This window comes from Tachypleus tridentatus, chromosome 7 (genome assembly GCF_004210375.1).
Source record: "Tachypleus tridentatus isolate NWPU-2018 chromosome 7, ASM421037v1, whole genome shotgun sequence".
In the NCBI taxonomy this organism is placed as follows: Eukaryota; Metazoa; Arthropoda; class Merostomata; order Xiphosura; family Limulidae; genus Tachypleus; species Tachypleus tridentatus.
This window is the reverse complement of record NC_134831.1, coordinates 182,961,550-183,021,430: the sequence shown is the minus strand read 5'-3', so window position 1 is coordinate 183,021,430 and position 59,881 is coordinate 182,961,550. Positions and strand designations below refer to the sequence as shown.

At 35.4% G+C, this 59,881-nt stretch overlaps 2 protein-coding genes across 2 annotated transcripts; one reads left to right on the top strand and one right to left on the bottom strand.

Moving 5' to 3' along the window:
- The first annotated feature begins 1,251 nt into the window (after positions 1 to 1,251).
- Positions 1,252 to 16,996, top strand: LOC143257423 (TWiK family of potassium channels protein 18-like). Its single transcript, XM_076516077.1, has 3 exons — positions 1,252 to 2,113; positions 15,280 to 15,500; positions 16,063 to 16,996. The coding sequence occupies exons 1-3, from the start codon at positions 1,552 to 1,554 to the stop codon at positions 16,660 to 16,662; spliced, it is 1,383 nt and encodes a 460-aa protein (XP_076372192.1). The 5' UTR covers positions 1,252 to 1,551; the 3' UTR covers positions 16,663 to 16,996.
- A 9,278-nt stretch (positions 16,997 to 26,274) lies between these two features.
- Positions 26,275 to 55,883, bottom strand: LOC143257422 (Kv channel-interacting protein 4-like). The gene is made up of 7 exons (XM_076516076.1): positions 55,726 to 55,883; positions 46,252 to 46,376; positions 43,450 to 43,519; positions 37,988 to 38,061; positions 34,589 to 34,801; positions 31,293 to 31,355; positions 26,275 to 30,650 (listed from the first exon to the last, which is right to left on the bottom strand). Exons 1-7 carry the CDS (start codon positions 55,745 to 55,747, stop codon positions 30,603 to 30,605), a joined length of 615 nt encoding a protein of 204 aa, XP_076372191.1. The 5' UTR covers positions 55,748 to 55,883; the 3' UTR covers positions 26,275 to 30,602.
- Positions 55,884 to 59,881: the final 3,998 nt, after the last annotated feature.

The window sequence follows — 59,881 nt, the reverse complement described above, 5'->3', positions numbered from 1 at the left end:
TACCAATGGTGAACTATACCATTGTATAGTTTTGTACTTACCTTGAAACACACAATAAATACGTAAAACAATAGTGATTTTGACAGGTTGTAACATACCGCAGCAACTGAATAAAATATTTGTGTTTGATGGATATTAGAGTAAAATTGTTTGTTTTGAATTTCGCGCAAAGCTACACGAGGGCAATCTGCGCTAACCGTCCCTAATTTAGCAGTGTAAGACTAGAGGGAAAGCAGCTAGTCATCACCACCCACCGCCAACTCTTGAACTACTCTTTTACCAACGAATAGTGGGATTGACCGTCACATTATAACGCCCCCACGGCTGAAAGGGCGGGCATGTTTGGCGCGACAGGGATGCGAACCCGCGACCCTCAGATTACGAGTCGCACGCCTTAACACGCTTGGCCATGCTGGGCCAAGAGTTACTTAAGAACGTTACATTAAATAGAAAATATGCATGTATAAAAAAAACAAACTTCATCTCGTGCTAGTGAAATTTAAATTTGTTTACAGTTGTTTCCATTTTAATGATAGAAACATTGCTGATAGTTTGTTTGTTTGTTTTTAATTTGGGAAATTAAAAATAATCTGCTATAAAAAAAAACTTTTAAATTCTCATTAGAAAATTCGTAAAATTTTATTAATTTAAATTTCGATTAAATCAAGACCTTTTCTGGTTCGACTATTTTTGGCCAGTAGATGAAACGTCAACTTTTTGGAATGAGCAATTGATTATTTTCATGTTTTATAAACCAGAAGTCAACTTTATTATGGAACGATAGATATTAGATATAAAATTAATTAGAAAAATACAAATATGATATCAATAGTTTAATGTGTTTTTTTTTACTCTTTAACATCACAAATATTTGCAACAAAATTCAGTCCAAAATGTTTTTTAAAAAATCGAGTTTTGCATGAAACACCGGCATTGAGAAATATACATTGTGGAAGGCAAACTCGTATGCATTAAACTGTACTATTTATTTTAAACTTTGCGAGCAAAAAATAGAAGAAAAACAACATTTGAAAAACTTGAAAAGTGAACATGTTTGGACAAAGCTAGCGTTAAATTGAATAAAGAATAGTACGCCCTTCTTCAAATAGAAAACTGCATCAAAGCCTGATGTGTTTCAAGTTATCCACTTTGATCGTTAGATAAACAATGAGGTAGTGTGGAGTTCGAGATGTTGCACGTGCAGTAAGATATTTTCAGCAGTAGTGGCAAGTACATTCCGCCGTCGCTAAGACTAATTGTGTTTCATCTGCACTCGGAGTATCTTTCAAATATCATATATTACTGGCCAGGAAAGGCAGCGAGAAGTCTCGTAGACGAGACGAAGCCTGGACCCGTCCATAAACGTACAAAATTTGGGGAAAACGAACTACTCACAAGCGTTTATCACGCTGTTTGGGTTGATAGAACGTCTCTCGGTGACCAGACATCTTTTCCAATGTGTGATTGAGAGTATGTACGTCTTTCTGTTAGGGAGAAATATATTTTGCTTCCGCTGATATTGACGTACCGTTCATAGTCCCATTCCAGGAAATGGAAACCACCTCATACTCAGAGCAAGATAGGCCTGAGCACCCGGACAGCACTATCGGAGTAAACCCATATCTGCACGGACGACATTCCAATTTGCCTAATTACAGCTGGCCAGGATGGCCGCGAGTGTCCAGTATGTGCGTGATCAACCCAATGCATATTGTCACCTTAACAGAGAAAAAGGAATCTCGAATCGTGCGATATGCTGAGAAGATAAAGGCAGTATCTGAGAAGTGGTTCACCCACGTGCTCTTGCTGTTGTTTCTTTTCGGATACGCAGCCTTAGGGGCTGTCATCTTTCAACTGATTGAAGGTCCTGTGGAGACGCAAGGAAAAGCAGACTTCGAAAGTATTCGCAAACTAATAATTAAAGACCTCTGGGAACTGTACGAGCGCCACGACACGGAACAAAACTGGCGAGAGCAGGCGAGTCGGCGATTCGTAGAGTATGAAGAACAGGTGTTACAAACCGTTAACAGCAGCGTCAAAACGAATATAGACAGTAAACAGTGGACATTCGTAGGGGCAATGTTTTACTGTGGAACCATCTTCACGACTATAGGTAAACCTAATAAACTGTATACTTGTTATTATAGGTTTCCTCTTATTATTGTTACGTTAATTAAACCCTCAAGATTCGATTGAATTTATGGCCCTTTATTACCAACAGATGTAACAATTAGATCTGAGCTTACACTCGAATAAAGCTTACAGTAAAGTAAACAGAGAAATCCTTTATACTATTACCCCTCAAGCAATGAATCTTACCATTTTAAAGCATGGTAATTAAGAGTTGCATATTATTTATATAACAACCTATAAACAGCGAAATATGTTAGTTTTCAGACAAATAGGAGTGGTGTTTATCAAGAAGTTACAAGTTAAGTATCTTAATCAACAGATAACTAGTGTTGTTTATCAGTAAGTTAAAAGTTAACCGTGTTAATCACTAGATACATAGTGGTGTTTATAAAAACATTAACAGTGTTAATCAAAAGATAATTAGTGATTTCTATGAACAATTTCATAATTAACCGTGTTTATCAACAAGAAAGTGTGGGTGTTTACTAAAAATTAAATGATTTATCGTGTTTATTAACACATAAAATGTGGAAAGTACCTATTAAGAATTAAAAACTTGAAGTAAAGGAGTTCTTTAAACTATATATAATCTACATATAACTGTTGTATTGAATTGTAGGAGTCTGAGTGTTACTACATTCCCTGATCTGTGAGTACCACATGAAAACAACCAACTGTTCATCACAGATTATGTTGCATGAAAATACATACACTATTAATTTATACAACAATTTTTACCTTTTGTGTACATTCTCAGGACAATGAACTGTCACATGGCCACGTATTATGTAAATTTTCCCAGAACAATGAATTACCGCATTACCAACTACGCTCTAAACTTCCGAGAACTACGAACTTTTCATAACCAAATATTATAATTTCTATAAATGAATTAAATAATAAAATAAAAACAAAGCTTACACTGAAAACTATTAAAATCTGGTTGATCCTCGATCGTAGGTTTTTCATTTGTGATGACACATCATCCTTCAAGGATAACTACATTATGCCAGCAGGTTGTTCCAAAAATATTGGATTGAGTGAATCATTCTTCAACAAGTAGTAATAGCTGACCTTGACATTAAGCCAACCCTTCTTATTTGTAACGAACTTTATTTAAAAACGTATAAGTGTTAATTGTATACTTGTCGAGTGATTACTTCAAGATCAGAATATCGCTTGTGTCTGAAAATTCTTAAATCTAAAGCAATTAAGAAAATTTATCATTAACTGGGTGATTATCATTAATCTCTCTCCAGTTTACAGTTGTAGTTAGTTCGTGTTTTTAGAAAAGAGAAACCTACACAATAAACTATCTGTTCTATGCCATGGGTATCGAATCTGGTTTTTGTCAAGAAGAAAGTTTATTCCCCGAGGCGGGGTTGGGGACAAATATAGTATGTCGGAATGTTAGAAAATTTAATCATAATTCAAGCAGACTAGACGTTCTCTACGGGCCTTTTTTTGTATACGAGTCGTTGTCATATGATAATTTTCATATAAACAAACAGTTGTCATTTTTATATGCACAAACTTTTGACGTATGAGAAAATCTTTTTTTTCATATCGTATCGAACCCTAGATTGTATGTGTTGTTAATCGGTAAACTAGGCTGGTATGGCCTAATGTTTGGCCGTTCGACTCGCAACCTCAGAGTCACCAGTTCGAATCCCGTCGCCAAACATGCTCATCCTATCCTGTTGCGTACTGAACTAGTCTCTCAGGAGTCAAAGTTTTTTGGCTTATAAAATTACCGTCTGACCCCAAACTTTGAGATTAAATTCGTCACATGAAAAAGGTCCGTAAATATACTGAAGACATAAAGAGAAACCAATACATTACAGTAACGTGATTCATAAAGGTGCTGACATAAAATTACAGTGATTTGGTTCATAAGGATGCTGACATAAAATTATAGTGATTTGGTTCATAAGGATGCTGACATAAAATTACAGTGATTTGGTTCATAAGGATGCTGACATAAAATTACAGTGATTTGGTTCATAAGGATGCTGACATAAAATTACAGTGATTTGGTTCATAAGGATGCTGACATAAAATTACAGTGATTTGGTTCATAAGGATGCTGACATAAAATTACAGTGATTTGGTTCATAAGGATGCTGACATAAAATTACAGTGATTTCATTCACAATGTTGTTGACACTAAATTACAGTGATTTGATTTATAAGGTTGCTGACACTAAACTACAGTAACTTGATGAATAAGGGTGCTGATATAAAATTACAATGATTTAGTTCATAAGGTTGTTGACACTAAACACAGTAAGTAACTTGATAAATAAGATTGTCGACACTAAACTACAGTAACTTGATAAATAAGGGTGCTGACATTGACATAAATAAGATTGTCGACACTAAACTACAGTAACTTGATGAATAAGGATGCTGACATAAAATTACAGTAACTTGATAAATAAGATTGTCGACACTAAACTACAGTAACTTGATAAATAAGGGTGCTGACATAAAATTACAGTAACTTGATAAATAAGATTGTCGACACTAAACTACAGTAACTTGATAAATAAGGGTGCTGATATAAAATTACAGTAACTTGATAAATAAGATTGTCGACACTAAACTACAGTAACTTGATAAATAAGGGTGCTGACATAAAATTACAGTGATTTCATTCACAATGTTGTTGACACTAAATTACAGTGATTTGATTTATAAGGTTGCTGACACTAAACTACAATAACTTGATGAATAAAGGTGCCAAAAAAATTACAGTGCTTTGGTTCATAAGGTTGTTTACACTAAATTACAGTGATTTGATTTACAGCCTTGTGCAAATTAATTGAAACAAATGGTCATTTTACAACATTTTCAGCATGGCGGCCGGTGTAGGCTCGCTGGACCCGCTGATTTCCTTTAATAGTCATTTTTTTACACAGACGGCGTTATTAGCTGTGTTTTGCAGTATGGTCGATCTATTTTAGGGATATATGACGACATTTTGAGGAATATTACGTCATTCGAAATTGCGTTAGAAGGGCAAGGAGACCAGTCAAAAAACACCTTCTTACCAACTGAATGAAGAAACAACGGTATCAATTAGGTCTGAAATACAAGAACTGGATGCAAGAGCAATGGAGGAAGGTGTTATTCAGTGACAAGACTCATTTCTTCGTACAGGGTGAAAGAAGTCTGCATGTTCGCAGATATTGTTTGTTTGTTTGTTTTAGAAATTCGCACAAAGCTACTCGAGGGCTATCTGTGCTAGCCGTCCCTAATTTAGCAGTGTAAGACTAGAGGGAAGGCAGTAGTCATCACCACCCACTGCCAACTCTTGGGCTAATCTTTTACCAACAAATAGTGGGATTGACCGTCACTTTATAACGCCCCCACGGCTGGGAGGGCGAGCATGTTTGGCGCGATGGGGATGCGAACCCGCGACCCTCAGATTACGAGTCGCACGCCTTAACACGCTTGGCCATGCCGGGCCTCGCAGATCACCAAGTGAGAAACTTCGAGAATCTCACATCAATCAGTTCGTAAAACATCCCTTGAAGAAGATGTTTTGGGGCTTTTTCAGCTACTATGGCATCAGAGACTCACATTTTGTAGAAGGTATGATGCGAGGACCACAGTACATCGAAGTTTTGCAGAGAAGAGTCGTTCCAGAATTGAAAAAGAAATTTCCAGATGGATCTGGCATTTTTCAGCAAGATCTGGCTCCGTGCCACACATCGAAACTTGTGAAGAATTTTATGACTACAACGCGAATAAAGGTGCTGGACTGGTCTGGAAACTCACCGGACATAAATCCTATTGAAAATCTTTGAGCGATTTGTAAAGAAAGACTTCGGGGAAAGGACTGTACTACGAAAGATAAGCTAATTGAGGCCATAATTGAGGTGTGGTACCGCGATCCAAAAATGAGTAAAGATTGTAGTCAACTCGTGGACTCGATATTAAAGCGGATTAATGATCTTCTGAAAAATAAAGGTGGTCATATCATGTATTAAATTGTGAGTAATTTTTGGATTCTCAGAAATAAAACGCAAAAAAATGAAAAAATCGTAATTTTCCGTCTTGTTTCAATTAATTTGCACAAGGGTGTACATCATGGAACAACACATCAATAGCAAGTTAAACAATACAACAGAACTATCTTAATGTATAAAATGAAACAACACATCAGTAGGAAGTGAAACAATACAACAAAACCTTCTTAATATATAACATTAAACAACACATCAATGGCTGTATAAGGTTGCTGACACTAAACTATAGTAACTTGATGAATAAGGGTGCTGACATAAAATTACAGTGATTTGATTCATAAGGTTGTTCACACTAAATTACAGTGATTTGATTTATAAGGTTGCTGACACTAAACTACAGTAACGTGATGAATAAAGGTGCTGACATAAAATTACACGGCAAGGTTAGGTGGTTAAGACTCTCAACTCGTAATCTAAGAGTCGCGGGTTCGAATCTCTGTCACATCAAACATGTTCTGCCTTTCAGTCGTGTGGGCGCTATAAGTGTTGGTCAATCTCACTATTCGTTCGTAAAAGAGTAGCCCAAGAGTTGGTTGTGGGTGATGATGACTAGTTGCCTTCCCTCCTGTCTTGCACTGCTAAATTAAGAACGTGTAGCATTGTGCTAAATTAAAAAAAAAAACAATAAATAAATTGTTGTGATTTGTTTCATGAGATTGTTAATAACGAATTATCGTGACTATTCATAAAGTCACTGACAATAAATTATAGTGACTTCATTCATAAAATTGCCTCACAATGAATTATAGTGACACGATTCACGAAATTACTGACTATATTATAGCAACTTGTTTCATACAGTAGCTTACAATAAGTTAGCGACTTGATTCACAAAGTTGCTGACAAAGAATTATAGTGAATCGAGTGGGGAAGTTGACGCCATAAAATAACTGGTTCATATTTTAAAAGAAAATATCGTTTCTTGGATAACTAGAAACTTGAATCATCGAGAGCATCTGAACATTTGTTTTTGCTGCTAATGAACCCTTTACGTAAGTTTTATTACTGACTTTATATCCTTAAACACCAGTAATATCAGGAAGGTTCCAGTATTTAGCATGAGTTAATATGGCCCCAAAGCGGAATTCTACTGGACAGAATTATTTGATCGCTGTATGACGTTTTTAGTTTAGTCCAACTTATGCAAGTATTTGAAAAGAACTTGACATAAATTAAACTTGTTACTTCGTTGACTAAAAAAATCAAACAAAAATCTCAAAAATATGGATGTAAGATATAGAACAACAGAATATCACACATTCTTAAGTTTCTAAATAACTCTAATTTGTTCCCTGATTGTTTGTAGCTGTATAAAACTTCATTTTATATCTTTTATTTTATTTCCTTTCTATCTTTGAAGCTGGTCGTCTCTATTATCAATCCATCACCAAACTTAATGTTTTAGTCAGCATTCTAAGCTCTGTAGAATATGTTTCCTGTCTATGAGAGATTTTCCAGCTCAGTTTGTTGTCATTACAGCGCAGAAAGATGTTGAATTATACTCACGTTGACACCACGTGGACTTCCAACTGTTCTCACGAAAAACTAAAACAATTCCTAAACAAATAAGCAGTGAAGTACTGTTTAACTAAGCCTTGTTCTCCAGGTTATACACTGATACACACCCACTTAAACAAACACACACAGACACACATAGGTATACACACACACTCTATATATATCTCTCACACACACAGGCATATATATATCTAATAAACAAAATTATTTGTGTATAAAATAACTGAAAATTCTTTAATGCATCATTAATGTCATAAAACCTGCATTCATGTCTAGTGTCTAACTACCTTCCTAAAATACACTTCTCATCTGACTAAAAAGAAAAACATACTAGCCACTGTGAGACAATTTATTAAAAACCTGGGCATGATCTATTAGTTAACGTACTCAGCTTATAAATTTAAGGGTTTGCGGACCACTGCCGAAAAAAAAACGCACTCCGGCTATTCAGACATACAAGCCTAACCTAAGACGGTACGTGAAAGTATCTTGTACAGCTTGAAGTTAATGATTAAGAGAATCAGTTTTGTTTGATTAGTGAAAAACAGTAACAAGGATAAAACATTGAATATCCATCACGTCTCAAAAACAGTAAATTAAACAAAAGGAAAACCAGAATCAGAAACAAGCACTTGAAGAGACGAGTATTTGGAGAAGTTATGCTTTGGCTTTATGGAATAAAAATGTGTAGCCACAAAAAAAAAATTACAAAATAAATTTTCTAAATATTTCAGAAAAACAACGTCACAACCTGTCTCAGTGTTACATCTACATCGGATGAATAAATTAAAATATAAGTACGTAAAACTAATATAGGCTTAGTATCCTAACTGATTCTATTACATTTGTTTTTATTCCAGGACCGTGAAACGCACACTAAAAGATTCATATTACATCATCCATAAACCACACGGTACTAACTGTTCTAACATTTAAACCAACTCATAATTAGGAAAGTCTTAAATCATCGATTCACATTCAGTCTTTGTGTTGGTGAGTGAAGTTTTCTTGAACCCTCATGCGTTGACTCATAGAGGATGATATATATACCTATACACAAATAAACCCATCTAATATTCTATACATGTATACATGTACATATTATTAAAAATCACTTGGCAACACTTTAATAACAATGAATCTAAAACAGAATTTTGCCCAATTAACACAAGAGCTATCTGAGCATTCTGGACTGATAGGCTCTAACCACTAGACCACGTTCGGCCGTTTTCAAAACTAGAAATTCTCTTTTGTGTTTTGCACCGAAATGTCTTTAATTACTTTTTCTGCATTAAAAGGACACATAGCTTTTTACAATGATATTAGACAAAAGCAAAGGAAGTATGTAAAATTCGTATTCGCTTTAAAATTTTTTTATATTTTTATATTTATACTTGAAACTTCACTTAACAGTTTTATAAAACAGACATGTTTTCCTGAAGACGACTCTATTCATTTCAGTATGTTGTTTCATTTATGGCACTTGTCTTGTATACGTTATTTCATCAACCACAAACAACGCTCAAACACATATTTTACATGAAAATAAAAAATTTTGAAATTAGTTTTCTCCAGCAATGTTGAACTTTTGAGCAATAGGTCTCTTTATTTCTTCGGTCTTCATATGATTTTACTAAAAGTTATGAAAATACCTAAGAGTAGTTTGAATTTTAGTCCCCTGACAAAAGCTGCTTTCTCAAGTCTGTGCATGCGTTCCAATATACTTTCTACGCTGGTGTGACAAATATGCGAGCAATTCCAGCATGGATACACTTACTCTCGTAACAGCTGATACAACTGTCACGTCAAATAACACGGTCTCTTATTACAATGTAAAGTATTCGTTCCAGGTTTTAGTTTAAACGCTTTGTACTTTCTAATGTTACAAACATTTGACAAGAACAAAACAAAGAAGCAGTGTATTTACTCACTATTGGCCCATTACACATTAATGGGAATTCTATCGTTAATCAAACCAGCTTCTGATACGTTTTTGTTGACAGAATGTATACGTTTTAAGAGTGCAATAACTTTTTAATTCTTAAGCCTAAAAGGATACCACTAAAGCCTACAAGAATACTATCGTGAATGGTGGTTTTATAGCCAAATAACGGCGCTATACATCGTCAAGTTAATGAAAAAAAGACACAAAAACAATATTCTTGACATGTCAGATTAAGAACAGTATAAATACTAAAAAAAACAAAACACGGTACGCCCGATCACTGGTAAACAAAGACCGAATTTTAATTGGTTTAAAACCGTTATCGAATTTATGATCATCAATAGAAAGGATGCATAGGCTTAGCGTAGTAGTTGCTGTTAACCCTCAATTTCATAACCTACAACAAGACTTTAACTTTAAAAGTATTGTTTGTTTGAATATCGTTGGTTGGCTTACATCGCATTCTTCTACTAGGCAGTAAGGAATTTCTCCTTAAGAAATTAAAAATACTTACGTTTTTCACGTCGTGGCCTCACAGTCAAGTTGTATGAGTTGTACGTTGTATCAAGTTTTATGCAAACTAACGGCTCTTTTTTCATTCACTTTCTCAACTAAACTGACAAGAAATACCAAAATAAATATATTCGATTCCAGTTTTCACTTTATAAGCGGTTCTCCAACTGGAATAAAAAAAAAAAGTACCGAATTTTGGAAAGTACCTACCATAAAAATTTCACAAGTGACCCTTAGACACAAAATCAAAGTGGAAACTCTAGATTCCAATTAGAGGGCGTTGAAACTGGTAAGATTTGTTAGTTTTGTGGATAATTATGTTTTTGTAAAATTAAACAGCGTCAAATTCGAACTAAAATTAAAATATCCGAAACTACTGCTACACCAAACGATAAGAAAATTGAACAGCAAGAACACTGAAATATTTTCCCTTAAATATCTGAACCAAACTGCATACTTCAGCTGTGTTCAGAACTGTTCAGAGAAATGTTGGATTAGGGCTCTCTCTCTGCGTTCATAAAATGTCTTCTGACCAATTAGAGAAATGTTAGATAATAGCTCCTTGCTTGTGTTTGTTAAATGTGTTCAGACACGATCAGAGAAATGTTGAACTAGGGTTTCCTTTTTGTGTTCGTAAAATTTTGTGTTCCAATTAACTTTGTGAAACAAAATATACTGTTCAGAAACATTAATCACATTCAACAAAAAATCTCCTATTACTGTTTATTTGCTTTTTGAAGTTACACAATGGACTATTTGTTTTCTGCCTATTAAGGGTATCAAAACCCGATTTCTAGTGTTATTCATCTGCAAACGTACCTTTGTACTACTGGAGGACACCTATTACTCCTGAAAAATAAATATAACATTTTTTTCGGTCACAGTGTCTTTCCTGTGTTCTTGCACAGTTGGGACCCTAGGAATTTACTTGAGCTACCCCTCTCTATGATCCTCTTAACTGCTACAAAACAACTATTATGCAGAGTTACACAGTGGACTATCTTCACTTTGTACAAACAAAACTGTTAATTATTCTTAAAATAATAGTTTGTTTTGAATTTCTCTCTAGCTCTTACTAATTGAGCAGTGATAGACTAGAAGGAAGGCACCTAGTCAATACCATGCACTCCCGAATCTTGGGCCGCTCTTTTACAAACGAACTGTGGAATTGGTCATGGCATCATAATCCCCCCATGAGTAAAATGGAACGAGTATGTTCGGTAATGGAGCATTTAACCCATAATTATCAGATTGCAAGTCCAACGCTCAGTTTTAAAATAATAAATAAAATGACTATATAAAATTACATTTGCTATAATGTTTTTACATGTTTGAGCCTGAAAAAAGTGGTTAAGAAACTGTAAGTAATTTTAAATATTATTTCACAAAGTGGCTACATTAAAAATAAACAAAAACGAAAGAAATAAACAAAGTTTTAGATATCTCTAGTAATACTTTTATGCCACAATTAAAGTTAAAAGATTAAGTGAGTTTATACCTCTTGGCTGTGTACCAAGCTCCTAAAGTACTTATTATTGATTCTGTGCTTTATTTAGATACCACCAGTCGGTTTCTGTCTCTGTTCCAGAGAAAAGATAAAGGTATTTAATGATATGATGTAAAAGGGCCCTTCCTTCTTTCTTTTATTTTCACTTCATATCTTACTTGTGACGTGATCGTGACGGTATATCGGCCAATAAAAACTTAGCTGTTAAAACACAGTTTGTATTTGATGATACAAAAGTTGTTAATGTGTACGATTCATTGAATACAAGTTCTTCTTTAGTTGATACAGACAATTTGCATAAGCTGGGACTCCAATGAAAATACCTCTCTAATTAGTAGATATCAACTGTTTTAGGAATCGCAATTAACGTTTTTAGACAAGTAATTAAACGGAAATGTTTTGAAAAGAATAAAAAAAACTAGTAACTAGAGCTAAAAAATAATTAATGCGCAGTTGGTTCATACATCTAAAGAAATATTGCAGTTTACGAATATTACTTAAAACTCGATTTTCAGTTCTAAAGATTGGTACCTTTTAAAAATCAAATTAGAATTTATAAAAAAAAGATAATTTCAACGATAGGATATTAACGTGAAAATCAACATTTGAAGAAGTTTTTAAGTGAATTTATGTTGTAACCAATCCTTCAGCAAGAGAATAAAAATAAATTACTGCGAAGTTATATTAAATAGTTCTTACTAATCATGTAAATACTGTTCGAAGCATCACGTTCATACATGGACCAAGTCAGAACGATTGATGCCAATTTACTAGTGGGTAATTTTTTGAGAACACCACTTATTGAATAATTATTGTTGTTTATTAAATCATTTTACTCTAAAAACTTGGAATGAAGTTGATTTATTACAAATTCTAAAGTAGAGAAAGTTGTCTTATATTTCAATATGTGTACGAGTTCAAAATATAGGCTTAGCCTGGGTAATAACAATGGCATTTTAACTTTGTTTCTATTTTCAGTTCAGATTCGTCCACAAAACAAAAAGCCTTTATCTTTGAACTAATTTTAGAAATGGTCGAATAGAAAAACTTCTGTATAATTATATTTATTATCCACACTAAATATAAGACAAGACTCAGTGCACGACGCAGTGAAGTTTCAATGGATCTCATTTCAAAGTTTATTTAAATAACAGCAGGTTTAATCTAGTTACGACCTACATTAGGCTTTCCATACAAGGGTTTAGGATATGGCATGCACACCCTGGCAGAACTTGTTTGTTTGTTTTTTAATTTCGCACCAAGCTACTCGAGGGCTATCTGTGCTAGCCGTCCCTAATTTTGCAGTGTAAGACCAGAGGGAAGGCAGCTAGTCATCACCACCCACCGCCAACTCTTGGGCTACTCTTTTACCAACGAATAGTGGGATTGACCGTCACATTATAACGCCCCCACGGCTGAATGGGCGAGCATGTTTGGCGCGACAGGGATGCGAATCCGCGACCCTCAGATTACGAGTCGCACGCCTTAACACGCTTGGCCATGCCGGGCCCTGGCGGGATTACTCTATAGAAAAGTTAAATTCAGAAAAATACTTAAAAGATAAAGGTCAGGTTTGCTACATTTTTTCTACAATCGCCCTTCTTGCAGAATGTAAATATAATTGGTTAACAGTGGCTTATGACGTCATTATCAATCTTCTTTCTCTTTCTTTATGATTTTATAAATTTACCAATTTATCTCTGTTTTGTTCGTCAAATGAAGAAAATATAAAGTTTGCGTTGTTTAATCAGTTTCTCTCACTTTTGTTTAAGATAACGACATCTTGTGTAAGGAGGACACTAAGTACATGTTGCATATGTATTTTTGTTATTTTATGTGCGGATTGTTCATCAGTTGAAAATTACTCTGTCATGGTCTTAATAAATAATACCAAAAATTATACTTTTACCGTTTCAAAATTATGAGCTGTAGGGTGCAACAAAAATAACTTTTGTAATAACCTTCTTTTAATAAAATATAAGTCAGGCAGATAAAACCCTAAGTTGTTTAAAATTAAATTTCGATGAATCAGTAATTTTGAGGCTGTTGTTGTAATAACAGGCCTGTGGAGAGCCTTTGCGATAAAGTCCTATGCCTCTAGTTAATCATATAAATTTAGCTCCGGTTGTTACGTAGTGTATATATCGCACTATCAATAATACGTTCTGTCGAACAATGAGAAGTCGTACAGATATTTAGAACAATGTCAACAGTATCGTAAATACCAGGAAATCACAAAAGTGAACACTTAAAGCTTAATGATTCACTTACGTTAACCAACAAATTTCCATTTTTCTCGCTTTCTCAACTGCTGTGAATAACCTGCTTACCTCGTAGTAATTTGTTGTTACTGCCACAAAGACAGTTACCCCAGGTATTGTTCCTCACACGTCGACAGTTACTCCAGGTCACATAACCGATCTTATCTCATGGTAGTATGTAAATGAGTCACGTTAGCTTCCGGTCACATGCTGTTCTTGTTGTTTATGTTATAGTAAACTACTTTAGGTAACCTGCTAAAACCACTGCAAAAAATCAAACTCCAGAATTTAACGTTGTAAGTCCACAAAATTACAACTGATCTGCTGAGGGACTAGTCACATGCTGCTGTATCCACAGCGAAAAATCAAACCCCGGATTTTAACGTTGTAAGTCTGTAAACTCATCGCTGATCCACATACACTGGAACATATAATTAAAAAAAAAACTGATATTTTAGCATTCAACTGCAAATAACCCATAGATGGTTTACGCATACGATGAAACAGTTCGATGTGACGATTCTTATTGAGTTACTTTGTTTTGTTGTTTTTTAGAGTATGTATCCGCCCGAGACATGAAAAGGGGAGTAATTCTGATTGAAATATTTTATTTTTATGTCTTCGGAATATTTAAAGGCTACATGTGAAGTTGCATAAGTAAAATCATTATCTCTTTTTCACTCGTAAGGATCCTGAAAACTTTGACATACTCAGACTTGTGGGATTGAAACTTTGAAATAAAGTATTCCAAAATCCAGAAACAACTTCATATCTAAACGTTTTGTTTTTCGTGATTTTTAGAAGTGAATGGAGCTTTCACTTTTAAAACTTTCACAAATGTTATTAACTGACAATTAATTTAGCAGCTTTGCATAGCGCAAAGTAACAGTTGTTGTTGTTTTGAATTCGGCACAAAGCTACACAATTGGCTATCTGTGCTCTGCCCACCACGGGTATGGAAGCCTGGCATTTAGCGTATAAATCCGGAGACATACCACTGAGCCACCGGGGGATCAAAGTAACAGTAATGAGTAAAGATTTTGAAATGCTATGCAGTACAATATTAATTACGTTTTCGTGATCGACTTCAAGCAGTTTTATTATATTTTTAAGACAGTTAAACCTATTTTGTTGTGTATTAAGTTCGTTTCGTTCTTTTATTAATGCAGTTAAAGTTGCTTTATGTACACGTATGTTCCTTGTATGAATTAGATTCTGTATTGAAACAGTTCATACGATCACCAGATACAGAAAAATAGAAATTTGAGCAAAGTTTAATTTCAAATTAACTTCATAAAGACGTGTCATCATCAGTTTTAGTAGTAAACACAGACTTGGGTGTGTTATCTTATTGTATTAACTTTACAGGTTATGGTAATATTTACCCTAAAACAAACGCGGGAAGAGCTGCCACCATCATCTATGCTTTCTTTGGAATTCCTCTGATGCTAATGGTTCTTGCCGATCTTGGAAAATTTTTCACCAGAACCATCAAAATCATCTACAGTTACATTCGACAGTTTTACCACACTAGAGAATGTCGAAAAATTCGGCGAATTGCTCGTAAAGATAAGAACCATCATACTCAGGTAAGTTGCTATACCACAAGGTTTTACCACACAGAAAGACAGCAGAGAACCATTCAAACAACATAAAAACCATCTTACTCAAGTTGCTACACCAGAAAGTTTTACCACACAGAAAGGTGACAGAGAATTACACAAACAACATGAAAAACCGTCCTACTCAGGTAAGTTGCTATACCAGAAAGTTTTTCCACACAGAAAGATGACGGAGAATAACACAATGTAAGAACCATCCAACTCAGGCAAGTTGCTACATCAGAAAGTTTTACCCCACAGAACGATGGCGGAGAATAACACAAACAATGTAAGAACCATCCAACTCAGGTAAGTTGCTACATCAGAAAGCCCTTATGTAACGTTTCGCAAAATTCAAAACAAACAAACTTTTGTAACACACGACTTGAATGAAAACTAATTGTCATAATTCCTTCTTCAATATGTGGTCGGTATAATGGACCGAGCCTGTGAACATTCGTTTAAAAACATCTTAATTATCAAAGTGGTTAATGAAATATGTTTTTCTTGAAGACTTAGTTTAAATTACTTTTTATTTAACTTATTTCAGTATCTGACGCTAAAGATAAACTCCGGCAACGAAACCATCCCAAGGAATCCTGTTTTGGAATCCACGGCCTTCAACGCATCAGAAAACATCAAAACTGATGATGACTCTGCTAAGTATAAAAAATCTGATTCATTCGAGGTTGATGACGAGTTCAACTTACCAATATCGCTCGGTTTGTTTTTCCTTGTCATTTACATTATGATCGGAGCATTTATTTTCACCCTGTGGGAAAACTGGAGCTTTTTTGAAGCGTTCTATTTTGTTTTTATTTCCATGAGTACTATAGGCTTTGGCGACTACGTTCCTGAACATCCCATCTACGTGATGGCTACCTTCATCTACCTACTGTTTGGCCTAGCCCTCACGTCGATGTGTATTAATGTTGTCCAGGAAAAACTTTCGGCTACTTTCGAAAAGGCCAAGGTCAGACTTGGAACTACAATGGGACTGGACGTGAACAGTCTTCTCCAAAACAACTTAGCTCCAGAACTGGCCAAAATGGAACTAGCAGAAGTACACAGTAGACGAAGTTCGAAGGAGGACTTATCTAATGAAGATATAAACAAACAAGACAGAAGCTTAAGAGCAAAAGATCGTTAATGTATGATTATTTAGGGCAGAGTTTAGGGTTTCACATGCTGCATATTCTTAAAGACAAAGAACTTGGGAAGCGAGATGTGGGTAGTAGAGACCTCTGTAGAGTAGGTTTTCTATGCCCTAGTGGTAAATGCTTTTATTCAGTGATACGTAGACCAGTGTTACACTGATTGTTCCAAAGAACAATTTTCGAAAATCTAATATTTTTAACTCAAAATGTTTAAGACCTTTAATCCTTCTAGTATCCTTAATAGCTAGACATGTTTGAGAATGTAAAATAAAAAAATACATATACCGTATTTACCCAAATATAATGCGCACTTTTTTCCTTCAAATACCTCCCGAAAATTTGGCCGCTCACGTATTATTTTCGCGCACTATGAATTTTTGTTAGATATTTTACCAGAAGCTTCTATTGAAAATCATTGAAACATCATTGAAGGTTTCAAAACGTGTGATATATTCAATGTAATTGATGAGAGACGAATGATAACATGATGTGGGAATCAAAATAAGATAAAGCATAGGTTCAGAGGATGACGGCCAGATGGTTAAGGCACTCTACTCGTAGCCCGAAGATCGTAGATTCAAATCCCCGTCACATCAAACATGCTCGCCCTTACAGCCGTGGGGGCGTTATAGTGTGACGTTCAATCCCACTATTCGTTGGTAAAATAGTAGCCCAAGAGTTGGCGGTGGGTGGTGATGAATAGCTGCTTTCCCTCTAGTCTTATACTGCTAAATTAGGGACGACTAACGCAGATAGCTCTCGTGTAGCTTTGCGCAAAATTCAAAACAAACCAAACAGTAACTTAAGGCACTGTATTAACATACAAAAATGATGTATGTTTAATTAAGTTTTGTACCAGTCGGAAAAGAAATTCGTTTGTTTGGGCCAGTTAATGTAAAAGGTTGTTATAAAGCTTACGAAGGCTTAACCATCTTCAAAATAAATCGTTTTAGATATATTTTCTGTAATAAAGATATTAAACTCATAATGTATCCTAATTGTTGCTCATAATTGGTTTATTTTCGGTATTCACTGTTAAAAATACCTTCAACCAGTGTCTTGAAAACAATAATTAGAGACAAAACAAAAAGGGTTCTCAATTGTACCCAGTTTTTCGTTGTTGTTTTTTAAGTACTAAACAAATTCCTCTTCACGGAGATGTTTAACTGTTGTTTAGTTATTTGTATTTACAACACTATCCTACCTCTCTGTTTAAAAAAAAAATACCTTATTTTTTCAACTATTCATTCTCACAACTAATTTTATGTCGTTGCTAAAAGTTTGTTTGTAACTAAGCGTAAAAACTACACAATAAGCTCTCTGTGATCTGTTCAACATGGGTATCGTAACTCGGATTCTAGCGTTGTAAGTCCGCAGACATATCGCCGTGCTACTAGAGAGGGGGAGCGTTGTTAATAGGGGCTAACCAGCAGTTGAAGTTTATAATGAAAGGCAGTCTTATGTCATTGTTTACAGATGTTAAATAAAGTGTTGTTGTGGGAAATTAGGTTTATTTTGATGGAGTTATCTTAGCAATTTTTGCAATTAAACAAAATAGAAACATATCACTCTTACGTCAGACTTTTATTGTTTCGAACTTTACCTTATCTCACAATGTTTTTAAGATCGGAATGAGCGATTGCTAAACCCTTATTTCTGGAACAATAGATGTTTATTTCTAGTGATGTAGAAATGGTCAGTTTTTTTTTTAAGTCCAATAAAAATAATGATTATCATAAGTTGAAAATGTTGAATATTTTATTCTCACTTGTCGAATTTTAATTTTGATACACTTTAACCAGAAAAAAATAAACCCCTTTTATATTACGCTGAAAATTCTATTGTAGCCCGACACCATTTATCCTTCAAATTTCGGTTCAAGTTCACATATTTTATTCTTTGTTAAATTTACAGTTTTTATAGTTTAAATCAATATTAATTTCAAGTTGAAAATCCACTAAGATTGAACTGGTCATGTGCGCGTATGTGGATTGCATCTGTCTGGAGTGTAGGTGTGCGCTTGACAGTAGGTTCTCGTAACGTGACTGATGAAAACAAGTATTAAAGCACGCGATCTTTCAACCAATGGTAAAATGATTAGAGAAAAGAACCCCCATTTGTTGCTTAAAGGTAAAGGAGACTTTGATGGGTCTATTAGTTTTACTACAAAATCTGTAGGAGATACGAAAAAACTAGTTAGTTTGTTAGTTAATTTTGAATTTCGCGCAAAGCTACATGAGGGCTATATGCTATCTGCGCTAGCCGTCCCTAATTTAGCAGTGTAAGACTAGAAGAAAGGCAACTAGTCATCACCACATACGCCGTCAACACTTGAGCTACTCATTTACCAACGAATAATGGGATTTATAATACCCCCACGGCATGTTTGGGGGGATGGGAATTCGAACCCACGACCTCTCAGCTTACGAGCCGAGCGCCCTAACTACCTGACCATACCAGGCCACGCGAAAAAACAAAAGAGAACAAATGAAACGGAATGATTGAAAGTCGGTTTCAGAAATAAGTCTTTGGGAGAAAGATAAAAATCTGGAATGAGTAAAAATCCTAAATACCTGACGTCAAAGGTGATTTGTTAGCAACAAGTTATTAATATTAGGCCAGGGAAGGGGCAGGCAGCGGCGGTCATCCTTGGATGAGGAGAAGATCAACAAGAACAACTTTCCTTGCGGAGACAGCGAGTATTAAAATGAAGGTCGCACGTGAATGATTTCGCTTACAAGATCAACTTCCAAACTTCCATGTCAAATAAGGTTTGCAGAAAGCCATTACTGGCCAGTGACGTACAAAGAAGTAAGATACAGTCGCAACAATTTTCCATCGCTCGCTGAAGAAACGTTACTATTGGCATGTAGCGTAGTCCATATGGAGAGTGCTGGTCAGATATGGTGTGTGACGTCATCAGAGTAATTGACTTGATTAAGCAATTTTGAGATAACGTGACGTGAAACGAGACAATAAAAATCAAGATGAAAATCTCTTCATAAGCTCACTGCATGTAATATATTATCTCCCAAGACAAAAACGTGGTTACTTTTGTCGTCCCTAACAGAAAATCAAAATAATAATGCTAAAGTAGAACAAACGTCACAAAAATAAACACCAAATATTTTATTACCTTAACACCAAAAATAAAATTTTATTAAAGTTAATAATGTAAACTTACGTATCAGGTCATCCCATAAGTAATGTCCGAAAATTTAATACAAAAAGTGCATCATCATTTCTTTGCAGAAGGCTTTGATAACTAAAATATGTTGTAGGACGTGTATAAAAATGTTCAGACAAATAAAAGAAACTAACCCAACTCCACTTTTTCAGATCATTAATCAAATAAACCCTTATGAAGATGGATGTGTCTGAGGAGCACATTAGACGTATGATACTTTATCAGTTTAAAAAATGGCAGTAGTGCAGCAGAAACTACACGAAACATTCAAGGTGTTTATGGTGCGGAGTCTCTCAATGAAAGAAAATGTCGAAGGTAGTTTCAGAAGTTCAATTCAAATAACGACAGCTTAAGTGATGCGTCACGTTCAGATTGTCCTGTTGAGTGTAATGATGACTTGCTGCACTTGATGAAAACTGTGCTGTAACAGTTGAACTAGTTTAATAGTTCACTATCATCTGCAACAGCTTGGAAAGATGTCAAAACATGGAAAATGGGTCCCCCATGATTTAACAGAAGCCAACCTTGGAGCAAGTGTGGACATTTGCACTTCTCTGCACTCTCATGAACGTAACTCACCTTTTTCGGACAGGTTAGTGACTGGAGGTGAAAAATGGATATTTCATAAAGATATTAAGCGCCGTAGACAATGGCTCGGTGCAGGTAAACTGGCTAAAGCACAGCCCAAAATGGACCTCACCCAGTTGGAAAGTCTTGTTTAGCGTTTGATGGGATATTGTTGGTTGAGCCACTTTGAATTGTTGCCACTTGATGTAACGATTACATCAGACTTCTATTGTCAACAGTTAGAGTACTTGAATTTTGCACTGAAAGAAAAGGCCCTGCTTTGATCAGTCGTAAAGGTGTTGTGTTACACCAGGATAATGCACGGCCCCATACTGAAAGGATCACATCTGCAAAGATAGAAGAGCTAGACTGGGAAAAACTTCCACATCCTCCTTATTCTCCAGACCTTGCCCCATCTGATTATTATCTATTCCGAAGTTTGCAGAGCTTGGAACACATGAAGATGTCAAAACTACCCTCTTCACATTCATTTCCTCCAAACCCCAATAATTTTATATAAGCGGCATTTAGAAGCTAGTGAATCATTGGCAGGAGGTAATTAATAATAATGGAACATATATTACTGATTAAATAACGTTAAAAGAGTTTGAAACCCTTTCTCTCTTTCTGGACCTAAAAACGGACATTACTTAAGGGATGGCCTGATATATAGTATTAGAAATAGTTGGTCAACAACTTTAGAGCAAAGCCACATCAGGCTATCCACTACGACCACCTTGGGGAATCGAACCCCAGATTTTAGTAATGTAAGTTCATAAACTTACCTCTGTGCTGTTGGTGAACAAAAGAGTAGTAGATATTGAGATTTATAAATTTATATACAAGTATAATTTTCCAAACAGGTGGTTAGTGTGTTCTTTTTAAAATTAAATCTAGCTGTTTGCATGCATTAACCTGTTCCATGTTATATATAAAACATAATTTTATTACATTTAATTGGCTCTGCTTTAAAAAACTATTCTTATTAAGATTATTTTGCGTATTGATGACTTAGTTTGAGGATTAAGAAATAATCCAAGACTTCTAAGATCACCAAAACTTTAGTAAATAGGAGTATACCTAACTGATAAACGTACAGGTTGCCCTTCCTAATCTCATGTAATACTCATCAGTTTCTATGTACGGATGTAGTCAGTTACGTTTAATTAATGCTTTCAGTACCTGAAGCACATAGTATACTGCCAGGTCAGGATGCTTACGGGTGTCATAACTTTTCAAATGTTATCTAGAAGGAAGGCAAGCAGTCGGTAGGTCACACCGTCTGCAGCTTTTCTTAGTATAAATACAATAACCGAAGTAGAAATAACGTTTGGTAACAACACGTCTCAAACCTCCAGTCCGATATGATAATCACTAGAGCACATTTGGGACTCAAAAGTTTAAAACGTGATTTAAAAAAGGTATTCGAAATTATATCAACAAACGTCATATACAAAATTCTGAAATTTATCACAATATTCTATCAGTAATAAGTTGCAAAAGAAAATTATGTTCAAACTTGCATTTCATACATTTCCCTGTTGATTAGTCGGAACACGACTTTACTGTTAGGTGGCGACATCTAGTACTATTTCACAGAAATGGCAATTAATCAATAATTGTTTAACGAAATATTGTAAACCTTTAGGAAAACGTTTCATTAAATTTTATCATTTGTGAAGTACAAAGGTCGTAAATAAAGTAAAAATTACAGGTAGCGAAACCCTCCGCCCAGCAAATAATTTTAAGTCGTTTTACTATGGTCCAGTTTGGTTTGTTTGTTTTTAATTTCGCGCAAAACTACACGAGAGTTATCTATGCTAGCTATCCCTAATTTTGCATTGTAAGACTAGAAGAAAGGCAACTAGTCATCACCACACACCGCCAACTCTTGTGCTACTATTTTACCAACGAATAGTTGGATTGACTGTCACATTATAACGCCCCCAGAGCTGAAAGGGCGAGCATGTTTGGTGTGACGGGGATTCGAACCCGCGACCCTCGGATTACGAGTTGAGCGCCCTCTAGCCACCTCACCGTGCCGGTTCGCGATGGTCTAGACAACAGTCTTTTTTAGTTTATTTTTTTCTAGATATTAAGAATATGATGGTGGTGTAAAAAAAAAACCTCCGTTTTCAATTATGGTATCGATAAACTATTTGAAACTATGAAAAAGTTAATAAAGTTCTTAGTAGCCTTTCTTTGTTGTAAAAATGCAGACTAGGACAAAATAGGTAATTTGCTTTTGGACGTTTGGACGATCCTGACGTATTTTCAATATCATGTGACAGGAAACTGCATTGTTTTATAGATTCATTTAAAACTGTGTTGCGTAACTCAATGATCGACAATTTAATCATTTTGTTACAAATACCAATAAGCTAATAAATAGATGGTATGAGCTGCGTTCTGAATATACATGTAACTATTTATCATTCAAACTATAAAATTGTAGATGTAGATGTTATAGAAAACCTTTCTAAAATAAATTACTTGTTTTATTAATTAAAAACTTAAAATAAGTATAACAGGCATAATGCTATGGTTAACAGAATTTCAGACGAAGTAAATGCTTTAATGTTAGCTACGACCATGACAAATATGTGGTTCCCATTTAGATGTGTGACCCTTGCTGAGCGGGTTTATAATGCTAAAGATTAGGTTTCTATATGTGAGAGACGCCAGTGAGCAGAAAGACCAAAGGCCCGGCATGGCCAGGTGGGTTAAGGCGTTTGACTCGTAATCCTACAGTCGCAGGTTCGAATCCCCATCGCACCAAAACATGCTCGCCCTTTCAGCCGTGGGAACGTTATAATGTGACGATCAATCCCAATATTTGTTGATAAAAGAGTAGTCCAAGAGCTGGCTGTGGGTGGTGATGACTAGCTTCCTTCACTCTATTCTTACACTGCTAAATTAGGGACGGCTAACGCAGACAGCCCTAGTGTAGCTTTGCGCGAAATTAAAAAACAAAAACAAGCGGATAGGCCATTATGTAGTTCTGTGCTTAATAACAAACAAAAATTATTTAAACAAAATTAGTCAAATATAAATTACTGTTCTTTCTGTCACACAGATTGGTTTTTAAGTTTTTTGTTTTGTTTTTTTAATTTTCGCGAAAAGCTACTCAAGGGCTATCTGCGCTAGCCGTCCCTAATTTAGCTGTGTAAGACTAGAGGGAAGGCAGTTAGTCATCACTACTCACCGTCAACTCTTGGGCTACTCTTTTATCAACGAATAGTGGAAATGACCGTAATATTATAACTCCCCCACGGCTGAAAGGGCGAGCATGTTTGGTACGACTGGGATTCGAACTCGCGACCCTCAAATTACGAGTCTAACGCCTTAATCCACCTGGCCATGCTAGGCCGGTTTTAAGTTCAATGGATATCAAACTTAAATTATTAATTTTTAAGCATAAAATATATATTTAGGTTTAAATAAACAAGTTACTTTGAAGGTTCTCTATAGTATATACATGCATTTGTGTCTCTAAACAGTTATAAGTGTTTTGGCCAGTTATATTACATGTCAAGCTACTCTAAATTTACACTATTAGAGTAGTTTATTTGGCTTTCTTTGGTCACTAGACGGCACCAGTAATTATAAGTATTCTGATAACACGTTGTTGTAGTGCTAGATTTAGAAGTGAGGAGTTATCAGGATATTTCAAACTTATTTTTGTTATAATCTGATAGACTAGCCCTAGAATAATTGATTTAGGATTTATCGAAGCTTTACGTACCTTGTAAGACTTTATTGAGATTATGGCCAAAAACATCGCTAACATGATGGCTTTCTAAGTATTGTAAGTTTGTTTTATGATATAATACACTTCCAGTTACAACAGTATATAAAATTAATTACATTATGTACTAAGCTGCTCTATGTTTTTAATTCTGATATATTGTACCTGGCTTACTTTGATCAGAGACTACATATTCACACATGGATATTTACTGGAACATTTAGGATGCACAACTGGATACAATGTCATATCACTATAATGTTGAGTAATAAATCAGCTCATTATAATACAACATGTTTCTTATATATCCTTTCATATCGATTCTTCCACAAATTAACTTAATTAAGTGTGAAATAGTAACATTTTTACTATTTTGATTGCAGCATATCATTCACTCCTGGCTTCCCACACATAAACTCCTTGATGTTTGACTCACAGTGACTCAGTGGTAAGTCTGAAGGCTATAAAATGGGCTTCCGTGCCCGTGGAAGACACAACAATGGATAGTCCATTGTGCAGCTTTATTCCTAACAACAAGCCAACCAATCACTGACATCCAAGGGTATTGACTCCAGTTTTACTTTATCTTGACAAGTTGTGCGATCAACTGGTCAACTGAAGGATGTTTTAATTAACTTAAGTAGATCACAAAGTTCGTTACCTGTGTTTAGTGACTTTACTGGATCCTCCAAGATCCTCAATCTATGGGCAGTGGTTCTTTTATAACAGTGGAACATATAAAGATAATTACACAGCATAACTTAACTACTATTTCCTTGTTCAGGCTAGCTCTTGTACAAATCGTTTGTTTGGTAGTGTCCTTGTTCAGGCTACTTTTTGTACAAATCATTGGTTTGATAGTGTCCTTGTTCAGGCTATCTTTTGTAGAAATCGTTTGTTTGATAGTGCCTTTGTTCAGGCTAACTCTTACACAAATCGTTTGTTTGGTAGTGTCCTTGTTCAGGCTAACTCTTGTACAAATCGTTTGTTTGGTAGTGTCCTTGTTCAGGCTAGCTCTTGTGCAAATCGTTTGTTTGATAGTGCCCTTGTTCAGGCTAACTCTTGCACAAATCATTTGTCTGATAGTGTATACACAAACATCTCAATATGGAACAATATCCACTAAAATGAGCTGCTACTCGTCTCTGAATTTGTCTTTTTTTTTAATCAAATCAGTTTGCGTTTGTCTAGTTTTTAAGATAAAAATAACTTCGAAAATCAAACAAAACGAAAACCCTTCACGTAGTTTTGTTACATAGTTATACAACAAAGGTAATCGATACTTAGTCATTTACTAAATCTGTTAATTTAATGAATTTGTTACCATATTGTCGATAGATTGATTGTTAGTGACTCAGCCAATCTGATAAAGAGTCAGTTACTCCAGTACTGTCCATTTTTGTTGGATTTGTGCTGTGGATACGAGATGTTTAACAAGTGACTATTAACTTTTATGCGTGAGTTAGACCTGTAGTGATAAGTGACTTAGCTTTCATGTGTGAGTTAGGCCTATCAACGAACGCAGCGTATATTAAGAACTGATTGTTAACTTTTATGTGTGAGTTAGGTCTATTAACGAACGCAGCCTGTAAAACTGGTGCATTAGAGTAGGATAAATAAAAGCTTATTATAAGTATTGTTTGTTTGTTTGTTTTGGAATTTCGCACAAAGCTACTCGAGGGCTATCTGTGCTAGCCGTCCCTAATTTAGCAGTGTAAGACTAGAGGAAGGCAGCTAGTCATCACCACCCACCGCCAACTCTTGGGCTACTCTTTTACCAACGAATAGTGGGATTGACCGTCACATTATACGCCCCCACGGCTGGGAGGGCGAGCATGTTTAGCGCGACGCGGGCGCGAACCCGCGACCCTCGGATTACGAGTCGCACGCCTAACGCGCTTGGCCATGCCAGGCCTATTATAAGTAAGTGGACTCGATTTAGAACCATTTTCGTTAAACAATAAAAAATACTCCCTCAACGATACAAATCGTTACAACATAATTTTACTGCTACTTTCGCAAAACAAAATATTTAGATGTATCGTGGTTCTTTGAATTAAACACAAAATTGTAGCACAACTACATAACGTTTGAAGACGAATGGGAAAAATATTTTATTCTATATTTTGAAACAAATAATTATTAGTATTACGTCTTATTTCACCGTCATATATAAATAAGCATTTTAAATCTCCTGTTTTCCTGGTAACATAGATGTTTTACTTCTTGGACAGAAATTAGGTTTTAATAAGCTGTAGTGTCTGGACGACTTTGTTTTATTTTTTCTTCTGACTAAACTTACTGTACAAAAAATAAATAATACATTTTAACCACTGAAAAGAATGACAACATAAATTAAAATTAAAAATTATTCATCAGTTAGATACTAACCACAAATAACAAACACTACTACATACACCACAGGTAAAATGTTGCATATATTTTTCAAGCTGCATAAGAAACAGCTTCCGTTAGATACTTTGTTTTTAAACGTCAAGAATAAGCGTAGGAAATGGTTTACAATAATTAAAGACTGTTGAAGCGTTTATTTTATAGAGAAAAACATTAAAGGGTTCGATCCATTAGGTAGACGTGTACACTGACTTAATGAAAATGGTTAGCTACTTTGAGTCCAGCAAAGACGAGTATATAACTCGTTCAGGTTTAAGAAACACAAGATGATTCACCAGTTAGCTACCCCATATTTAAATATCTTCTGTAGGGAAAATATATAATTTCCACCCAAATATCCCTTGGCCATTTTTCAGTGGTGTAGTCTTGAAATGTTCCTCACTCTCACTTTGAGGAATGGGGGGAGCCCAATTTACAGTACTGTTTTCTTTACAATTAATTGTGGATCGAATGGATGGCAATCATGTCTCTAATATGGAACGTTTTATATTAGATGAAGGTTTCATAATTAAGTGAAGGTTAGCAATAAGACCCTGTATGTACCACTACTGTACAATAATACACCCCAGGTAATAATTTTCTAATTAATTAACAAATACGGTAGTCATATTAAACAATCAGTTCGATAATTAGTTGTTCTGTAAGGGCAGGAGATCGTGGGGACCCCTTGCTTCTAAATGTAGCGCTTCATCACTAGTATGTGTTATTAAGTGCTGTTCACGTGTTCTCTTACGTTTATCTGAAACTGGTGAAAATTAAAAAGATTCGTCGTAACTATTCCGTGGCAATTAACTTTTGAATCACCCTGTATACATAAACCCGATTCTTCTTTACTGGGGGAAGTAGCTATTTGGCATTATTTTCAACAAATTGAATTCTATTCTACATCTTACACTAAATGTGTCCATACACTGGCACGTTGTTTACAATGGTTTCAAATTACCAACAGGAAAAATGTGCTTTTTTTAGTCCCAGCAAGTGGTTCAGGCTACTATAAACGCACGACTACACTAACTTTAAGTCAAAAAGACACCAGTAATTTTAATACTGTTAAAAATATCGAAGGTTTTGAAAGATGTACAACTTAAATTCTATAAATTTAAATATTCTAAATGTATATCATTCAAAAAAATATCAAACGTCATCTAGCGGATTTCTAAATATCCTTGCACTCGCCGACGAACAAACGCTTCTCGTGAATCCACCATGTTTGTTTGTTTTTTCTTGTTAGTTAAAGGGGTTTTGGTTTGTTTTGAATTTCACGTATAGCTACACGAGAGTTATCTGCGCTAGCCGTTACTAATTTAGCAATGTAAGACTAGAGGGAAGGCAGCTAGTCATCACCACCCACCGCCAACAAATCGAGTGCCTTAACCACCTGGCCGTACTGGTCCTAGGTTCTCTGGTACACATCTCACATCTTTCTCACATTTTGAATGACAAAACAGAATACGATACGTTTTGAACATATGAGATATTTTATGTTTGTTATTAAGCACAAAGCTACAAAAAGGGCTATCTGTGTTCTGCCCAACACGGGTATCGAAGACCGACTTCTAGCGAGTTGATTATGTTACACTTATTTGTCTCCACTGGAAAGTCTATTGTTTGCAAGATTTGGAGCAAAAACTGAAATATTCAATTTTTTAAACAATCTTCAAGTTCACTTAGTAAAGGAAGGAAAAAAGACAAAGTATTTCCATTTCCAAATTTTAAAAAACAGTAGAAAATTTAACGACGACGTTTGAACAAAAGGTATTTTTATCATTATATTGTTTTACTTGTAGTTACTGCAGTGTTATATTTACGATTGCCATCAACATATATTAACTTTTTTATAAATAAAAAATATTTATTTAAGAGTATGGATTATTTAAGTTAATATTAGAACTGATTTTGTTGGACTTTATATTGACGCTGAATTATGCAATATTTTTAAAGTCAAATTATGCCCAAACTGAAACAGAAAAATATTTAGTTTTTATTAGAATAAACTGCAACGTGTCTTGATATTTTTCCTTCAATGTTGGCCCGACTCGTAGTCTGGGGATGGCGGGTTCGAATCCCCGTCACACCAAACATGTTCGCCCTTTCACTCGCGGGGACGTTATAAGTGACGATCAATCCCACTATTCGTTGGTAAAAGAGTAGCCCAAGAGTTGGTGGTGGGTGGCGATGACTAGCTGCCTTCCCGCTAGTCTTACACTGCTAAATTAGGGACGGCTAGCGCAAATAGCCCTCATGTAGCTTTGCGCGAAATTAAAAAAAAAAAAAATCAGTTAAGGCTACAACCACAAAGATTGGCGGTGGGTGTTGTTGATTAGCAGCCTTCTCTCTCGTCTATCAGTTCTAAATCAAGTATAGTTAGCGCAGCTTCCCCCACAAGTGCTTTTGCATAAAATTCAACAATTGGCTGATTAAATAAACAATAAAACAACGATGTTTATAGGTTTACCTGAATAAAAAACAAACTAACAAACTGTTTAGTAGAAATTTAAAAGTTAATTTATCTTCATATAATAAACATATAATTCATTATATTTGTAATAAAACATTATGTTTGACCTATTGTTTTAACAGCGCGTTTCAACTCTACTAACGTATTTTCAAGAGTCAGTAAAGCGTATAGCAACGTTTCAACAATATAATAGGCCTAACATAATATTTTATAACAATACTTTTGTTAACGTGCTCCACGTAGTATATATTCTAAATTAATATTTATTTATATTCTAACCCTTCAGCGATTCTGTCTAAACCTTTATTTTTCTATGTAACACAGTTTAAACTGTCTAATGATAGACTTTCGCCCGAAACGTTGTAAATAAATATAAAGTTTCTTAACACTTTTTTCGTTATTATATTATAATAATAATAATAGTATTCCTACAACACTATTCGTCATACTCATTGCTGACGTGGCGTTTTGCTTAATCAAGGTATTTTCGAGATTGTAGGGATACAACACGCATAGTTGTGGTTGGAACACAATAATGTGTCGAAATACTATTGTTATACACCCTTCTAATTCTTGGAAACCTGTTAAGAACTAAATTAGGAATGTAGTTTTAAAAATAAGAGTCTCTAGCTTATTATATTCTTGAAATTTACAACTTAACTCCAACCTGCGACACTCTGCAACGGTTTCCATTATTTCTTTTTAATTTTTGGGTAATGAAACGAAATGAATTGGACATGTTTCTTGTTGTCTGCCTGTTTATAAAATCAAGGGACTTAGGGCATGATGGAGGCATAAATTGACTTTGTTTCAGGATCAAAACGAGCCTTCAATATTCCTTCACTAAAGTTTCAAAACATAACACACTTCTTCTCTGTTTCCAAACAAAACCTAAATATTTAGTAACTAGTCACAAAATACATTATGAAAAGAGGGAAGTTCTATGGTCAGAACTTAAAAGGAACAATTGTGGGGCATAACTTAAGTAAGGTTTTACAGAAACACTTGTGAAACATAAACTTAAGAAAGGTTTTAACTTGAGTACTTGTGGAATATAACGTAAATAGTTTTATAGTAACACTTGTGGAATACAAACTTAAGAAAGGTTTCTCTTAGGAACTTGTGGAATATAACGTAAATAGTTTTATAGGAATACTTGTGGAATATAAACTTAAGAAAGGTCTTACCTGAATATTTGTGGAATATAACGTAAATAAAGGTTTACAGAAACACTTGTCGAACATCACGTAAGTAAAGTTTTAAAAGTGCACTTGTGAAAAAATTAAGGGATATTTGTGGAATACAATTTGGATAAAACTTTACAGGGATACTTAGGGAACATAAATTAGATTGTGCAGTATAATTTAAAGAGGATTTTAAAAGGACACTTATGGAATAACTTAAGTTAGGTCTTACAGGGACACTTGTTATTTGTAACCTGAATAAGATATGATTTTACATATTCAAATGTGCGGTGGAAAAACAGAAGGAACATATGACAAACAGTTCAGTGTTTATGGACAGCAAATAAAATATAAGTTCATCTTCCGAACTCTTCTATCTACATAACAGTATCTAACTGGAACAGACTTTTCGACCTTTTTTCGTCCTGTTAAAAAAAAAAGGCATTAGAATAAAAAGTGCAGTTTCGGGTTATCAGAATCTGACACAGGTTAATCTCGGGTCATCAGAATCTGACACAGATAAGCTTTTGTTGTTAAATAAATTTTCTACCGATTAAATCATTGACCATTAGAATGCTTGCAAAACACGTGTCAGAATACGTTTAGGCTTGAAAATACTGTTTAAGATATAAATAAAACAGAAACAAAGAAACAAGCACTGAAGTCAAATCAATATCGATAAGTTAGGTATGTCAGTTTTTTAGTCAGTTTCTAGCACACGTTTTATTTAGACACTATAACTTATCTTTGTTCCTAAATGTTAATACGTTACTACGTTATGAAAACCTTCAACTACGTAGTAATAACTTATTGAATTTCTACTGAATCTCTTTTACTCATTTATAATTTGGTTGCTGCTACTTCATTATTCATAATTAGTTGCAATACAACTTGTATCATGTGTGCTACGATTTCATGTTAAAGTATTATACTAGGATCCTGTCAGATTATTAACCATTCATCCTATTGATTTACTAGATTAAATGAAATTACTGTTTTACTCTCCTGTGTGTACAAACAGATTGTTACAAAGTTCAACACTGAAACCAACAAATGTTTCTCCTTACCTTTTGACACCACTCCTTCAATTCCTCAAATGATATAAGACCGTCTTGATTGGTGTCTATGTGCTAAATGGTGGAAAATATAAAGTTGTACACTTATGATGCTGGAAAAAGATAAACTAAAGGTTCTTACAGTCTTATCTCGAACCTAGTTACCATCAGATGGCGCCAGCTTTAATATTTTTACAAGTTTAAATAATTGTAACAATTATTCATCATCACAAATAAACACAAACCTGGTTTCATATATATCAGGAAAAATTGTCCAAATAAAATTATGTTTGTCTTTATTTACGACAGTATTAAACAATCATTAATATATGCAGGGTGTGGCCTACTTTTCAGCGTTCCGGCCCCGGAATCAATAGTCCAAAATTCGAGACATGATGTTACTGAGCTCTCTTCGCACTTACAGTTTTAAGCTCAAATGGACGTGACGGACATCTGTACGTGCAATTATCACAAAATCTAGTGAAAAAACACTAGTGGCGAGAAGTACATTACAATACTAAATTAACATTAGTGGCGAGAAGCACATTATAGTAGTAAATTAACACTAGTGAAGAGAAGCACATTATAGTAGTAAATTAACACTAGTGAAGAGAAGCACATTATAGTAGTAAATTAACACTAGTGAAGAGAAGCACATTATAGTAGTAACTTAACATTAGTGAAGAGAAGCACATTATAGTAATAACTTAACATTAGTGACCAGAAGCACATTATAGTAGTAACGTAACATTAGTGAAGAGAAGCACTTTATAGTAGTAACTTAACATTAGTGAAGAGAAGCACATTATAGTAGTAAATCAACACTAGTGACGAGTAGCACATTATAGTAATAACTTAACATTAGTGAAGAGAAGCACACTATAGTAATAACGTAACATTAGTGAAAAAAAGCACACTATAGTAGTAAATTAAAACTAGTGAAGAGAAGAACATTATAGTAGTAACTTAACATTAGTGAAGAAAAGCACATTATAGTAGTAGTAACTTAACATTAGTGAAGAGAAGCACATTATAGTAATAACGTAACATTAGTGAAGAGAAGCACATTATAGTAGTAACGTAACATCAGTGAAAAGAAGCACATTATAGTAATAACTTAACATTAGTGAAGAGAAGCACATTATAGTAATAACTTAACATTAGTGAAGAGAAGCACACTATAGTAGTAACGTAACATCAGTGAAAAGAAGCACATTATAGTAATAACTTAACATTAGTGAAGAGAAGCACATTATAGTAATAACTTAACATTAGTGAAGAGAAGCACATTATAGTAATAACGTAACATTAGTGAAGAGAAGCACATTATAGTAGTAACGTAACATCAGTGAAAAGAAGCATATTATAGTAATAACTTAACATTAGTGAAGAGAAGCACATTATAGTAATAACTTAATATTAGTGAAGAGAAGCACATTATAGTAGTAGTAACTTAACATTAGTGAAGAAAAGCACATTATAGTAGTAACTTAAGATCAGTGAAGAGAAGCACATTATAGTAATAACGTAACATTAGTGAAGAAAAGCACATTATAGTAGTAGTAACTTAACATTAGTGAAGAGAAGCACATTATAGTAATAACGTAACATTAGTGAAGAAAAGCACATTATAGTAGTAACTTAACATTAGTGAAGAGAAGCACATTATAGTAGTAAATCAACACTAGTGACGAGAAGCACATTATAGTAGTAAATCAACACTAGTGACGAGAAGCACATTATAGTAGTAAATCAACACTTGGGACGAGAAGCACACTCGATAACACGTTAAACTGAGAACGTCTTGATTAATATTTTATTATAGTAAAAAACCAAAAACTCGCAGCTCCACATGCTGTTTTTATCAAAAGCGAACATTCTCTCTCATAATTCTAATCCAACCACTGAATTTCATTTGGATTAAAAAAATTCAATTGTTCCAATTCCACACTTAACATCTGGATTTAGTTGTTTTTTATTATTGTTTTTAATGTTTATTTCTGAATTTTGTGCAAAGTCTTACACAAAGGGTATATGAGTAAAGCCTTTCTAAACTTTCAGCTGATATACTTGAGGGAAGGCAGCTAGTCGGCGGCCTTCGCAGCCAATTCTTGAACCACTCTTTTCTCATTGAACATTCGGATTTAACTGTTACTCTTATAACGCACACATGGCTCCAAGTGCGGCAAAGGAAAGCAAACTATAAATCATCATTTTCACAGTACAAGCACGCTAACTATTAGCCAAACATGTCCCATTTTTGATGAACTTAATGCACTAAATTATAATTTGATATACGAAAAAAATTATATTTTAAAGTAAACGAATCATAGCAGTATTCCTTATTCGTCAGTTTCATTTGATATTGAGATGGATATTTTCTAGTATTTTTACAGACGCAAACCCAAACTAATTCTCGCTGGCTATCTGATAAATTTATATGTCATAAAAATATGAAGAAAAGTAACATACACTTTTCACAGTCAAGCAGATGGCGCTATTAGCATATAAAGTTAAAAAATAATAAAATAATATGACTTTAAAGCCACGAAACGTAACCCTATTGAGATGATGCAATAATTTACGATCCCTTTCTACATTCCTCGCTCATTTCACCTGGGACCTACCTATAAAACGAACAACGATCTCGAGAAATCACACGAGGGACTGTCATGGTATTTACGAAGTGCCTGAACTTAACAATGTTTTTCTCAGATCCTTTTACTGTGACGTATGTTTTTGTAAATAATGGTTTAATTTAATAAAATATTATCAGTAAAAAAAATATTAATTTGTTTGTTTGTTTGTTTGGAATTTCGCACAAAGCTACTCGAGGGCTATCTGTGCTAGCCGTCCCTAATTTAGCAGTGTAAGACTAGAGGGAAGGCAGCTAGTCACCACCACCCACCGCCAACTCTTGGGCTACTCTTTTACCAACGAAAAGTGGGATTGACCGTCACATTATAACGCCCCCACGGCTGGGAGGGCGAGCATGTTTGGCGCGACTCGGGCGCGAACCCGCGACCCTCAGATTACGAAGCGCATACCTTAACGCGCTAGAAAATATTAATATAAGTCGAGGAACTTTTTCAACAACGTACACCTGGTTGAAAAACATTTCAATAGTCGTAAAAAACTTTTTAGGCTTAACCCTTAAAAATAGCTAAATCGTTGTAATTTTTCTCCAGAATTTAAGGGTGTTATTAGTAAACACGAGGTTAAATATGTGTTGCTTTGACTCAAAATAATTGTAGTAATAAGTAGCAGCATTTATTTGAAAATAATGAAATAGTTTGACGGTCCCTTACTTGAAAGATTCGCTCAACGTGCTCCCTTGCGGAATGTTCATGAACTACAGGTTCGGTGTACTGGCCAAGCATCTCATAAATAGAAGATACTACATGCAACATCTCTTGTTTGCTGATGAACCCGTCTCCGTTAATGTCATATAGGTCGAAAATCCACTTAAGTTTCTCTGTAACTGGACCTCGCGAGATGGACGACAACAAACTGATGAATTGCTGAGAAAACAAACACTAAAATTAAGTTTTGGTTTCGGTTTCCAATCCCTTTTCATTGCCTTACTTGTCATACTGATTTATTTTGTATCTTAATTACCTTCCTTAGTTTATAGATTTGGGTATTACAGTTTAAGTGTTACCATTACGGAACTTTTAAAACTGATAAAATTATAGTGTCGAATCAATATACTGATCAATGCCCTCTGGTGGTGCAGTGACAAGTTTTTGTCATACCAAAATCGGGTTTCGATACCCGCGGTAAGCAGAGCAGAGATAGCCCGTTGTGTAGCTTTGTGCTCTACAATAAACAATTTATACGAAAAATTATATTAATTCTTTGAGTAACTCGGTGCACTTGCCAGTCCTCACTATAATTTTAAATTATGGGTTTAATTTAGCCTTGATCCGACTTCTAATTACTGCCCCTCCAGCGGCACAGCTGCGAACTCTCACCCTTAAAAACTGGGTTTTGATACCCGTGATGGACAGATCAAAGATTGCTTATTGTGTAGTCTTGTGCTTAATTCTAAACAAACAAAAAATCGAATCACTAATATAACGACAATTTATTAATTTTTTACACGGTGGCGTAGGAAGTAGAAGGAAGGGGAGAGAACGGTCCCACCCCACTTTTCAATCTCCCCCAGTGAAAATGCATTAAAGTTAGGAAAATTACCCTCACAGGGCTTTCAGGGCGTTGTGGTGAGTCCTGATCGAATAAACCTTGTCTCCTCCTAGGACTTAATTTACTCATTCTTTATTTTTGTTAAGTTTATTGGATATCATTCTATAACGAAACCGAGGCCTAACTTTCTTTTTCGCTCTTTCTTGTTCTTATTTGTTTATGTATGTTAGTCAAGTAGATTCCTTTCTTATAACGTTATTTGTTTGTTTTTTAATTTCGCGCAAAGCTACACGACAGCTATCTGTCCCTAATTTAGCATTGTAAGAATAGAGGGAAGGCAGCTAGTCGTCACCACCCATCGCCAACTCTTCAACTCTTGGGCTACTCTTTTACCAACGGATAGTGGGATTGACCGTCACATTATAACGCTCCCACAGCTGAAAGGGCGAGCATGTTTGGTGTGAAGGGGATTCGAACCCGCGACCCTCGGATTATGAGCCGATGTCTTAACCAAACGTTATTGGTCATTGTGGTCTGGTTGGACTCTCCTATTAATAAACTCATCAATAACTATGACTTGATTATATTCAAGCTTCACGACAAAACTAATTTCATTACCAATTTATGAACATTACACGGTGTTTAATGGTAAGTTCGTTAAATAAATTAGATTCTGCAGAGAGTCGAGAAAACTCTACCGCTCATTAAAGCAAATATCTTTCCCTCTACAATTAATTTTTTGTTTATTTTTTTATCTTTATATTATCTTATTGTACAAATAATACAAAGCATGTGTTCGTTTAGGATAACAGCTTTAACTTCTTTTCTAAATATAATTAACAAACACATTTAATCCAAGTCCACCTCTTGACAATTAATAAAATAAGAACCGTTGTGACATAGTCATCGAGATTTCCATGGTAACGCAGGTGGAACAATAACACGTAACATCTCTTTCATGCCGTTTTGGTGTAGTTGCTATAGAAACCTGGTAACACACTCTACAGTTTACAAATTTTATTTGGATATAAAATAATTAGGTTGTTCATCTTTAAACTAACTGCTGTGAAATGTTGTGGGAAATGCATAGAATTTAGTAATAACCCTTTATAGCTAAACATGTTTTAGTAATAAGTTGAATTGGAGGTCCGAGGTTCGAGGCGCGATGGAGTTGTATGTGTTCCGCACTTTTGGCTGTGTATTGTGTCATAAACGTACTAATCATCCCTCCTATGTGACCAAGGGTAGTAGTATCAGCGAAAAGTGCTAGTGACTGGATACCCCTCATCTGATCAGAAGTTCTGAACTTAGGGTGGTTATGGCTGGGTCTTGAGGCCTCTTCCATGTCCTTTCAGTCTGCGTATCACATAAGGTATGCCATTTTGGTTGAAAATGTGAAATAAAAAATTCCTTTTCTTTTTTTTGTCAGAACCATTTATTTAATTAAGATTTGGAGTTAATGGAAATTGTTGTACTGAAAATCCTGGTACATCGCTGTTAGTGGTATCGAACCTATAATTTTAAGTTATATTTCAATTTAATATTTGACATTTTCAATGTAAATGGCATACAAGTTAATCGGGCAGTTGGAAGATTTCTAAAATTCAAGCTCACCCGTCCCTAACTTAAAACTGCTGGCCAAAAGGAGGGCAACCAGTTAGAAGCACCTGCCGCTTACGTGGTTATTCTTACCGGGAATATTTGGGTTAAGCGAAGCAGAAGAGTTTATCTAGAAACACATCTTCAATTTGGTATATAACACTATATGTTTTGTTTTTCTTTAAATACTATCAGCTTGGGTGTACCAGCAATCACCTGTATAAAATAAACCAAAATCATACGCCAAACAGCTGGAGAGAATTTACAGTTAAGCAAAGAAGTAACGCACTCAAAACCGACTTCTAGTGCTCGATCTCTGTGACGTCGTCACTTAGATTATGTTATAACAAAAGACGAAGTTTCGTAGATGATCAAGTGATCTTAAAACAAATAAAAACGAATCATCAGCTAACCAAAGTCGACAGCAAGTGTTTCATAGTAACCAAAGTCGACAGTAAGTGTTTCATAGTTTCCAAAACGTGCGTTACGATACATTCTAGTTATACATCGTTATTCCATTATCCGTCCACAGGTTAATAAGATATTATGTAGTCAGCTCAAAAATTGATACAAAATTCAGTTGGTTAACGTATCCAATACTGTAACCAGTCTGAGACCGTAGTTTTGAACTAGATAGAATCTGATTAGTCCAGCTAGGTCGATGATACGGTTGATTGACCCATCCCATATTTTGACAAGTTGAGGACTGAAGTTTGGATATCATTAGACAACTAATTCAATGATAAGAAACTTGTTCCAAACAGCTTTAGAAAGAACACAGATCGATGGAAATTTTACTTACACTTTTATTACATATAAACATATTAAAAGCGAGTTTGAAGCTTTCTATATTTCCTGCTGGTTTGACACTATTTAATTATTCAGTTATTTCTCTTTGTACATTTTTCTCTTTCCAAGGACCATTTTATACCAGGACTGTTTTAAAGATAAAAAGAAATTACCTCGAACGTTAAAGCACCTCCGTGGCTTAGCTGCTTAAAAGTACTGAAGACGTAATGAGCATATCGAGTTGCATCTATAGAACAGGAAATAAATTATCAGTTTAAGCACTGAAAACAAATACTTATTCAAAAATAAATCAATATTTTTCACCTCAAAAGATATTTCTCAGGATTTATTAAAATTTAACAAGCAGTTTTCCATTTGGAAATCTAAAAGTTTTTATCAGCTAAAGAAAATTAAACTGGCAGTTAGTTTTTTCAGATCCGAATAATATATTCTTGCAAAGTTAAAAAAACAAAACTGAAACGTATTTAACAATTTCTTAGGATACTGACAACGTGTCAATAAGATACAACGTAGAATTATTAGGTTGTTCGAAAAATAATAACGGATTTTAACTTTAATAAGAAATAAAAATTTCAAAAGCAACTCTACTGATCAAAATAGGAACCTAGTGAATCTACACACTTTTGCCAACAAAAAACAATATTATTTATGCCATGACGATAAAACTCTGAAGTCCTAGAACTTAGAAATTATTTAAAGCCACTCTCTGCTGCTGCTCTATTGTTGAATGTTTTGTCCTGTAAAAAGTTAAGTTCTTGAAAAAATGGTAGTCCGTGGGTGACAAGTCTGGGGAGTAAGGAGGGTGAGGCAATGTTTCATAGCCCAATTCGCTGAGCTTCTGGAGCGTCATTTGAACAATGTGTGGTTGAGCATTATCATGAAGCAAGATTGGTCCTCTTTGATTGACTAATGCTGGTATTTTTTACACAATTATCCATGCATTACTTCCAATTTTTTGTATTAAATCTTCGTAGGGATATTCTGGTTCTGGTTGAGCAAGCTGTAATTGATATTAATGGCTACAGACCACCATACAGCAACCATAATCTTTTGTTGGTGCAACTTGGGCTTTGGGAAGTGTTTTCGAGTTTCATCACGGTTAAGCCATTGTGTCGTAAAGGACCCACTTGTGTTCGCAGGTGACAATTCGATCAAGAAATGGACCATTTATGTTGCGAGAAATCAGCACAGTTTGAAATGGTTCCTGATTTTCATCGAGTTCGTGTGACACCCACTTGTCGAGCTTTTTCATTTTCCCAATTTACTCGAGATGGTCCAAAACTGTAGAAATGCCAACACCCTGTTCTTGTGCCATTTCTAGGACAGTTTGATGTGGGTTTCTTTCCACTAATGCTGTTAATTGGTCGTTTTCAACAGCAGAAGGACGTCCTCTGTCCTCCTTATCTTCAAGACACACATCTCCATTACGACACGTTTGTGACCAACTGTGTACTTACGTTCGGAGGTGGTTCCTGCGCCCCATGCTTGGTTGATATTATGAGCTGTTTGTGATGTATTACGAACAAGTTTGAAGTCGTGGAAAAAAACAACAAATGATGTGTGGCTTTTTTTTTTCATCATTAAGAGTTTGAAATATTGGAACTAAAGGTTTAGAAAAGAATAAAAGCACTAGTGAATAGAAAAAAACTTTAGTTTTTCAATAGTATATGAAGTTGTAAAAAAACAGGTTTCTTATCCTCGTAAATGACTAAAATTTTAGTATAAAAATCCACCATTATTTTTCGAACAACCTAATATGTTATACAAGAATATAAGTGACTACTAACAGCATGCTAATAACACACAGTTAAAATTATTATCAGAAAAGTCGCCCTAAGAGCGGTTGTTTCTGCTAGTAATTACTAATCGTGGTAATCATATTTCATTTAAAAAAAGATAGAAAAGAAAACATATTCTAAAATAATTCTGGAAGGTACTGTACGGGAAAATGTTCAGATTATGGTGATATAAATTGTAATGTTCAGATTATGGTGATATAAATTGTAATGTTCAGATTATGGTGATATAAATTGTAATGTTCAGATTATGGTGATATAAATTGTAATGTTTTCGTATATTAAAAATGGTACCCTTCATTGATAAAATAAGTTTTCTTGGGAACTCCATTTTTTAGTATTATATTTAGAAGGTTTATCAATAGATATAATCAAACCCTCACGTACGGTCCTGGAGAAAGTCGTATTCCTGTTGTGAGGCGAGCACTTTTATTTAAATTGTATTGTTGTTTTTTGTTTTGAATGTTGCGCAAAGCTACACGAGTGCCCGGCATGGCCAAGCGTGTTAACTCGTTATTTGAGGGTCGCGGGTTCGCATCCTCGTCGCGCCAAACATGCTCGCCCTTTCAGCCGTGGAAGCGTTATAATGTGACGGTCAATCCCTCTATTCGTTAGTAAAAGAGTAGCCCAAGAGTTAGCGGTGGGTGGTGATGATTAGCTGCCTTCCCTCTAGTCTTACACTGCTAAATTAGGGACGGCTAGCACAGATAGTCCTCGAGTAGCTTTGTGCGAATTTCAAAAACAAACAAAAGCTACTCGAGGGCTAACTGCGCTAGCCGTCTCTAATTTAAGAGTATAAAACTAGAGGGAAGACACCATCACCTACCGTCAGCTCTTGGGTTACTATTTTACCAACGAATACTGGGATTGACCATGATTTGTAACGCCTCCACGGTTGAAAGGGCAAGTCTGTTTGTTGGGATGGGAATTCGAACCCGCGACTTTCAAATTGCGAGTCGCGCGTCCTAACCACGTAGCCACGTCTGGCGTTAAAATTGTGTTCTGTGATAAATAAACTGTTGCTACACATACCGTAGTTACTTTTTTTCAATTGTATGAATCATCTTTAATACTCAAATTTAATTTTTTAAATTGACTTTTGCTTATAGTAACACTCACTAGATGACGTTATATTATATTTATTATCTCGGTCACGTACATAAATATATATATATATAAACACGCCACGTCCATTATACATGAGACGAAGGTTGTCTTTCAACAGCAAGCTAATATGGAGATTTGGAATTGATTCCAGGAGAAGTTGAAATAAAGAGATGAAAATACGACGGAAAATACTCTCAAAACATTTGAAATCACAAATAATAAAAATAAACTTACTTCTTAATTTTAACTACTGAACCATTTTGAGTATTACTGCAATAATTTTATTAACCATTTCTTCTAGTTATAGACTTGTGAATATTTAGCGAAGTTCCATAAAACATTTTAACCCTAGTGTCGCACTTACAAAAAAGAAAAGAAAAAATATTATTTTAATCGCTAATAGCAACTACGTTTTTTCTTGCTTCCGAAAATACGCTACGTACAATGTCGTAACCAAATAGAAAATGGCTCTGGAGAAAAACATCGTGAGGATGAGAAGAAAAAAAAGGCGATAAATGCACTTCAAATAATCTGTTAATGTAAATTGTCACAAGCAGTAACGACGAATGATGTATACCCGCCGTAAAAGTTTAAACGTCGTTATATACTCTACGTCCCCAGTGGTTCACTGACAAGTCTAGGAGCCTAAATCGCTAAAATTTGGGTTCCAATACCCGAATCTTTGTATTTAACAATAAACAAACAACATATACGCCACCTATAACAATAATAAATTGCATAATCCAGTTAAACAACAAGATAGGTTTAAGTAACAAAGTACATTTAATTACTTTTCTTGCTCAAATATATATGTTTGGAACATGGATCAGGGATTTCGGTGATAAATAATGGCTTAATTATACCATAATACTGACATTAAAATCACGCTGATATATGACCCAATTAGGCACATCTGTAAAGAAGAGTTAGATAAAGAGGGAAACATTATTCAACTTCTCGACTTAAATTACGTTTTATGACTCCATTAATGAAAGACTCGCGTGAAGGAAAAACAGTTTAACTGAAAATTATAACAATCAAGGTACCATGTTACCTCTTTAAAGGGGCAGCGGTAAGTCTACGGATTTACAACGCTAAAATCAGGGGTTCGATTCCCCTCGGTGGACTCAGCAGATAGACCGGTGTGGCTTTGCTATATGAAAACACACACACACACTTTAAAGGGGTTCGTATGGAAGCCTTGTGGTTTCCCCGGGTATATTGCATTATCTTACAAGAAAAGAATAATAACTGGTGAAGAAAGGTAAACAATGTTATGCGGAAAGAAAACTAAATTCTTGACTCCGAATTGGAAAACATCTACCACGATACAAAAGCAGGGGGAAAATTCACGTGACAAACATAACACTTTGCAAACAAAAATAACTCAGTTTAATACACGCTCACGAAACAAAGAAGTGAAAATAATAACACAATAAACACAGAGATAAATTATCTTAGTTTGCTGGCAAAAACTAAGTGGACTTATCTAACTGGGGGCCCCGGCAAGACTAGGTGGTTAGGGCGCTCGACTCGTTATCTGGGGGTCGCGGGTTCGAATCCCGGTCGCACCAAACGGTCAATCCCATTATTCGTTGGTAAAAGAGTAGCCTAAGAGTTGGCGGTGGATGGTGATGACTAGCTGCCTTCCCTCTAGTCTTACACTGCTAAATTAGGGGCGGATAGCGCAGATAGCCCTTATGTAGTTTTGCACAAAATGGAAAACAAACATCTGGTTGGCTCTCCAAAGACAAAACAACATATTCAAATTTCATTACTTTTATACAAAAATTCCAAACAACTTACAAACAACGATTTAATAACGCAGAAGGTGGCTAAATTGCTAGGACGTATGTACACTCGCAGAACTTGAAAATAGTTTTGTCTTGCCAATTACTTGTTAAGGTATACATGTTGATGAAACTGCAATGCAATGTGGGAACTGTAAAATAATAAGAACAACAAAATTTACGTCAAAATGGGCCCCTTCCGAGTTTCCGACAGGTGTCACTAGAGTAAATTTATGAACCGGAACCACTAGACTACAAAAGCTCTCCGTAGCTGATTTCAGATATTGCATTCTTTTGTATATAATGTTAATAAGAAGCAGAGCTGGGATTTTGAACCAGAACCTCACCTAAAGAAAAAACAAATACCATTTCTTCAGAAACCCCAATGTTTTAATATATCAATCACTAATTTTGAAATGATAGACTAAAGAGAAGGCAGTTAGCCAAAAGTACCACAATCAGCTCTGTTTGATAGAAGAGTGGAAATTGACTTTTGCTCTTATGTCTCATCCCTGACCCAAGAATGTAAGGTACGTCTAAAGGGGTGCAGCACGTGAACCACGAACCCTAGGATTCACAGTACATTCCTCCAGACCTAAAGTGTAGTAACGGTTAAACACTGGATGTGTATCACCGGTTGAAGACAATGTACAGGAAATTAAAGGTTATATTTGATAGCCAGTCTACCGCTTGTCTTTCTTCATCAGGGTACCTCAATAATTTAAAATGTTCTTGTTTTTTAGTAAAACAGTGGAACCTAATTCTTCAAGGGACAGCTTACTTACCACCTTGGGGTTCTTCAAGGGACAGCTTACTTACCACCTTGGTATTCTTCAAGAGACAGCTTACTTACCACCTTGGAATTCTTCAAGAGACAGCTTACTTACCACCTTGGAATTCTTCAAGAGACAGCTTACTTACCACCTTGAGGGAAAAACTGTGAGAATATCTCTTTGAAGGCGTCTTCGCTGACCATTCCCGTAGGACACTCCTGAAAAGATGAAGATACTTAACGACACACGTTAAATGAATCATATTTCATCTCGACCAAATATTCCACGTAACAAGGACAGATCATCGTGTAGCTTTACACGTAACAAGGACAGATCATCGTGTGGCTTTACACGTAACAATACAGAAAACGGTTCTTTTTTCTTCTTTTTTGCAGTTTAAAAATGAAAACGTGGTAGAAAGATGATCCATTCGCCTCTTTCTTATTTTGAATTCGAATTATTCGTAACTTATATGAAATCTAACAATATTTTTGGTACTGGAATTTTTTACCTGTACGACATCTTGTGTGACACCTGGACTACACGGCCAGATCGGAGAGCCCTTCTCCTCTCTACAAGGTTCAGGTATAGCCATCTATGATTAATAACTGATGATCACGAGCCACCATCACCCACTGCGTACACGGCTACTCTTAAACCGCACTAACCGTTACAGAGATATTGATCGTCAAACCTTGGACCTTTCAGTCCACAAAACACTATCACTGCGTCAGGCCAGTCGTTTGATCAACCGAAATTGGGAGCATACGTTTTTGCCTAAATGTCTTAACTGCCAACTGTTATTACAGATGCATCTAGATACGAGGTACCCTGGACGATAAGTGCTAAAATATTTGGCACGTAAACATTGAGGAATTAAGAAATCGAGTTTTTATATACCTTTTACCTACGTTAGGATGTATTTTAAAACTAAAATACACACTTTAATAATACCAATAATAACATAGAACAATACAACACTGATTTGGTAAGTTGCATTGAGTTACAACATACTTGGCGTCATCAGGTGTTCAGGGAGTTCGACTTGTAATCCGAGGGTCGCGGGTTCGAATCTCTAGCGCACCAAACATGCTCGCTCTTTCAACCGTGGAAGCGTTATAAAGTTATGGTCAATCCCACTATTCGCTGGTAAAAGAATAGTCTAAGAGTTGATGGTGGGTGGTAATGACTACCTGCCTCCCCTCTAATCTTACATTGTTAAACTAGGGACGGCTAGCGCAGATAGCCTTCGTGTAACTTTGCGCAAAATTCAAAACAAGCAAACAAACAAAGATATTCATGGTGGGCACAGCAAGGACAGATCATCGTGTGGCTTTGCACGTATCAACACAGCAAGGAACAGATCATCGTGTGGCTTTACACGTAACAACACAGCAAGGACAGATCATCGTGTGGCTTTACACGTAACAACACAGCAAGGACAGATCATCGTGTGGCTTTACACGTAACAACACAGCAAGGACAGATCATCGTGTGACTTTGCACGTAACAACACAGCAAGGACAGATCATCGTGTGGCTTTGCACGTAACAACACAGCAAGGACAGATCATCGTGTGGCTTTACACGTAACAACACAGTAAGGACAGATCATCGTGTGGCTTTACACGTAACAACACAGCAAGGACAGATCATCGTGTGACTTTGCACGTAACAACACAGCAAGGACAGATCATCGCGTGGCTTTGCACGTAACAACACAGCAAGGACAGATCATCGTGTGGCTTTGCACGTAACAACACTGCACGGACAGATCATCGTGTGGCTTTGCACGTAACAAACAACACAGCACGGACAGATCATCGTGTGGCTTTACACGTAACAACACAGAAAACAATTCTTTTTTCTTAAAATTATAACTGATTCGAAAATTATAAGTTGTTCATCAAGGTATTATTTCTTTTCATAATAAACAAATTAATATCACAAACTTAATTTTTAAACTGAAAGGTACTTTACTGGCATTTCATAATTTTTAAATGATGGCCAGAAAAAAAAGTAGCTTGTCAGCATTACACGACGCCCCAAAGATATTCTCCAACTATTTTAGCCGAATAAAAAGACCGACTGTCACATTAATAATGCGTCCACATATGAAAATATGGAACGTACTCACCAGCATCACTTTGGGAGCCCTAAATCCTCCAATCCGCAACCCGACACGTTAACACAGTTAACCCGACAGAGTTTTTCGTTCAAAACTTAAGTTATTAAATCGGCGAGCAAGATCATCAGAATCAGAAAATAAAAAAATAAATGCATGTGTCATTTTAAATTAAACTGCGAAGTGTAGAGTAGAACCATCGAATTCAGAGTTAAGTACAACTGAGTAATTTTTGTGTAATAATTTACTGAAGTGTTTCATCTCAGTTAATTTGTATTTTTCTGCGTCACTACTTTTGTCGTAAAAATGTACGGGTACAAAACAAAATGTACTTCCGCAGGGTCCCCGAAAGTATACTACTTCAAGAGCAAACAAAACCACCAAAATTAACCGTAACAAATAGTGTTATTTCTTACTTTTGAAATTCATATGTCATTCTGTTGTAGTCTACAAGGTGCACAATTCATTTGTCGTAGTTTTATGGCAAGCGCAATTTTACTTACATCACGACAATACGGTTTAGCGCAACTTACATGACGTAATTTTAGTGTCTACTGACCGACTGACAACACACTATTTCAGAATTATACAAGTGGTTAAAATAGGTGGCCTCTCCAGGCCCACAAACTACTGTCAGTCGTTAAAATCGGGTGCCTTTGGCCCCCTTTCGGGGAAACAAGAACAGTAATAATATTTTAAAGATAAACGGGAAACCAAATATTTAAAATTGAAATGTTTCTACCTTATACATTGAAGGTTGCAACTTAGTGTAAACAATATTTTAACGTAAAAATAACGAGACGTTTAAAATGTTAACAAAACGAACCTGTTTAAATCCCTGATACATTACACGTATTTCTTTCTTAGTGAACTTAGTTGTCTTGCAAAGTGCGTCTAGCCTTTCGGGTTTGTACCGGGTCACGTGGGATTGTACTTCCTCTTCTTCCTTCTCTGAAATAACGACAACATTAATTAGTTGTGCCTAATGTAGCGTCAAAAAACAACAACACTCGGGTAACATTAAATGTGGCGTTATAAACATAATTTAACCTAACGTGGCGTTGTAGACATTTCATAATATGCTTTAATGAAGAAAAGCAAAAATAATTCATTCTCTGCTTAATGCGGCACCCAAAGCGCTTAGAATACAGCGCCATAAACATAAATAATATCACGCGCTAAAACACAATTCACATCCAGCCTAATGCAGATTTTATAAGCTTTTTACCAATATTATGCCAAATGCAACGGTTATATTACACTGCATGCAACGTGAGAAACGCAACTCGTCGCCTGTGAAATTAAAAGTTCACACAGTATGAGTCGTTGTTCAATGTTGACACGTTGGGCATACAGGTTTGTTAAATGATATTTACAAATGCAGGACAATGTCTCACCAGAGAGTTTTGTTTGTTTTGAATTTCACGCAAAGCTACGCGAGAGCTATTTGCGCTAGCCGTCCCTAATTTAGCAGTGTAAGACTAGAGGGACTCACCGGAGAGAAAAATTACAGAAATAAAAACAAACTTTTATGTTGTGTTCCTTTTTATTAAAACAAAGTTCTGAATACATCTGGTGCTTTATTGCAAAAATTTGGCGTCGTTTTAATAAAACATAAGATGCATACTTCGTGAAAAATTGTAAGACTTAAAATTTGTGTATTTTTTTATAAATATTCAAGAAGTGTTGTTGTTTTTTCAACGATGTTTTAATTATGGGTAGTTGCTCTAAGTTATCTTTACATAAGGAAGAATCGTCGTAGTTTTTGTTTTGCGTTCAGACAAAACTGTTTTTTTCTCACATCTTTGGCCTGGCATGGCCAAGCGCGTAAGGCGTGCGACTCGTAATCTGAGGGTCGCGGGTTCGCGCCCGCGTCGCGCTAAACATGCTCGCCTTCCCAGCCGTGGGGATGTATAATGTGACGGTCAATCCCACTATTCGTTGGTAAAAGAGTAGCCCAAGAGTTGGCGGTGGGTGGTGATGACTAGCTGCCTTCCCTCTAGTCTTACACTGTTAAATTAGGGACGGCTAGCACAGATAGCCCTCGAGTAGCTTTGTGCGAAATTCCAAAACAAACTCACATCTTTTGCATTTTACAATCATTTTTTGAAAAATTTTAGTCTCTTGTATATTCCACTGAATAATGTGTTTGATAATTGTTTTATTGAAATAGAACCATTTCTTTCTAACGAAGCACCAATTTTATGTAACATGGAACAATGTGCAATTTCTCATCTTAAAAATACAAGAAATTACTAACCAGTTAGATTCTCAGTTGGAAACAAACACTCTTTTGAAATAATTTTCCTGACATAATTAAGTTATTATTTTGAAACAAAAAACCCTACAACTGCAAACAAACTTTCAAAATGTCTTATGAATAAAAAAGTAGACCACGTGTAAAATATTTGGGTGAAGGTTTGTCCTTTTTTTCCAAAACTTGGTGAGACATTGTCCGTATCCCGATATTTACTGTTTACATAGTTTCGTACAATATAAAGGAAGGACGAGAAGCAAAACTATTGTTTTTAATATATATTAAAATTGTGGTTAAATATACAGTACAATATCTCGTGTTATAACACATGCATACATATTTTAAAACCCGTTAGAACCAAACATATTAATTTTCCGATTGTGAATTTATCCACACAGATGAAAATTAAAAATTAAGCGAATCCTTTAACATACTGACCCAACTAGGAGTAGGAAAAAAGTTAGATAACACGGCCACCCCTTTACGTCATCACTTATGATGTGGCCATTTGTAGTGAGCGAACTAACTTGTAAATACCTACTGCTCGACGCTGGGCAAAAACACATTGGTAAGATAGGTGTGAGGGTGCTTGACCGAAACGTAACTTAATTTTTGTTTTTGAACAACTTTGAATTTTTTAGGGTTACAAGGTACACATTTCAGGTAATTTCATTTTGTTCGTTTCAAATAATGAGGAAGCACGTGAAGTCGAATACGTTAAAAGAAACAAAGTTCAAATAATTTTAATTTTCTTATAACATGTGATTGCTTTACACGATAAACCATTTCACCTCACATCAATGAATCTATACTTCCCCCTAAGGCAGTGGTTCCCAACCAGGGGTGCGAGATAACATTTCAGTTTTTTTTGTTGTTTTTTTATTAAGGGTACTGTCCTATATATTCAAAAATTACGTTCGATTTTTATTTCTTATTTTTCTTGTTACAGACTTAGGTTTTTTACCTTGTTACGATAAACTAGTTATAAAATTTTTTTTGGCCACCTTCACCTTTATTTTTAAATAAATAATTACTGTGAGGGATGCGAGAACATATTAAAATTTTTAGGGGTGCGGGGCATAAAAAAGGTTGGGAACAACTGACCTAAGGCATTAGCCTAAACTTAGTTGTTTCACGCAAATACCGTGTTTTCCCGCCATTCAAAAGGTAACTTACGTAATTTAAATGTGATTGCTAAACGTAGCATTTATTTTAGATTGTTGTTGTTGTGAAATATATGGGTACCATTGTACACAATTTTGGGTGAGGTTAAATGGACTCCAACTACAAAAAGTGTATTGTTTCTCGATATCTAAAAAAAGGTTTTCGTCCAATCATTGTATTAACTAGAAATGACATTATATATATTATGATACTGAGCTCTAAGACTAAAACAAAGGTACCTCTCCATACTAATTACAAATTAAACCTCACAAAAAATCATTCTCGATGTTGTAATTCATTCTCAGTGAGTCAGCACCTTCATTTTGTTTTTGTTTTTATAATTTCACATAAAGCTACAGAAGGTTTATCCGCGAATAACAGCCATTAATTTCTTATCGATAGACTAATTGCAAGGCAGCTAACCAATAGTACCCACCGCTAACTTTTAGTTTATTCTTATCTGAGAGAATATGATATTTGACACCAAATATTTTAGCGCGCCCACTGCCCCAAGGTCCGGAAAACGTTTTTGTGGCAATGGAATTCGAACTATGAATCCTTGGAATCATAGTCCAGGCACGCTAGGCCACGTCCGACCTCTTTATTTATTAGATTAAATTTTATAAACTCTGTTCATGGCAGTAAATAGCACGTGGGAACAAAATTTTAAAAAAACAAAACTAGCTCTTATCTGTTGTTGACAACGGGTCCACCTGTCGAAAGCACTAAGGCCTTGTGGTGTTTGTAAAGGTTTTTGTTTATTTAATTGGGGCCTGGCATGGCCTAGCGCGTTAAGGCGTGCGCTTCGTAATCTGAGGGTCGCAGGTTCGCGCCCGAGTCGCGCCAAACATGCTCGCCCTCCCAGCCGTGGGGGCGTTATAATGTGACGATCAATCCCACTTTTCGTTGGTAAAAGAGTAGCCCAAGAATTGGCGGTGGGTGGTGATGACTAGCTGCCTTCTCTCTAGTCTTACACTGCTAAATTAGGGACGGCTAGCACAGATAGCCCTCGAGTAGCTTTGTGTGAAATTCCAAAACAAACAAACAAACAAATTGTTTATTTAATAATGTGATTTGTGACAAAAACTCTTGCTTGTTCTGCCAATTGTATTAGCTTTTGAGTAAAGCAGTTCACCGATTTTTAGGTCTGACAGTGACAAATGTTTACTGTGAAAATCACCTTTGACATTATTACCAGACCCTGCGAAATCAGGATAAATTCTTCTCTGGTTACGTCATCAACTCTGTTTGTTACTCCTTGTTTTTTGTAGTCGTATCTCTATAGTTGTCGGATTCCCCCCCCCCCAACCATGGGATGTAATTTGAGATTTAAGACTAAATTATTCCACTTGTTTTAATTTTTCAAATTTCTACTGAACACATTGGCTTCTGAAAACAAAAAGCTGTTTGAAAGCATATTTTTTGAAACAGATACATATTTGGTCGTGAAAGACACAATAAAGTCGAACGAATCAGACTTGGATAAATGGAGTTTGGGACGGTTAGCGCAGATAGTCCTGCGCGAAATTCAAAACAAACTAAACCAATACTTTGTCCACTACCTCTACCGACAAAGTCATTCACACTATCGCACATTCTTTACCATGTTTTAAATTTTTGTGTTACTTCATAACATCCACACCTTTTTCTTTCTTTCTTCCCCCCTCCCCCCAGTTTTTTAAACCCGGACAAAGGATGGGTATCTCACTTTGTAATACATAAAATATTAGCAGTGCACTTCAGATTGTCATATAACAGTGCCGTACTTTGAACCGTGCTACAAATTATTAATTTTCTTACTTCTATTTTGTCATAACATTATTCTTTTTAATAAGAATATTTGAACACGTTTTTTTTTACTACAGTACATTGTTAGGCCATAACAGTTTACAAAGTCTAGCGGTCGTCATTGTAATGACAGTGGCATAATTTATTCAACACAACTACAATGCTTTGCCTGGCTTTGAGCCAAATAATAGGAGTTATTGTTCAGAATGCAGAACAAGGTCAGCAACATCTAAACACAAAACCGAACTTTAACCCTATGGCCCACATCTCAACATGCTAACCACAAGGCTTCATCTGGTTCATGCAATCTGTATATGTTTTCATATTTATAAAGCTAATTATACATTATAATAATTTAAAATCTTTAATATTGTATTAAGTTCAGGCAGTAATAGATGAAGTCCTTAAATAAAATGAGTCATTTTGTTTCTTATGTTCAGTGTGTCAGCACACTTCATCTGTTAAACCTATAAATGATCACAAAAAAATAGTGACACTGGTGAACCTAAGTTTTAAAGCACTGCGCTTAAATGTGATTAATATCACAATCAGTTATTAACTTCTCACAATGTAAAGTAATAATTAGAAAAATATTCTTTTAACGTAATAAAATAAATATAAGGTAAAAACTGAAGTCATTTTATATTGTACTATGATGAATCTCATGTTCGTGTTGCTTAGCACGAATATAGTATGGCACAAATAAGGCCTGAAATACGTTTAAATATTTTAAACAATAACAGTAATACAGTTAATACTGTTATAACAGTTTCTAACACTCGTGGTTTCTTTTTAATTATTCAGTAAAAATAATACAAAATCCACTTCACTTAACAATAGTGAAAGCATTTTCTTTCTATCCCTTTGTTTGCAGGCCTATGGGCTATGTCTGTTGGCAGGCCTAAATAATAAATAAAACTAAACAGTTATTTATTAAATTTAACCTCGTATTTGTGATTCAACTCAAACCTAGTTGACTAACATACACACTAACATTTCACGAAAATTCGAGCCACCACTTCTAGGTAGCACAGGTAATCAATACGTCATTTTAAAACTTCCTCTACCAAACAATACAAAACGTTTAAAATTAACATATTAAAAGCACAGCCTACAACACTGCTGCTTCCCTAAATTGAGAAGTCCCTTGAAAAATCCTAATGTACAAATAAAACAACTTAAACTTAAACTCATTTAATCAATAATAAGGCCATTATTCACAACTGATACAAATCATTATTCACAAATAAAAATCATAATTGCTAAATCGTTAACTATGTTAAGTAAAATACAATCACAGTTTTTATTACCAAAACAAAATATTTCTATCTTATTTAGATTTCTAAATTCTTCATTTATTAAATCTTTGTTTATATTTTTCTTTTCCAAAGATGGAATGACCCATTGTTCTTTATCATCTCTTTCTGTCTTATCATTGAAGAATTTCTCTCTAGGTAGATGGTTAAGATAATTTACTGTTGGTTCCATTCCTGGTGTCTACAGATTTCTAATACAACGCTAAAATCAGGAATTCGATTTCCCTCGGTAGACTTAGCAGATAACTCGATGTGGCTTTGCTATAAGAAAACAAACAAGATACCCCTGCTAATGCTCTGGAAGAGATCTTAACAGGATCCTTGAGCTTTTTAGCAGGTGTCATTTTCACTGATAAATTATTCTCTGAAGCTACCCTGACAAGAACGTTAAATTATTCAAGAGGGTGGCTTATTAGTAGGTCTTCTCTAAAGCTAAGCAGCTGGTCATTCTCTCGCTGGCGTACTTCCAGAGATGATTACGATGGATGACCTTTGTCTTGAACCATTCAACCTTCTAGGTTCTGCTAATCATATTACTGTTTTTTTTAATACATATTCTCATTACCTAATTAACCTTGAAGTCCACCTTCTCTTGCAGTAGGGATTGTAAAACCACGATGAAATTCAGTCTTTCCATCATTTATATCACAGCAACTTTTCATTTTATCACTGGATGATTTCTATCTTTATTTGATAAGGTCACGTATGGCATCGTTTGTGTTCTTTGGTCTGTGTATCTTCTGTATATGACTGCTGAAGAATTATCCGCAGGGTATGATACAAAAGGTGCTTTAAGTTTTCCCAAAATCATCAGTAAAGATCTTCATTCCAAGTTTTTTTTATATTCACCCACATAAATTGAATTGCTTCTGACTGCAGTACCAAATGAGCCTGTAGTTTTACCACTGGCATGTTCTCATTTCCAACGTAATAAAGAATGCATGGCAAGTTCCAATACACCTGTATGAAAAACTTTTTGCCATGAGGGTCATTCTACACTATTCATAATCTACTGTATAATTGGTTTCTGACTCGTATGTTTTGTCTGAGCATCTTTGTAGGCCACAGATCGCTATATTTTATTCCAACAGGATTTCTGGATCTCGTGTCCAGTTGACTCAGAGATAAGTCTTTAAGATTATTACAATTTATAACTCAATAGAAATATCAATCAAAACTATTATTCGGTGATGAGTATGATCTGAAGATTAAGAATCGACATAACAGGACAAAACACATTTAATTTAGACGTCAGTAAATCGAAATAACATTTGGTTCTCCTGCCATATATGTACTATTTTCAGGAGGATAGTAATAGGAGTATATACAGAACGGAGATAATTAACTTAAGCACACTTCCTATTAATTATGGTGGTCTACAACTCTTCTTAAACTCCAGTAACCAGCCATTTCGAATTATAATTACTAAGCCTTCTCCTCACTGGCTGAGCCTGATGTACAAAATACTTGAAAAGTCGTACCTATTTCTATACTAGGTTAGTGTAATTAGTAATTACAGTATCAAAAACAACATGCTAAGGGGGACATCTATTGATTAAATTTGTAAAACACAAATAAAATGTTAATTGTACACACAAATGTTCTAGTTACAAAACAACAACCACGTTTCACTTCACAACACAATAAGACCTGTAACCTTCGGGTTCAGAATTAGATTCTTGCCAAAGGATCGACGCATATAACCCATTGCACAATTTTCGCTTAACAACAAACAAACAAAAGAATCTTAAACTATTTGGACGGAATGGCCAGGTGGTTTGAGCGCTCGACTCGCAATTTGAAAGGCGAGGGTTCGAATTTCCATCACACTAAACATGCTCGCCCTTTCACCCATGGTAGCGTTATAATGTGATGATCAATCCCACTATTCACTAGTAAAATGTAGCCCAAGAGATAGCGGTGGGTGGTGACGACTAGCTGCCTTCCCTCTAGTGCAGGGGTTCTTAACCAGGGGTGCCCGCACCCCTAGGGGGTGCGAAGATGATTCCCAAGGGGTGCGAGGATGCCCATGAATAATTAAAGCAAATCTATATTTTTACATAAGAGTATGCTTTATATTTCTCCAGGGGGTGCGAGAAATGATTACTGATTTGAAAGGGGTGCAAACACTGAAAAAGGTTAAGAACCACTGCTCTAGTGTTTTACTGCATCCGAGCAATATATTACAAATCTGTTACCATAGTAATGATGTCCATCATTGCATACCGGGAAAATAATATCTATAACCAATATCATGCTATTATTACCATGACAATCATAAAATTGTTCTCCTAGAAGTGATATATGTTAGTATGGTATTAAATACACTTTTAATGTTCATTTATTTTTTACCGCGGATGAACGACTCTGAATTTTATTGTTTTCTTCAAATATTTCAAATACGATTGGTATTTCTTGGTATTACTCTAATCCTGCCTAACATAATTTCAAGTGCCACGGCTATTGTAGACTCCCTCTATTCCAGCCACTGGTTGCCCCCCATCCAGTACAGCGATAAGTCTACGGACTTACAACGCTGAAATCAAGAGTTCGATTCACCTCGGTGAGCTCAGCAGATATCCTGATGGGGCTTTACTATACGAAAAACACACATCCAAACCACCAGTTCTTTCTGTAAAACACCTAGTGTCTGGAACGTATCAATATATCAAGGTGTTGATGGAAGAAGAAATAAATATATAAACACGATCGTTACTTCAGAAGGACACACCTCTACTAGGCTACTTTATATGCATCCCAGAGACCAGGGTAAAATTATTCCCATTATGTTTCGTTTTTATTATTAATGGATAAACCGATACAGTCTCATATAAAATTCGAAGTGGGTAAATTACGAGCATGTGTGGTATATACTTACGAGAAATAAGTTATTGTAAACTATTTTATTAACTCGGGACGTTACTGTTGAAACATACTGTCTACATACAAACAGAGACCTCCGTAACGCCCCCTGCAGCACAAAGTGTGCTACGCTGAACGAACTGGGAACTTTTTATTAATATTCTTCCTCTAGTCAAATATTACAAAGAAAAATAAACAGATCGGTACTTATGACGTCAAATATTCCTTAAAATTAAAAATAACAGTCACCACTAACATGAAGACTAACAAACAAAACGGGTCTGGCATGGCCATGTGGTTAATGCACCCAACTCGTAATCCCAGGGTCGCGAGTTCGAATCCCCATCACACCAAACATCTTCGCCCTTTCAGCCCTTTCGTTATAATGTGTCGGTCAATCCCGCTATTCGTTAGTAAAAAAGTAGTCAAAGAGTTGGCGGTGATGGTATTACTAGCTGCCTTCCCTCTAGTCTTACAATACTAAATTAGGGATGGCTAGCGTAGATAACCCTCGTGAAGCTTTGCGCGAAATTCAAAACAAAGCAAAACGCCAGAGTTTTTATCAGTGTTTATTCTCAGGTTCTCTGCAGAAGTAAATCAACGACAACTTTAAACTGTAAGTTTTTTCAGTAAACTAAGATTAAACAGTAGAAACCCCAGAAATAAATGTCATAAAATAAACATATAAAGGTAGAGAGAAACAGCGAAAGAGAATGAAAATCGAGGGGGGGGGAGGCAAAGAGAAGTGGGGAATGTTTTATGGTCCGAGAGTTAAACATGTTCCAGAGACTAACCAAATTGAGGTTTAATACCAGAAATTTGTTTTTCAAGTTATATTCATTACTTGTACTGTATGAGAATATTTACAGTTTCTTGAAAACTTTTGAACGTGATGTTTAAGTGGTTTTCTTACCTTTTTTCTTGCCACCAAACATTCTTAACAGAATCTTAGTACACCTGGACTCTGGACCACGTAAGGTTGTGCAGCAGCGAGCTAATAGCAATGCGTGGTTTTACCACAACTTCATTCCCAGCATACAAAGGGTGAGGTTCCTATCGCCGTCTGGTTCCACACGTATCGACCAACTGAACCTTCCTCTGGCGTCACGTGAGCACCTAAGATTGGCGAGTCGCATCTCCAGTTGCTAAAGGCAACAGCAAAAACTCGCGCAAATTTCTCATCTTCCTGCAACCAGGAATTTGAAATAGACTAAATAACACCCAACATTTTACTAGCTGCGGTTACTTAGTTTCGGAACGTGTACTGGGGCAAAACAGTCATCAGTTTATTATTTCCAACTGCCTGTGTGTTTGAGTACATATATTTCAAACTAACGTATATCGTGGAGTGCTGAAATTCATTCAAAAAATACAACCCACTGCGGAGAACACAAGAAGCTGATTATGTTTCTTGCTTTCTTCTGTGTTCCATTCCTTCAAAGCAACAGTTCTTATACTTTAGTATTGTGCGAATCTCTTGTATATGATTTATTTGTTTTAGAGCAAAGCCACATTGGGTTACCTGTTGTGTCCAGCTTGTAAAGTCGAACCCCTAATTTTAGCGTTGTATGTCCGTAGACTTACCGTTGTCCCACCGAGGAACAAACTACCAATCTGTTTGTTTTTTTAATTCGTATACTTGAAAAGTTCTATTCCAAAATTAAATGTTCGTATAAGTTTCAATTTGTGAAAAAAATAATTTGATTCTATAAGTCATATTGTTGTTAATGCGTTCATGACATTTCGGACAAGATCCCACTTTGAGAAACGCTGATCGAGAGTATTTTCAAATCAACCTGCTTCCTCGTGCAGATTACCGCCTGAAACTGATTATTACCAGCGTCTTGTTTACTTTGTTTGTCTCTAAAGGGTAGTAAATTTGTCATACAGATAAAAGACGGAGGTAAGAACAAGAGAACTGTTCTGGAAGGAATGTAATTGCTTTGACGGTAAATTTTTGAAATTAATGGTTTTTACCAGAAAAGAATACCTTCATAGTCATTTGAAAGTAGCTACAGGAAAATTAGTCGTTGTATGAAAAGGTCATATAGTGCCAGCAAGTAAAAACCATTTCAAAGTATGATTTATCTGTTTATCTCTCCACTTGTCCATCCACATATCTATCCATCTGTCAATCCATAGATTGTCTATCTATTTGTGTTTCATTGTGTCTATCTGTAAGTGCATACATCTGTCGGCCTATCTATCTATCTATAACTAAAGAGTTATCTATCTATCTATAACTACAGATTTATCTATCTATCTTGCAGTATACCTATTTAGTAATCTATCCAACTGGTAAATAGGTTTAGAAAAAACGACCTTTACACTCAAGATTTTTTTTTAACCAGCGTGATGCATTTCGGCTTCCTGAAACGACCGTTTGATATTAGAATAGTCGTTTACTTTTGAAATACAATAAAAATCTATCTAAGAATCAGTGCATCTAATACAAAAAAACTTGAGGTGTGAAAACAAAGTTGCAGCCAAACTGGTAGCTACACTTATAGCACTGATAAGAATATTACAGAAAATATTTATTCATTAGTTAGCTAGGCCTTATTTTATGCTCATGGTGATAAGTACAACGTAATACAAGGCCTAGCAAACTAATGAACAAATTTATTTGCTGTAAAATAGGCCGCAACTTTTTCACATTTAAGGTGTTGTTGATCAGATATTACGACTTTTTGTCAATACACACCAACAAACCGCAGTAAATAATGAGGTGACACTCGATTGTAACCCTGTTATTCGGAACAGGCCTCTAGTTTGCAGAACTAAATTGATTCTTTAAAATACATTATGGTATTTTTTTCACTATAAAACAGTATTAATAACTTCCTTTTTAGTAAAATATGAAACTAGATTAACAGTTTATTGTCATCACTTGCATGCGTGCCCCCTAGTGGCACAGAGGCGTGCCTTCAGACTCACAACGCTAGAATCCGGTTTTCGATATTTGTGGTGACTAGAGCACAGGTAGCCCATTTAATTAGAAACAAACAAAACCTACATGCATTTGCTACTACCGTATCAAGCGTCACTGTTCACGACAACAGGTTAAGCTAATATCACGTGACCTTAAACGCTCTCGAATTATTGTTTATTTGTTTTGAATTTCGCGCAAAGCTACACGAGGTCTATCTGCGCTAGCTATCCCTAATTTAACAGTGTAAGATTAGAGGGAAGGCAGATAGTCATCTCCACCCACCGCCAACTCTTCAACTCTTGGGCTACTCTTTTACCAACGAATGGTGGGATTGACAGTCACATTATAACACCCCCACAGCTGAGTGGACGAGCATGTTTAGGAAAGTTAAAGAATTGTTTGTTTGTTTTGAAGTTAGGCACAAAGTTACACAATGGACACTCAGTGTTTTGCAGCAAGGGGATCCAGACCACGTTTCTAGTGTTGTAAGTCCGCAAACATGCTGCTGTACCACTGGGGAGCAAACGTTAAAGTATATTTTTATACCAAATGCAGTTTTTGTTGTTTCGGTGAAAGGTTAAAAAAAAAATAGTAATAAATTCAATCAAAGTTAAAAAGTTTATATCTCGTGTATTTCGTAATGGATTGCCTTGATATTTGGTGAAGTAAGGGTGCAGTAGAAAATATACACTAAAAATGCGTGATAGTTTGTATTACCGCAGTTTCAGAAAGTGAAAAATCGTTAACCTGTCACTCCTGTTAATGACACACGCTGTACCCTGCAGGTTGTTTTGATCTATCAATGTGTCGTTCCATCTACTTAGTAACTAGTGGACGAACATGGGCTTTAAAAACGTGTTCAAGCTCCGGTATACATTTTTATTAATACTTTAAATGCATGTAAATTTCATTTTTAGTTTTAAGTCACTTTAACTGCAAAATTTTTCGTATATATGTCTATCGATTTAACTGTAGATAGCAGCGCCCCCTTAACTAAGCAAAGTTTCTGTTGCGACCTACTTCACATAAAATTATTTTCGAGATTGTAAACAATGTGTGTATGATTTTTTATAGCAAAGCCACATCGGGCTATCTGCTGAGTCTGCCGAGGGGAATCGAACCCCTGATTTTAACGTTTTAAGTCCGTAGACTTACCGCTATACCAGCGGGGGACGATTGTTAACAATAAAACTAACATTTTCTTTACTTTTTTTCCTTTTTAATAACATTTTTAAATGAAAATAAAATGTTTGTAAGAAGCGAATAAATGCGAAAACAAAAACTCTGACAGCAAAGTGGCAATTTAGTTGAGTTATTGTCATCTACAACTCTTTTGTTTCTTCCGTCGTTAATTCTAGGGCGCATATCGAAATGGAAAATTGTTGGCAAAACAGAAGTCGTCGTGTAAAAGAACATAGGATTCCACAACGAAAAACATTGTACAAAAAAATTATATATTTAATGCTATTAAAAGCTCAAGTGTTTCACCAAGACGGATAATGTCAGTTTCCCGTATATTAGGAGGGTTTGAGGTGTATTTTCATGACATTTCATAGGCGTTAAAACTAATTGAAACATTTATGGATATAACATGGATAACACATGTTGAAAAACAGCGTTTTGAAATTAAACCAACAGCCTTATTTTCCACAAAAGTTATTTCTAGCGTATTAAGGTATCATCAGCTGTTATTTTTAACGTACTAAGGTATCACCTGTTGTTATTTCTAGCATACTAAGGAAGCATTTGTTGTTATTTCTAAGTTACTAAGGTACCATTTGTTGTTAATTCTAATGTACTATAATACCAACTGTAATAAATTCGGAAGGATACACTATCTGTGACGACACACTATCCAGTATTTAGACATTCCAAAATTTAGATGATAAATATATTTTGAAATGATAGATAACACTTAACTGTGTAAAATTCCAAGCCAATTCAATGAATTTCAAAAGGTTATGGCCCAGCATGGCCAGATGGTTAAGGCACTCGATTTGAAATGCAAGGGTCGCGGGTTGGAATCCCAGTCACAGCAATACAAAGCCACATCCTTTCAGTTCTACGGCTGAAAGGAGCGTTATAATGTATCGATCAATCCCATTATTCGTTAGTAAAAGAGTAGCTCAAGAGTTGG

Bases quoted from the DNA above. Each gene is read 5' to 3' on its own strand.
- LOC143257423 (XM_076516077.1), top strand. From the start codon at position 1,552: ATGGAAACCACCTCATACTCAGAGCAAGATAGGCCTGAGCACCCGGAC. The intron at 2,114-15,279 runs GTAAACCTAATA...TTAACTTTACAG, and splicing joins AACCATCTTCACGACTATAG to GTTATGGTAATATTTACCCT. The intron at 15,501-16,062 runs GTAAGTTGCTAT...AACTTATTTCAG, and splicing joins ATAAGAACCATCATACTCAG to TATCTGACGCTAAAGATAAA.
- LOC143257422 (XM_076516076.1), bottom strand. From the start codon at position 55,747: ATGTTTGGTGGCAAGAAAAAAG. The intron at 46,377-55,725 runs GTAAGAAAACCA...TCGTTATTTCAG, and splicing joins GTTTGGTGGCAAGAAAAAAG to AGAAGGAAGAAGAGGAAGTA. The intron at 34,802-37,987 runs GTAATTTCTTTT...TTGTTTTCTCAG, and splicing joins GAGGTGCTTTAACGTTCGAG to CAATTCATCAGTTTGTTGTC.